Genomic DNA, 72,089 nt, shown 5'->3' on the forward strand with positions numbered 1-72,089 from the left:
CCCGACACACACTCACTATACTATATATATACAGTGCCTTCATAGAGTACTCATACCCCTTGACTTATTACACATTTTGTTGTTACAGCCTGAATTCTAAATGGATTAAATATATTTTTGTTCTCACCCATCTACATCCAATACCTCATATTGTGAAAGTGAAAACATGTTTTTAGAATTTTTTGAAAATGTATTGAAAATGAAATACAGAATTATCTCATTTACATAACCATTCACACCCCTGAGTCAATACATGTTAAAATCATATTTGGCAGCAATTACAACTGTGAGTCTTTCTGGGTAAGTCTCTAAGTGAGCTTTGCACACCTGGATTGTACAATATTTGCCCATTATATTTTTCAAAATTCTTCAAGCTCTGTCAAATTGGTTGTTGAACATTGCTAGACAACCATTTTCAAGTCCTGACATTTTCAAGCAGATTTAAGTCAAAACTGTAACTCTGCCACTCAGGAACGTTCACTGTTTTCTTGCTAAGCAACTGTATAGTTTTGGCCTTGTGTTTAATGTTACTGTCATGCTGAAAGGTGAATTAATCTCCCAGTGCCTGATGGAAAGCAGACTGAACCAGGTTTTCCTCTAGGATTTCGCCTGTGCTTAACTACATTTTTTATTTTTTTTATTAAAAACTCCCCAGTCCGTAATGATTACAAGCATATCCATAACATGATGCAGCCACCACTATGCTTTTAAAACATGGAGAGTAATGTGTTGTATTTGCCCCAGATATAACACTTTTTATTCAGGACAAAAAGTTAATTGCTTTGCCACATTTCTTGCAATATTACTTTGGTGCCTTGTTGCGAATAGGATGCATGTTTTTCAGAATGTGTATTTTGTACAGGCTTCTTTCTTTTCACTCTGTCCATTTGGTTAGTATTGTGGAGTAACTACAATGATGTTGATCCATCCTCAGCCTTTTCCTATCACATCAATTAAACTCTGTAACTGTTTTAATTGTAGGGGTGCCCATGGGGCTGGGGTTCAGAAATGTCCCGTGCGAGAGAGGCAGGTTGAGGTTTCCAGGGTTAGAATAGCGCAGAAGTTGTCATATGCTGAGGCAGTGAAGTAGAGGAAGATGGGTCAAGGGAAAGGGATCCTGAGAGGAGTGGTGGGAGTAGTAGATCTGTACCAGTACAGAGGGATAGGCCAACAAGTTATATATGTTTCAGGAAGATTGGATTCTTTGCAATTTTAGCCATGGTTATCAACTGTTCTTCAGGAATGGAACATATGTCGCAGAAAATTGTGGTTGTGGTGACAGCTGCAGAGAAGTATTTGGGTGTGCGAGACTTGACAGAAGAGTTACAGGGTGTATTGCGTGATGATGTGCCATCCTTTCAGGTTGTTGGCATGAGGTAGAACTAAATAGATTTAAATAGTGGAGTAGGGTGGTGTCATTTTTTTATGTAGGGAGTTTAGTGTTAGTTAGTTGGTATGGTATTTGTTTATTTCTTTTTCAAGCAAAGTACAAGGGAGTTATACTCCAGTCTAGTAGGTGGCGGTAATGCAACATATTTGATGCCCACCGCTGTTAAACTTCCATCGAAGAAAATTGTGATAATTCTGTGTCACGTGACGTGCGGAGTGATGACATATAATTTTCATTTGGCCATTTCCTGGGAGAAGACTTTATTAACGTTTATTTATTCAACAAATTACTTTCATATGAATGTAAAATTCGACCATTGGGACATGAAACGAGTGTTTACGTTTGACATTGACCCACTAGCCAAGCTGAATTACCGCTCATTTTAAATATACTGAATTGGTGATCTGTATAGCCAGCTAATGAGAAATGTTCCAAATCATTTTGTTCAATCTGTGATTTGTTTACAGGGCAAAGGAGTACTCTTTCCCATTCCCCGGCTGATGGCAATGTTGAATCATTTGTCTTTACCGCCCAAACGCATTGTATGCAGCTGGCAAGAAACTCGTATCCCCCGTGGAAAGGTTTGTATCTAAAACATTCTCCATTCATGCTGCAAAGGTGTCGATTTCCTCCTTAACTGGATTTAATGGCGAGAAATCGAAAAAAATAATGGGCAAGATATGTGTACTTTCTTTATGAAACCATTTTCCACCGCCATGCTTAAGTGATTTTAATGCTCATGAATGCTAGTCCCGGATGATGCGTATAGGTTGCAGCAGTATATAGTACCAAACGACGTTCCATACAGCAGTCTTCTGTTTACACCGGGCTGTCAGGGTGAACCGGTCAGAAATTACAGCACTTTTTGTACATAGACCACCCATTTTAGGGGACCAAAAGTATTGGGACTAATTCACTTATGTGTATTAAAGTAGTAAAAGGTGAAGTATTTGGTCGCATATTCATAGCACGCAATGACTACATCAAGCGTGTGTTTCTACACATTTGTTGAAATCGTTTGCTGTTTGTGTTTCAGATCATTTTGTGCCCAATAGAAATGAATGGTAAATCATGTATTGTGTCATTTGAGTCACTTTTATTGTAAATAATGTTTCTAAACAATTTTACAATAATGTGGATGTTTACCATGATTGTGGATAATGAGTGAGAAAGCTACAAATGCACAAATATACCCCCAAGACATGCTAACCTCTCACCATTACAATAACAGGGGAGGTTAGCATTTGTGCTTCTACTGATCATTATTCAACATCATCTATAATCGTGATAGCGTCCACATTCATGTAGAAGTGTTTAGAAACGTTCTATTCTTATTTTAAAAAAGACTTATCTTTTTACTACTTTAATACACGTAAGTGAATTTTCACAATACTTGATCTATTATGCGTGGGAATACTTTGGAATAGATGTCCCAAATTAAAATGACTTGGAGCTGATTGGCCAGTGTCCAGAAAAAGTTGGGGAACCCTGGAGTCGAGAGAGATGGAATCAGTAGGCACTGTAACCAAGGGAGGTGGTTGTTTAAGGGGAAGTGGTAGTGAACAAAAAATTCTGACTCAGATTTATGACCATCAATTCTGTAAATCAGACAATATCTTGGTGCACTGTGTGATGGGTCAGTGACGCTGGTCCTGGGGTATATGATGATCGAGTGAGGGCACTGGTCGACGCTACTGCGCATGTATGACAGCGACGCGACGTCCTGCCCAGTCGAGGCTCCCTGAAACGACTGAGAGACCTGGATATACAACTACAGGAGGACATACTAAGACACTGACACACACACACATTCATCAGTAGAGAAGCAAATAGGAGATGGACTATAACATGAATGGAAGAAACTATAATACAGTATACTCTGTCTGAATGCTCACTGCTTGTATGTTCAACTCCATTGTACTTTGTTAAATGTGTATATTGCCATAATGTGAAGTTATTACATAGTAAATACACTATTACAAATCAATCATATTTTCATTTCATTCATATTTTGAAAGCAATATGGTGATGGCTCCTATCAATAACAATGTGTTCTCAATTTACCTGGGGAAATTAAGACAAAAATACATTTGTTAATTAAATATCCTTTGTATTTTTAGGTAATTTGGGTTAGCAGCTCATATCGACGATACATAGGATCCTTTCCTGAATCATAACAGTAATTTTATTTTAAAAATGTATCGCTAGCCAGTGTCAATGGACAATGAGTGAAGTATTCTGTAGAAGCAGCAAGTCACAATACCACACGCCGACTCAATGATATCAACGACCATACACATGAGGAGAGGTGCTTACTTCTGCCCTAAGCCTCACAGCCCCTGCAGACCAAGTTCCCCTTTTACAAACTAAACATTTGCACAAAGGTTCCTAGAGTGTTATGAGACGTATAACACTGGCTATTTATAAAATTATAAAAAGCCTATTATGATATTTTGTTTTAGACCAACTGAAATGTGTTTATTAGCCTATATCTACAGGCTACACCAGCATCACGTTAAAATGTATTATTTAAACATGAATCATTTGTAAAACAGCCATAAAAATCACTAATGACTCAAGAGGCTTTGACACGTTTACAAAGTGCACAGAGGCCTTTACACATTTACAAAGTGTACAGAGAACTTTACACTTTTACTGTGCGCTTTAAGGTTAAGGAATCGGTTTGGTTTTACAGCAACACTTCTCCGCTTCAATAAGCCTCCAGTCATAATAAAACATCAGCCAATGAAAACAATGATGACATCTAAATCACAATGACACTGCCTATCTAATTTCTATGTGCAGTGTTCTTAATATCTCTGATAGAGGTGTTCTCCTAGATATTATCTTCAACCTTCTCAACAGAAACTTCCTGCATCAAATCACGGTATTCCACCCACCCATCCGTAACTAACTCATCAACCATGTCCCTAACCTGTTACCTAATCCTGACTCACTAACTTGGCTTTAGCTCGGTCTCCAAGGAGAAGACTGGACAGCAGTCGGTTTCCAGCAGCATCCTGCTGTGTGTGTAAACATGACAGTTTATTGAGAGGCTGATAGTTAACTGTGAATCGGCAGTATTACGTTAGTACCTTCAGTCTAACTGTGTTTACAGAGGGCAGTAGACTTCCGCAGAGTCATGACGGAGGGCAGTTGAACATCAGTAGAAACAGATACTGCTGTATCAGGCAGTGTGGCCCGAGAGCATCGCCTAGCGTAGGACAAGAAGAATAGGCACAGAAGTCTGGTTGCAGAAAGACAAGGGAAGAAGGGATGAAAGCAATGACAGATATGTGGATGGATTGGATGAAAGCATGGATGGATGGTTGAAAGAAAAAAAAGGACAGGGGGACCTGGTTTCGTTAAGTTGGAAGGTAAGGGTCAGAGGTAAGGGTGGATGGGGTAGGGGTAAGCAGTCAGCAATTAAGGTTACAGGTCATCAGTGGAAGTCTGGTTTTTCGGGGAAGGTGCATCCTGCTCGTCTGATGATGATGTTGGCAGCGTAGTGTCCTGCTTTCACACACTGTTCCAACTCCTTGTCCTGGACCAACTCTGACAGGAATCCTGCATGACACACACACACACACTGATTCAACTTTCTCAAGGACCAACTCCAAGGTCCAGACAAATATCCCTACAGAAAGCCACCCAAAACGTTCATACACATAGATAAACACAGAAATAAAGACACACTCAGGGACACGCACCTCCTACAAAGGCATCTCCGGCTCCATTTGTGTCCACAATGTCCTTCTGGTCAATCTTTAGCACTGGGAACGTCTCCACCTTGTCACCTCCTTCACACACACATACACACATGGTATACGGGTTGAAAATGGCAGATTTGGGCACTAATAAGCACCTAAATTGGAATGTAGTGGCTGTACAGTATCATGCTATATATGTCAGAACTCTGGCTCTGTGCTTCACAGCGCTGTACAGATATAGGGTCATAATTTGAGCCATTTGCTACTGCAGGAACTGTGAATTATTATGTGTATTATAATTAACGGACATTTTTTGTAGGGGTTAATACATTTTCTGTTTGGGCAAATCAAGTTTAACATTTGAAAGTGAAAATTACCAACTTTAGAAGCCATTTTAAACCTAAAATACACTACAAGTATGCATTTCTTGCTGTGCAGGAAAATCACAGCAACAAAAGAGTGATCAAGTTAAGATCCTACATCTGTACGGGTGTTGACTGACAGCTGTTCTGAATTTAAGCACTGCGCACCATTTCTTTTGTTGTCAGTGAGGGCAATGACGCAAATTGCGATGACTCAATGTATTTTGAAAGATGAGATGTTGAGAATAAGAGGATTATAATAAATACTGCTTCGATGTCATACAAGCAAGCCATACCTGTGACTAAATAACTTATGTCATATACAGTGTCAATGTTTATGATCAATGTTTGATGTACAGTTACATGATGACATGATGTCATACTGGGTTGTTCCCGAACAGAATGAGCCCATGTTTGTTTATTGTGAAGAAAATTCACTGCGGCACACGCACTTGAATGCACTCATGACACCTTTCTATGCGTACCAAGATTACGATCGGTTTCTCTGAATTGCCTTGTGAAAGCCTAACACTGTAAGATCGTATTTTATAACACAGCTAGTCATGTTGGCAATAGAACAAGCGTTCAAACTATGCCCACCTGACCCAGATTGTGATTTATAATGGACCGTTTTGGGATGGCGTAAACAACAGTAATTGTTTGATGGCTGGGATGCAGGGCTGTGTTCCCAACAAAACAATTACTAAGTGTGCTTGCTCTAGTTCCTCAAAGGCACAGGTAGGAGAGCTCAAAAAAGTATCTTATAGTTGAAGACTCTTCTTTGAGTCATAAAGGTGCATTGAAATTGCTTAGGAACTGCACACACTTTGTAGATGTGTGTGGCCACTTGGAGACACCAGTTAGTCCTCTCACTCAAACCCTTGTAATTTTTTTGGTCTTATGTTGCACCAACCCCACATTTTTCAGGAATAGTCTTCTGTTATTGAATCAGTGTTTTCAGATTTCATTACCAACAAATGCGGCCGAAAAGTACGGTAAATGTAAAATGCACATTAAAATCAACAGTGTAATGTTTGGATTCAGTCTTGCGTCCGGTGAACTGTTGTGTCCTCACCTTTAGTTGAATCATTTCCCCATGATCTCCAAACTGTTCCCGTTCAATTGCTACCATGTTTATGCATATTGTTTTCATATTTCTTGTGTAAGAAACATTTCTATTTAGCCTTAGACACATAGGCCAATTCCAACGAGTTGCTGAAGGCAGGCTAGTTTCTGCACTCGAATCAGTGTGCGAGTGTCAGTGTGTGTGTGCCTGTCAACGTGTGTGTATGTGTGTAGTTACCTTTGGCCATGATGGTTCCGTCCTTCCCCTGAGTAAAGACAACGATTCTCGGTCTCTTCTTGTTGACTTTGGGCAGAGCCTCGGCTTTCTTGGCAATCTCCTCGATGTCCTCGGTCTACAAACACGCACCATAGTCACAAACAAGCTATACTAATATACAAGAGTGTTAGTGTTTCAAATCGCAGTTCACTCACCTGAAAGCCTTGCTCTTTTGAAAACGTGGCCGCCTCCTGAAAAACAGAAATATCCCATGAGTCGCCATTTACACGGAGTGTACAAAACATTAGGAACACCTGCTCTTTTCATGACATAACTTTCACCTGGTCAGTCTATGATCCCTTACTGATGTCCCCTGTTAAATCCCACTTTCATATCAGTGTAGCTAAAGGGGAGGAGACAGGTTAAAGAAGGAATTTTAAGCCTTGAGACATGGATTGTTTATGTGTGCCATTCAGAGGGTGAATGGGCAAGACAAAAGATTTTTAAGTGCCTTCGAAAGGAGTATGGTGTTTTTCAGAGTATGGGTTTTTCAGGCTCAACAGTTGACCGTGTGTATCAAGAATGGTCTACCACTCAAAGGACATCCAGCCAACTTCACACAACTGTGGGAAGCATTGGAGACAACATGGGCCAGCATCCCTGTGGAACGCTTTCGACACCTTGTAGAGTCCATGCCCTGACAAATTGAGTCTGAGGGCAAAAGGAAGGTGTTCCTAATATTTTGTACATTCAGTGTATTTCTCCATGTTGTCCTATCTCGTCTGCCTGTCGGTCTCTCTCTCCATCGTCCTCTCGCTCCCCATCTGTCTACATGTATCTGTCGCCCTTTCTCTGCCTATTTGCCCGTTGGTCTCTTTCTTTCCGTCACTCTCTCCCTGTCACACTTTCTCTCTACCTATCAGTCTGTCTGTCTCTCTCTCTAGAAGTACCTAGGTACTGGATAAATGAATGAATGAGGGTGTGTGTGTGTACCGTCTCGTTGCCGAACAGCACATCCACATAGGGCATGACCTCCATGAGGGCGTCTTTGAAGAACTGGGAGATGAAGGGAGCGGAGAGGTTCAGAGTGAACAGCTTGTTGTTGTCAGAAGCGTGTTTGGCCACTTTCAGTATGGACTCCAGAGACACCGTCAGGAAGAAACCCTACAGAGGAGATAATAAAGCCTGTTATCACTACTACACAGCCTGTTGTAATGCTACACAGAGCCTGTAATTATGCTTCACAGCCTGTTATAACCAATGCTACTAAACCTGTTATACTGCTACACAGCCTGTTATAACCGATGCTACTAAACCTGTTATAATCCATGCTACACAGTATGTTATAATCAATACTACGCAGCCTGTTATAACCAATGCTACACATTGTTATAATCAATAATACACAGTATGTTATAATCAATGCTACTAAGCCTGTTATAACCAATGCTACACAGTATGTTATAATCCATGCTACTAAGCCTGTTATAATCTATGCTACACAGCCTGTTATAACCAATGCTACTAAACCTGTTATAATCCATGCTACACAGTATGTTATAATCAATACTATGCAGCCTGTTATAACCAATGCTACACATTATGTTATAATCCATGCTACACAGTATGTTATAATCCATGCTACACAGCCTGTTATAATCAATGCTACACAGTATGTTATAATCCATGCTACACAGTATGTTATAATCCATGCTAATAAGCCTGTTATAATCAATGCTACACAGTATGTTATAATCAATGCTACTAAGCCTGTTATAATCCATGCTACACAGTATGTTATTATTCCATGCTATTAAGCCTGTTATAATCAATTATTCACAGCCTGTTATAATCCATGCTACACAGCCTGTTATAATCAATACTACGCAGCCTGTTATAATCAATACTACGCAGCCTGTTATAACCAATGCTACACAGTATGTTATAATCAATGCTACTAAACCTGTTATAATCCATGCTACACAGTATGTTATTATTCCATGCTACTAAGCCTGTTATAATCAATTATTCTTAGCCTATTATAATCCATGCTACACAGCCTGTTATCAACAATGCCACTAAACCTGTTATCAACAACGCTACTCGGTGTGTGTGTGTGTTTGGTCTTTGTTACTCACAGCGATATAGTAAACTTTGGCTTTTTCCACCAGTTTCCAGTTCTCCTTCAAGTCCAGATGTTTGTCCTTCTTATAACAGTTAGCTGCCGCTAGGTTAGCTACCAGAGACCTGAGAGAGGGAGGGGGGAAGGAAGAGAAGAACGAGTGGAGTTGATGAGAGGGACAGAGTGGAGTTACAGTGGTAAGACAAAGTATGTGAACCCTTTGGAATTACCTGGATTTCTGCACAAATTGGTCATGCAATTTGATCTGATCTTCATCTAAGTCTCAACAGTAGACAAACACAGTCTGCTTAAACTAATAACACACAAACAATTATACGTTTTCATGTCTTTATTGAATACACTATGTAAACATTCATAGTGTAGGGTGGGAAAAGTATGTCAACCCTTGGATTTAATAACTGGTTGACATATTCTGTAGTTGCGGATCAGACCTGCACAACGGTCAGGAGGCATTCTGGACCATTCATCTTTACAGAACTGTTTCTGTTCAGCAATATTCTTAGGATGTCTGGTATGAACCGCTCTCGAGGTCATGCCACAGCATTTTAAATCGGGTTGAGTCAGGACTCTGGGCCACTCCAGAATGCGAATTTTCTTCTGTTGAAGCCATTCTGTTGTTGATTTACTTCTGTGTTTTGGGTCGTTGTCCTGTTGCGTCACCCAACTTCTTTTGAGCTTCAATTGGCAGACAGATAGCCTTACATTCTCCTGCAAAATGTCTTGCTAAACTTGGGAATTCATTTTTCCGTTGATGATAGCAAGCTGTCCAGGCCCTGAGGCAGCAAAGCATCCCCAAACCATGATGCTTCCTCCACCATACTTTACAGTTGGGATGAGGTTTTGATGTTGGTGTGCTGTGCCTTTTTTTCTCCACACATAGTGTTGTGTGTTCCTTCCAAACAACTCAACTTTAGTTTAATCTGTCCACAGAATATTTTGCCAGAAGCGCTGTCGAACATCCAGGTGCTCTTTTGAAAACTTCCGACAGGAGTGGCTTCTTCCGCGGTGTCCTCCCATGAACACCATTCTTGTTTAGTGTTTAACATATCGTAGACTCGTCAATAGAGATGCTAGCATGTTCAGAGATTTCTGTAAGTCTTAGCTGACACTCTAGGATTCTTCTTAACCTCATTGAGCATTCTGCACTGTGCTCTTGCAGTCATCTTTGCAGGACGGCCACTCCTAGGGAGAGTAGCAACAGTGCTGAACTTTCTCCAGTTATAGACAATTTGTCTTACTGTGGACTGATGAACATCAAGGCTTTTTGAGATACTTTTGTAACCCTTTCCAGCTTTATGCAAGTAATTCTTAATCTGAGGTCTTCTGAGATCTTTGTTTGAGGCATGGTTCACATCAGGCAATGCTTATTGTGAATAGCAAACTCAAATTTTGTGAGTGTTTTATATAGGGCAGGGCAACTCTAACCAACATCTCCAATCTCGTCTCATTGATTGGACTCCAGGTTAGCTGACTCCAGACTCCAATTATGTTTTGGAGAAGTCATTAGCCTAAGGGTTCACATACTTTTTCCAACCTACACTGTGAATGTTCCAATGATGAATTCAATATATACAATAAAAAAATACAATAATTACTGTGTTATTAGTTTAAGCACATTGTGTTTGTCTATTGTTGTGACTAAGATGAAGATCAGATCAAATTTTATGACCAATCTATGCAGAAATCCAGGTAATTCCAAAGGGTTCACATACTTTTTCTTGCCACTGTAGATGGAGTGGAGTCTTGACCTGTTGTCCTGGGAGTGTGTGCATGTGTGTATTATGAGAGTGTCGTGTTTACCTGTTGTCTCCGGTGATGCATGCGGCGCAGGTCCCTGTAGCCTCCTCTGTCTGCTCATAGTAGTGGGCGTCCACGTGGGCCTCCTCTGCCTTCTGCTTCAGAATCTCCCCAAACTTATCCTCTCCGATACAGCCGAAGAACGTACACACCTTGTGGGGCTCCTGGATCATCCACTGTGTGTGTGTTCCAAGTAGGTTAGAGTGTGTGGAGTGTGTCAGTGTGTGTGAATGAAACATACCTGGGCAACCTTTACACATTTTGAAAAAGGTACAGTGGGATAGTGTAATGACTAAATGTGTGTGTGTGTGTCATACCTGGGCGATTTTTATAGAGTTCTGTGTAGCTCCTCCGGCATGGTACTCTACTTTAAACTTTTTGACAATCTCTTCAAACCTACAACACACATGCACGTACAATGTTTAAGACAACAGGGAAGCTTGTTATATGGTTTCAAGCTTTACTATGATTCAGTACATATGGTATGAGAAACATCATATTTTCTCCTGAGACAGAGCTAAAGACCATTATGGCCCCAGTAGCTCCAAGTAACATGTTCTGTTCTCTATACATAGGAGCCTTATCACCTACTGATAACACACACAGACAGACAGAGATAGTGTGAGAGATGGAGAGGGGATGGTAGAGGGGGAGAGAGGAAGGTGTTTGCGTGCGTACATGTGCGGGTCCACGTGTGTATTAATGGGGGGATGCATGTTAAACGGGCTAAAATAGGGCTGGCCCAGCAGAACGCAGAGCTAAGGAGGTGAGGATGAGATTTTGCGAGACTGTTTGTGCCATTGGCTGAAAGAGACGCACAGGAGTGAATCAGAGGCCTTCCCCCTCCAGCACAGCTATTTCCCAACCTTAGTGGTTTGTTTACTGCCCAGTCTGTCTGCTGACTCAACTAGAGCAGGGTGGTTGTGTGCTAACAGAACAGCTGAGGTCAGTATTGGTCACAACTCAAACATCTGGACAGGAATGGACTAAGGCTGGGGGGGAAGGGGGCCAACACACCTAGGACACAGCTCAAACACCTAAACCTGGGGTCCGTTCAGAATGACACAAAGTTACAAAACGTTCAGATAGAAATGTATTGTGTAGAACATAAAATAAATAAACTAATTTATATCTGCAACGTCATGAATGTTACACTTCTTAGTCTCAATACGCCTCCTGCAGTTTCTGTGTTATTTCATAGTTTTGATGTCTTCACTAGAAAATAGTAAAAAATTAAGAAAAACCCTTGAACGAGTAGGTGTTCTAAAACTTTTGACCGGTAGGGTAGTTAACAAGCTAACTTTCAGGAAATAAACTAGATGGCTATATCCAAATATTGTTTGATTTGCTTGCCATCTATAATGGTGGTGACAGTAGTCCGACTGACAACTTTGCCAGGGCGAGAACTTGCTGATGTCAAGCTCCTTCCAAAAGCCTAATATCTGATGAAGCAAGCTAAATGCTTAGCTAGCTAGCTACATGCCAAATTAATCTCCCAACGCCAAAAGAAGTGCTCAATGTTTTATGGTACAACATTCATATGATATACGGATCTGATCTGAATACAACGTTGGTTGTACCCTACTGAACCATGGGAAAAAAACTCCCAGGTCCTGTCCTTCACCGCAGCTGTCTTCTTATCTCTATGTGGTTAAATGTAGACTTTCTTCCTCAAACTGCTTTGGCCTGGAGGGAGGGGGAGGTTAGGCCTCTTGCCCTTCTATTGGCTAGTTCTGAAACTCCTGCCCCATCATTGGCTAGACTCGTCCTGGTGAATTCTAGAACGTGTCTGTTCTGTCCAGCCCACTCCGGGATAAGAGAACAGCTCAGTGTGCGAACTTACGGACCCTATATGTGTGCGTGTGTGCCTGAACAGCGACCACAGTCAATCAGGAGTTTAAAATGGAAAAACACTTCTTCATGCAACAAAGAAATAAGGCAATTGTGAGGCAACTGAGACTTTAGATGAACCTCGGACGATGTTGAATGATTGATTGAATTAATGTGAGTGGTAGGAGGTACCCACAATGCTTTATGCTTGTCCTCGGCCAGGATCTGGTCGTTGGGCTTCAGACCGTACCTGAGAGAGAGAGAGCGAGAAGGGGGGGGGGGGACGAAAGAAAGAAAGAGATGAGTATCTTTCAGTCATTGAGGATGAAAAAACAGGAGAGCTTCAGAGGACAAAGTCTGAGTCTGTGCCCTTTAAATGTCATTTTCTACGACACACTGAGAAATCCCCTCTGATTATATACATACGCACACAACGAGGTGATTAAAACCCACTCCACTTTGATCAGGATCTAGTTGATTATTTTACACCACAGCTCTCTCTGGATTTATCAGCTTTGTGTGTGTGTGTGTGTGTGTGTGTGGATTGTGAGTCTAGACTAATATTATTGTTCTGTAAAACCAAAGAATGTTCAAGGTTTGGTCCCATTCTAGTTCTAATCCATTGTTTACGTAAGTGGTCTGAGACAGACTGGTCTCGGGGCTGTAATCTAGCAGAGCCCTTTGATCCGCTCCCACTACATACAACTACTAAACACTAATTAAACCTGTATAAACTTTATCCAAACCCCACTAACCCTTAACATTCTCTCACTACATACAGCTACTACCCCAACATAGGAGCTACACTAGTGCATCGAGGAGCGTCTCACGCTCTGAAAAAGTTACAGGTCTAGTGTAGCAGGCCAGTAACCCTACTGCTTCAGTCTAGATACATTTCCTCCCCTCTGCACTCATCTCTCCCCTTTTCTCTTCATTTGGTGACATACAACTTCATAGCACTGTGACATGATGGTACAGGCCAGAGGAGTGACAGACGGGCAATCTGGTTCCTTACTATGGCCATCTCCAATACCGGTCAAAAGCTTTAGAACACCTACTCACTCAAGGGTTTTTCTTAATGTTTTACTATTTTCTACATTGTAGAATAATAGTGAAGACATCAAAACGATGAAATAACACATATGGAATCATGTAGTAACCAAACAAGGGTTAAACAAATCAAAATATATTTGAGATTTTTCAAATAGCCACCCTTTGCCTCGATGACAGCTTTGCACACTCTTGGCATTCTCTCTAGTTTCATGAGGTAGTCAACTGGAATGCATTTCAATTAACAGGTGTGCCTTCTTAAAAGTTCATTTGTGGAATTTCTTTTTTTAATATGAACTTGGTCTTTTGCCAAATAGGGCTATCTTCTGTATACCCCCCCCCACAACACAACTGATTGGCTCAAACACATTAACAAATGAACCTTTAAGGCACACCTGTTAATTGAAATGCATTCCAGGTGACTACCTCATGAAGCTGGTTGAGAGAATGCCAAGCATGTGCAAAGCTGTCATCAAGTCAAAGGGTGGCTACTTTGAAGAATCTAAAATATTATTATGATTCCATTCGTGTTATTTCATAGTTTTGATGTCTTCGCTATTATTTCACCATGTAGAAAATAGTAAAAATAAAGAAAAACCCTTGAATGAGTAGGTGTTCTACATTTTTGACCGGTAGTGTACACGTGACATCTCTGAGCCCATGCCAGCCAAGACGCCACTGATAGGACAGGGGTGAGGGAGGAGAGGGGGGATGAATAGAGGGCGAGATGGGTGAGGAGTGGGGGAGAGTGGTGAGAAGCAACTGAGGCGGAGCAGGTAGCTTTTGTGAGCCAAAGGGTTCTTGTTCCAAACTTCCAGTTCAAGTCAGTTTCTGTTTATTCAGTTTTACAATATAGCATTTCCAAAACTGCCACCCCAAAAAAGGTTTGTGTAACATGTAGGCTTACTGTTTCTAACATTTTGTTAACTAAGAAAATATATTTCGGAGAAGGGGCCACCTACTGCAGTTTGTGGCCTTGAGGATGGATCATCTGTTACCCTAACCTGCTCAGTGGCTGACCGTTGCCGCTTCCAGCCACTCAGGTGCGTGTGGGTGTGGTGTCTGTCCAAAAGGTTGGGAATTAATATAAAAGACAGCAACATGCGGGAGGAAACGCAATAACCGCTGATTGCTGTGAATAGGGGAGACCCGGGGCTGGTTGTCACAGTACTTAGCCTATTCCTCCCAATCTAGAGTGCTTTGTAGCCAAATAATTGTAAGATAGAAATGTGTTACTTCTTTGGAAGAGGTTATCTACCTGGTCAATTCATGTTAGCATCTCAAAACATTGAGATGAGGTGAATTCCTCTGTTTTTATAGGTGGCGGAAGTAAAGAAAATAGGCACGTCTTGGTATTTTCATTGTTTGAATTATGGGAGGCTATCCATGAACAATTATGTTTGTTGAAAAAAGCAAAAGGGAGAGCTATATTTCAAACCTATTTTCAAATTGCTAGGTCAAGCCATGTAGAATTTTAGCATCATAGTTAGCCTTCATGCTTAATTCGGGATGGTTGTATAAAAAGTTGTACTGACAAAGTATAAGCTGTTGAATAATAAATATTGTTTAAATCAAAATCAATTGCCTGGGTATTACTGGATTATGTTGGCTACATTCATGTCAAGTGGACGGTGTGATAGGTAGGCTTAAACGAATAATCCACTCAAACTATCTTGCGGTATGTTTAGCATGTCAGCAGTCAAGTTTTAAAGATATAGAATTTTCAAGAAGCAAAGTTTCACTTGCCACATCATGATAATGCAAATTATATCTTGACAACTTGACTGCTGACATGCAAAACATTTTGGGACTGTATCAACAATGGACTAATGAAAAAAATACCAAAAGATAGTAGAAACGCCAAGATGGTCAATCTGACCATTTTCAATAACTTAATTTCAATAAAAACCTTTAACCTACCTGCCCCTTTCCCTAAATATGTGTATTTTACACTATAGGAGTACTTTGAAATAAATATCATAAAATACAATTACTTTAAGCATTTAATTCTCAAAAGAGCCATGACATTACCATATGCATATATTGAACAGTAGAATAGCAGGGCCTAGACGAGTACCAATAGCAGCCAATGACACGTCTTTTGGATGTCAACATTCTAACAGTCTAATAAATATATTAAATATATGCTATTGGAAAAATAATCATTTGGATGGGTTTCTAGAGGTCTTAGGTAACACTACAATCCGGAAACATTTATATTCGAAAGAACATAATGAAAAAGTTGTTACTGTAGGCTGGCTATATGTAAAAACAAAAAAAAACACACAAAAAAAACTGAATTTCAAGTGTCAATTACATTTTATTTGTAGAGTGCCTTTGTTACAACTATGAGTCAAAAAATATTATACGTTGGAACACAGTAAAAGCTAATTTTTTATAACGACAAAACAAATAAAAATACCCAAACCAAGACGCACGGTCAGCAAGATACGCAGTCAATGAAGAAAATATCAGTAGCCTAAGCATTAGTATAAGTGCCAAGTGTGGGTGTGAATAGTGAAAATCAGCACAAAAGTTATAATGGAATTATAATGAATTTAAGTGTCCATATGACAGCGGTCAAAATAGCATATTAGTTATATAATAGTTATTGGACACATTATTTTTTGCTTCGCTCGTGCTTACAGTATGGTGTGCGTCTTCACGCAAAAGATGGATCTCATTTAGGGATAACAATCCCTTGTCCTAAATGAGATAACGATCCCTTGTCCTAACACAAATCGTTGTCACTTTCACTTGCAACACTTCCCACAAACAAGTCACTTTCAGCTGAAACGGGTGTCGTGGATTCTGTTCCGAGTGCATCTGCCCACCTGGCAGTTTCTCTTCCCCCGGGAGCTGTATGCAATTTTGCTTGCGCAATGGCTCGCGTGGAATCTTTGCTGCTGCTGCCTTGGCCCTCATATGTCTCTCACGTAGCCCGTGTGCCAGATAAAGTCTCCTCCTGCTCATGGTTTTGTTCAATTACTGCTTGAACACCACGTGTGCGTTGACAGCAGCCAAGCCAAGCAGGTTGTAGAACACAGCAGCAAGCCAGCGGCGAGTTCCACCTTTCACCGAGTACAGCCGTGCCATCTGATCCAAAACATCCACACCGACCTATAGAATAGAATAAAAAAAGGTGAGGATCATTTTCTCATAGGAAAAACAAGTGTGATACAGAAGAGCATAATGCATTGCATAAGTTAATCTATATATGGCGATGTGTATTACGTAATAGTGACATACCTTTGTTCGTTGTAGTGTGTAATAGTCTCCGGTTTTCTCGTTGTGTCCCGATCAATGGCAACTGTCGACTGTCGGATGCGTGGTGCTCAAGACTCAAATGTTATTTCTTGCCTTGGTAATGTGTGAGTGTTGGCTTGCCATTCTGAAGCACTGTTTGAATATTTATTTATTTAACCTTTATTTAACTAGGTTGTGGAGAACTCTTACTGTGCAGTTGCCTTATTTTGCACTAAGGGAGGGAGCTCCCATCTCCTTTGTTCATGGTGCCGACCGGGGTTGTTTTCTTGCAAGCAACTTGTTCGCCAATGACAATGAAGAAATTGTCCATGGTGACATTTCGCCCCTTGCCAATGTAAGATCCCACAAGCATCATCACATTATCCAACACTCGCCCACCTGCTGCCCGATATGGATATTTTCCCAGATATGGAAAGCCGTTCAGCACAAATCAGAAGGATAATCAGAGATGGTCACGATCCATTTCTTTTTCATTCAAATCTTGTAGTAATGCTAATGCAGCATGTCCATCCATTCGTCTTGGTCTTCTCATTGTAAATGACACACGCTCTCACTGTGTAACCTACTCCAAGTAGGCCTAGAGCAAACTAATAAGACTGCTTGGATTTGGTGGACTGGTAAAGGGTCAACTGTTTTGAGAGTATAATTAGAAAATACTAATACAATAGAATTGCCCACCCTGTTCTTCATTCACAATTAGTGATTTCATAATTGTATTTATCTGTGCATGGCTGTGCCATGCAAATCTATGGCTGCGCCATGCCCTACCACAGTCAACACATTTTACAGTAAACATATAATGGAATAGAACAGAAAAATAAAATCCCAAATAGCTGTTGCTGATTGTAACCGGTACTCACATGGGCATAGAGCCATGGTTATTCTAGAAAGAGTTATGAAACAGAGAGACCATCAGCACAATTTGTAGAGTTGTTTGGCAAAAATAGGTTCATTAGAAACCTTGGAATCTTCTCTTTCCGATAGGGTATAGCAATCAAAACGTCTGTCCTGCATCGACTTCTGTAGGAGGATATGAAAGAAGTGCTATTTGGTAAGCTCTGTTCCCTTCTTAGTCAATGCATTGTCATCAGTCTCTTCATTCTCAATTTGATAATATTGTCACCAGGGTTGGAAATTAACACCAGCCAAATGAGGGTAGATTTTGTATGAATGTATATTCCACCAGCCACGTTGGCAGGTGGTCACACAGAGCGTTTGGGAACAATAAACAAAAACAAAAAATCCAAAGCCCACATTTAGAAAGAGGCAGGTGGAAATGACAAGCAAGGCTACTAAAGTGTGACTTTGTTCTCGTGTTTCTTGGCCATTTAAATCAGTTTGTTCACATGCTTTTTCGATGTTAGTTTGAGTTTGTTGCAACTGTCTGCTGCTAGGAAGACATTGCAGTCTGAGATTTTATTTTAAATCACAGACCAGGGAGTGCCCAAGTTACCATGTTAACAGCCCTTCCCTTAAAAGGCCAACTGAAATTTTGTGTCTCACCTAATGATTATTATTATTTTATATTTTTTACCCCTTTTTCTCCCCAATTTATCCCAGTTATCCAATTGGTAGTTACAGTCCTGTCTCATCGCTGCAACTCCCGTACGGACTCGGGAGAGGCGAAGGTCGAGAGCAGTGCGTCCTCCGAAACACAACCCAACCAAGCCGCTTCTTGACACAATGCTTGCTTAACCCGGAAGCCAACCGCACCAATGTGTCGGAGGAAGCGCCGTACACCTGGCGACCGTGTCAGCGTGCACTGCGCCCGGCCCACCACAGGAGTGGCAAGTGCGCGATGGAACAAGGACATCCCTGCCGGCCAAACCCTCCCCTAACCCGGATGACGCTAGGGCAATTCTGCGCCACCCCATTGGTCTCCCGATCGCGGCCGGCTGCGACAGAGCCTGGACTCGAACCCAGAATCTCTAGTGGCACAACTAGCACTGCGATACAGTGCCTTAGACCACTGCGCCACTCGGGAGGCCGTATGATTGTGCTTGATTGAGCTTTTTTTTTTACCTTAATTTAACTAGGCAAGTCAGTTAAGAACAAATTCTAATTTACAATGACGGCCTACCAAAAGGCAAAAGGCCTCCTGCGGGGACGGGGGACTGGAATTAGAAAAAGAAAATATATTGGACAAAACACACATCACTATATAAAAAGAGACCTAAGGCGACAACATAACAGCAAAACATAACACAGCATGGTAGCAACACAAAAACATGGTACAAACATTGGGCAAAGTCAACAGCACAAAGGTCAAGAAGGTAGAGACAACAATACTTCATACAAAGCAGCCACAACTGTCAGTAAGAATGTCCATGATTGTGTCGTTGAATGAAGCGATGGAGATAAAACTGTCCAGTTTGACTGTTTGTTGCAGCTCGTTCCAGTCGCTAGCTGCAGCGAACTGAAGAGGAGAGACCCAGGGATGTGTGTGCTTTGGGGAGCTTTAACAGAATGTGACTGGCAGAATGGGTGTTGTATGTGGAGGATGAGGGCTGCAGTAGATATCTCAGATAGGGGGAGTGAGGCCTAAGATGGTTTTATAAATACGTATCAACCAGTGGGTCTTGCGACGGGTATACAGAGATGACCAGTTTACAGACGAGTATAGAGTGCAGTGATGTGTCCTATAAGGAGCATTGGTGATAAATCTGATGGCCGAATGTTAAAGAACATCTAGCCGCTCGAGAGCACCCTTACCTGCCGATCTACAAATTATGTCTCTATAATCGAGCATGGGTAGGATGGTCATCTGAATCAGGGTTAGTTTGGCAGCTGGGATGAAAGAGGAGCGATTACGATAGAGGAAACCAAGTCTAGATTTAACTTTAGCCTGCAGCTTTGATATGTGCTGAGAGAAGGACAGTGCACCATCCAGCATTACTCCCAAGTACTTGTATGAGGTGACTACCAGAGAAAGCATGTTGGCTTTGTTGTAGAGCATTTAACACAAAATCCGGGGAGGGTCCAGCCGAGTATAAGACTGTATCATCTGCATATAAATGGATGAGAGAGATTCCTACCGCCTGAGCTATGTTGTTGATGTAAATTGAGAAGAGCCTGGGGCCTAGGATCGAGCCTTGGGGTACTCCCTCGGTGACAGGTAGTGGCTGAGACAGCAGATTTTCTGACTTGATATACTGCACTCTTTGAGAGAGGTAGTTAGCAAACCAATCACAGCCGGATGTAATACAGACTGGATTCGAACCAGGGACTGAAGTGACGCACTGAGATAGAGTGCTTTAGACCGCTGCGCCACTCGGGAGCTTTAACTTAAGTCTGCTTGAAAATCTATGGAAAGACTTGAAAACAGTTCTCTAACAATGATCAACAACCAATTTCAACCAAGCTCAGCGTTCAACACCATAGTGCCCTCAAAGCTCATCAATAAGCTAAGGACCCTGGGACTAAACACCTCCCTCTGCAACTGGATCCTGGACTTCCTGACGGGCCGCCCACAGGTGGTAAGGGTAGGTAACAACACATCCGCCACACTGAGCCTCAACACAGGCCCATCAGGCCCATCAGGGGTGCATGGTCAGTCCCTTCCTGTACTCCCTGTTCACTTATGACTGCATGGCCAGGCACGACTCCAACACCATCATTAAATTTGCAGATGACACAACAGTGGTAGGCCTGATCACCGACGAGACAGCCTATAGGGAGGAGGTCAGAGACCTGGCCGTGTGGTGCCAGGACAACAACCTCTCCCTCAACGTGATCAAGAAAAAGGAGATGATTGTGGACTACAGGAAAAAGAGGGCCGAGTATTGACGGGGCTGCAGTGGAGCAGGTTGAGAGCTAAGTTCCTTGGTGTCCACATCACCAACAAACTAACATGGTCCAAGCACACCAAGACAGTCGTGAAGAGGGCACGACAAAACCTATTCCCCCTCAGGAGACTGAGAAGATTTGGCATGGTCCTCAGATCCTCAAAAGGTTCTACAGCTGCACCATCGAGAGCATTCTGACTGGTTGCATCACTGCCTGGTACGGCAACTGCTCGGCCTCCGACCGCAAGGCACTACAGAGGGTAGTGCGAACGACCCAGTATATCACTGGGGCCAAGCTTCCTGCCATCCAGGACCTCTATACCACGCGGTGTCAGAGGAAGGCCCTAAAAATGGTCAAAGACTCCAGCCACCCTAGTAATAGACTTATCTCTGCTACCGCAAGGCAAGTTATACCGAAGCGCCAAGTCTAGGTCCAAGAGGCTTCTAAACTGCTTCTACCCCCAAGCCATAAGACTCCTGAACATCTAGTCAAATGGCTACCCAAACTATTTGCAATGCCCCCTCCCCACACCACCGCTGGTCTCTTTTGTCATCTATGTATAGTCACTTTAATAACTCTACCTACATGTACATACTACCTCAACTAACTGTGCACTTGTGTAGTGCACATCAGAGTGCAGATGGTGTTCACACCTGTTCAAACGAACCAAACATAGAGGGTAAACGCACCAGAGTAAAAAACTAAACAAAAATCCTAACGAACTAGGTGTGAAAGCCACCGACGCCCTTCCCCAGTGACTCACTTTTCCAGGAAGTCCTTGTCCACGACGGCTGAGATGTCCAGCAGGGGGTTCCCCATCCCGAACAGAGAATTAGGGCTGTAAAACACAGACACACACACATTATTACCAGTCACAACATTAGTTTTGTATTGTTACAAACCCTCAGAAAATGTCATATGCATATGGTGGAATAACATAGTCTATGCGTTCCATCGACCGTCCCATAAGTGCCCCGTTCACGCAACGGCAGAATTATAGGTAGGCCTAAACCGTCTAACGTCAATAGGTGAGAATATGGACTGTGAACACAGATGGTGTTAACACAGATGTGATAGAAGCCCTATGTTCATTCATGCATCATCACATGACATATTTCACGAAAAGGCACCATCAGGAGGATAGCAGTGTGTGTGTCTTCCAGGGATGAGTGGAACACAAAGCTTGACTTTGTAACAGTTGTGGAGTCTTGTGACGAGCGTTATCCCAAACATGTTTCTAAACCAAGGTCTCTCCATACCCACCTCTCCTCCCCCTCTGAGACCCAATAGTAAAACAGAAGACTGAACAAACAGACCTGCCTGCCTGCGTGTGTGGGAGAGTGTCAGGGAGTTTCAGCTACGAGTCAAAAGACTGACACCACTGAGGGACACAGTGCCAGAGTGATAAGCATATTAAAATCAGGCTTCAGTTCACACACACGCACGCACGCCTTCGGTATAATATTCAACCTTAAGAAAAAGAAAAGCGGACAGGCTGTGCAGGGTCAGGGTGAACCTTGTTGAACTCTCTCTCGCTACTGTACATCTGGGGTGTATTCATTAGTGCACACTGCAGCGAAACAAAAATAAGTGTTTCTTGATGGACAAGTTCAGGTTATTCCCTCCCTGTTTCAGCCGTTTGCTTCCTGCACAGCCTTGTAGCAGTGTGAAAATGTATCAGGTAACAATAACGTAAATTCCTGCGCCAAAGCCTGCTACCTTATCCTCCAACGGAGACATTTCTTTATAAGTGCCTAAATGTCCTTTCATCTACTGTACTTAATTGTTTTGCATACATGTTTATAAATGATGTAATGTATAATAACTGATACTAATATATACTATAGAGGATTAAATGTATTATGACGCCAAAGGAAATATGTACCATGTTTGATTATGATTGTTTTTTAGTGTCTCAAAACTCTTTGAGTGGTCCACAATGTAGTTTAAAAAAATATGTATTTTGTATTCTCAAATTGTATCAGTCTGCAGTGACACTTCAATAAAATGTAACTTACTATAGTCTTCATTAATACACTATGTTAATAGGCCTCTAGGGAGTTGGCCCGTTCATAATAAAATTATTATCAGTGTTTCATTGACACCCCACCCTTAATACACACAGGTTCCTACTGAACACGCTCTCCATCTGCTCGCTTAAGATTACAGAGTGGTGAGCCAATTTCCCTACCACCAGACCAGCTACACCATCACCATCATTTCAGCATCCTACCATCCACTGTATAGATAGACCCAACACCTCAGCATTGAACCATGTACTTTACAGACTATATAACACAATGCACATCAGGTCCTCTCCCTAGTCTAGTGTCCTTACCGTGCTGCTGGCATGGTGTGCGTCTTTTTGTCTCAGTAACAGTTTCACTCTGTGTAACAGACCTGTTGGCCGCCTCAGACAAACCAGCCAAAAAGGACTCTTCGTTCCCAAACCTCGGGTTAAAATCTCTCTTGATGAATCGCTTGAATCGATTTTTTCTGAAAGCCTGACCCCTCCTTTCTAGCTGGTCTGATAGGCTACGTGAGAAGAGGGCGTGACAAAGTACTGCTGTCTGGATCTGTGATTGGTGAGCTTCACTATTTTGTCTCCCGGCCGTTCATTATTACAGCGTAATGTGTGTGACAAAATGTGCAGATCATATTCAGACACTTTCGCGATAGAATAACACCCACACCAAGTATCAGAATAGCTAACGTTAGCTGGCTAAATTAGAGGGCGATGTACAAGTATTTAGAAAATTGCGTATAATAATGATGCAATGAATCAATTGTGAACACGTGGGAGGCATGCATGCATTTACTAAATAACGTTCAAGTCGTTATCAGAGCAACTCAGAAAACACATTCTTGTAAATTATAATTAGCTGACGTTAGCGAGCCTAGACGACGAGCTAGCGGAGTGGGTAGCTCCCGGTGACACGACAGTGACATTGAAATTATGCTGAGGAAAGCGCTACTCAGCCTCAGACTAAACATTAGTTTCGTCGGTGCTTCAAGGACTTTGAGTCACAGACAGACCGAGACTTGGGTGACAATGTATTGAGCCCCTACCACAGACAGACCGAGACTTGGGTGACAGTGTATTGAGCCCCTACCTCTGACCCCTAACCTACTATGAACGCAGAGAACTTCACACGCTAACTACACCGGCCACGCGCGTGCTCATGTTGATTTTGTCCATCCACACCAACTATATTAATTTGGGGACAGGTAGAAACATTCATGGGCATTTAGCAGTAGTGTAAAGTACTTTAGTCGTTTTTTGGGGAGAGTTTCATTTTTTTTTTTTACTATTATACATTCCTTTAAGAAAATATTGTACTTTTTACTCCATACATTTTCCCATTCCATCTTTTGAATTGAAATAATGAAAAATTAAATTCATTTCTGAAGTCAAGAAGCTACTACTACTAGCTAGCTACATTGACTAGCTAGGCTCACAATGTAAACAAATGCAACTTGTGCAATTAGAGGATAATTTAGTACAACCACTAGTAACAATTTAATGAGTACTTGCAGAAAACTGGACCAAATCTACTGTATTTACACATAATATATTAATTTGGTACAGTACAGTAGATATAATAAAATATAATAAAGTATAATAAAGATATAATAAAATATAATAAAGATGCTCTTCCTCTCTGCTCCTCTCCCAAAACAACGCACTCTGTGTAGGAGGTAGAACTTCAAGCAACAGCTTACATGCTGACCAAACCGCATGTCCGCATGCGCCATCACGTGCAAGTTGATTTTGTTCACCCACACCAGAAGCGACCAGGACACGCAGGTTGAAATATCAAAACAAACTGAACCAATTATATTAATTTGGGGACAGGTCAAAAATAAGTAAACATTTATGACAATTTAGCTAGCTAGCTTGCTGTTGCTAGCTAATTTGTCCTGGTATATAAACATTGAGTTATTTTACCTGAAATGCACAAGGTCCTCTACTCTGACAATCCACAGATTAAAACGGTAAACCAAATTTGTTTCTCCTAATCTCTCCTCCTTCCTTCAGGCTTCTTTTTCTTCTTTGGACTTTATATGGCGGTTTGCAACCAACTTTACAGCATTACTACAACCAACCAGTGTGGTCTTAAATTCATCTTTCAATCACCCATGTGGGTATATGCTCCTAAAAACCAACGAGGAGATGGCACGTGGGTATATGCTCCTAAAAAACAATGAGATGGGAGAGGCCGGACGAGCGTCACAAATAGAACCAATTTCTATTGAGACGCGCGACAGCAGTGTGGGTGCAATGATTGAATAACATGTATGTGCACATTTATTTTGCAACGCGAGCGGTGTGGTCAGCATGTTATAGTGGAGCTGAAGTGTAAAGGGTTTATGTACAGCAGTGTTCTAGACTATTGGTCAGTTGGCTTTCATACTTTTCAATTTTCAGCACAGCTCAAGTAATTTCTCCAACTGTCAACACATTCAAATGAATAGAAGATGCATTGGTTGGGAATTGTGGGGATGTGTGTGTTCAGGCTGTGTCCCCCCCCGCATATGGAGCCGTGTAGCTATGTCACAATGGGACGCAGGACTATTGCATCCTAGTGTCTGTGGACTATGATTTACTCTTAAGTCTGCACCAACGGTAAGCACACAGAGCAGGCTTTATACATTGGAACACACTGCTACCTCACCTATATATTATGTCAGTGGTGTAGTGGAGGGTAGGCCTATACGTAGGTACAATGCATTCGGAAAGTATTCAGACCCCTTGACTTTTTGCACATTTTGTTACATTAGTGTTATTCTAAAATGGCTTCAATATTTTTTTCCATCAATCTACACACAATACCCCAAGACAAAGCGAAAACAGAAATACCTTATTTATTTACATAAGTATTCAGAACCTTTGCTATGAGACTTGAAATTGAGCTCAGGTGCATCCTGTTTCCATTGATCATCCTTGAGATGTTTCTACAACTTCGAGTCCACCTGTGGTAAATTCAATTGATTGGACATGACTTGGAAGGCACACACCTGTCTATATAAGGTCCCACAGTTGACAGTGCATGTCAGAACAAAAACCAAGCCATGAGGTTGGAGGAATTGTCCTTAGAGCTAAGAGACATGATTGTGTCGAGGCACAGATCTGGGGAAGGGTATCAACAAATGTCTGCAGCATTGAAGGTCCCCAAGAACGCAGTGGCCTCCATCAATCTTAAATGGAAGAAGTTTGGAACCACCAAGACTCTTCCTAGAGCTGGCTGGCCGGCCAAACTGAGTAATCGGGGGTGAAAGGCCTTGGTCAGGGAGGTGACCAAAAACTCAATGGTCACTGTCAGAGCTGCTGAGTTCCTCTGTGGAGATGGGAGAACCTTCCAGAAGGACAACCATCTCTGCAGCACTCCACCAATCAGGCCTTTATGGTAGAGTGGCCAGACTGACGCCACTCCTCAGTAAAAGGCACAACAGCCCGCTTGGAGTTTGACAAAAGGCACCTAAAGGACTCTCAGACCATGAGAAACAAGATTCTGTGGTCTGACAAAACCGAGATTGAACTATTTGGCCAGAATGCCAAGCGCCATGTCTGGAGGAAACCTGGCACCATCCCTACGGTGAAGAATGGTGGTGGCAGTATCATGCTGTGGGGATGTTTGTCAGCGGTAGGGACTGAGACTAGTCAGGATAGAGGGGGAAATGAATGGAGCAAGGGACAGAGAGATCCTTGATGAAAACCTGCTCCAGAGCGTTCAGGAACTCAGACTGGGTTCACCTTCTAACAGGACGACACTAAGCACACAGCCAAGACAATGCAGGCGTGGCTTCGGGACAAGACTCTGAATGTCCGCGAGTGGCCCAGCCAGAACCCGGACTTGAACCCAATCGAACATCTCTGGAGAGATCTGAAAATAGCTGTGCAGTGACGCTCCCCATCCAACCTGACAGAGCTTGATGTGATCTGTAGAGAAGTGCCAAAGCTTGTAGCGTCATACCCAAGAAGACTTGAGGCTGTCATCGCTGCCAAAGATGCTTCAACAAAGTACTGAGCAAAGGGTCTGAAAACGTATGTAAATGTAATCAATTTATTTGTAATAAATCTGCAAAAATGTCTAAACCTGTTTTTGCTTTGTAATAATGGAGGCATTGTGTGTAGATTGATGAGGGGAAAAAACTATTTAATCAATTTTAAAATAAGGCTTTAACATAACACAATGTGGAAAAAGTCAAGGGGTCTGAATACTTTCCAAATGCACTATATACCCACAAATTTCTCAGTAGGCATTGTGTATAGGCCTACTCACTTCTTAATCCCCACGATTCGTATCAAAGTAGTGTAGTGGTTATATGCTGTATCAATTAATAAGGTTGATGGAATAGATCAAAATGTTTAGCTTAAAATGTTTAACTTTTATTTCTTCACATTTTAGGCACTACAATGTGCACACAGTGGTAGGCCTATGCAGGAATGTTCTAAAATTATATTTACGGGAAAATGCCTAAAATGCGCACAGCACATGCAAGCGGTTTCACAGATAGAGATGGAAATATCTGTTTGAAATTTAGAGAGGGGAGATCTAAAGATGGATCAACTATCATGGGTTGCTAATATGACTAGGATAAAGCCTTTGGCTGCTAGATAATTAAATAAAGTTGAAAGAAAACCAATAGAACAGTATAATAGAACAGGAGAACATCAACATTTATTATGAGTATTTCTGTGAATTCATGTGGCGCTCTGCAATATCACTGCATGTTTTGGAACTACTGAATCTAACACGCCAATGTAAAATAAGATTTTTGGATATAAATATGAACTTTACCGAACAAAACATACATGTATTGTGTAACATGAAGTCCTATGAGTGTCATCTGATGAAGATCATCAAAGGTTAGTGATGAATTTTATCTCTATTTGTGCTTTTTGTGACTCCTCTCTTTGGCGGGAAAAATGGCTGGGTTTATCTGTGACTTGGTGGTGACCTAACATAATCGTTTGTGGAGCTTTCGCTGTAAAGAATTTTTGAAATCAGACACTGTCTGGATTAACGAGAATTGTATCTTTAAAATGGTGCCTAATACTTGTATGTTTGAGGAATTTGATTTATGAGATTTGTTGTTTTGTATTTGGGGTTCCGCTAGCGGAACGGGGTACATGCATACTGCATGTAACAACCAGTTACATGACCTACAGCGTGGTCAAGCAAGTTAATGTTCATCATTTTTAGACTACTAAACAACTATTGATTTAGAACCACAGAGTTACTGCAAGTCGCAAAGAAAACAGGAGCTGCCTCCACTATTCCAGCACCATCAAATCACCTATGCTTAGTCTAACACAGTGACAACTAAAAGATAACAAAAACAATTTAGTCCCATCAACGTACACTAAATATGATGTGGCTGTCCATGGTTCTGATTTGTGTGTGTGTGTCTGCGTTCGTGCAAGTAGAAAAAAATGTTGACTCACCCTACTTGTAGAGAAATGCCAATGCCATCCTCCTCTCTTTCATGTTGACGAAACGGTCTATGACTATGCCATACAGTAGGCCTAAACGCTTTTACCACAAGTCCAAATCCCCATCTCCATCCATGGCTAATTTAGGAAAAGGACAATTTTAGCTAGCTTGCCAGCCACTAGAGGACAACGTATTTTTCTTGATGCGATAGGAGTGATGCCAAATACAAACTGGCTTCCCTTGACACTTTTTTTTGGTGCGCCAGGACCATTCACAGTTGAGCTCAACGCTGATTGGCTATTATTTTATACTTAATTTTTAATCAATGGAGGCCAAATTCCATTTATCAAGGGAGGCTTGCTTCCATTGCATTCAACGCTACGGGTGGCAACAATGTCATGCTGTTTCTCTCGTTCGGATGCTTTCTCTGGTGAGATACATTCAGCCTCTTGGGAATTTAAGGAAAATTACGAAAATACAAAGACGAAAGATATATTTTTATATCGTTTTCTTGGTCCATTTTTTGAGAAGCCTGGCTTCACTTGGCATCCATGAATACACGGCACTGGTATTTCAATAGTCCACCGAAATATTTTTTCTGCATTAAAATAAATGGCCTAGAGTAGTGTCCCAGTTTGACAGTGGGCGATTGGCATACCGGGACACTGTCAAAATGTCAATATTCTAAAAAGGTGTGAGTAGTAAGGATAGCATTAACAGTCATTTTGACTTACAATTACATCCCATTACAAAATGTTGCAATGACACTGAATATCCGTAATTTTTTTATAACCCTAGCATGATTTACCTCAGAACCCGTCATTTTCCTTACCAGGCAGTGTTTCAAACTCATAAACCCTCATCCACTTATCCTCGCCTTATGCCTGTGGGATAATCCCCGCGGCCATATTTGTTGTTGGTCCAAATGATTAGCCAAGCAAGGGAAGTTTTTGCAACGTAAGCCCCCCAGCCCTCGTTTTTATTGGAGTTTGAGAGTGTACAATTATGTTCACTTCGGGGCCTGAAACGTCCTCTGATAACCAGGTGGTGAATCGCATCTCTGCATGTCTGGCAGACATATCAGTGTGGATGACGGATCACCACCTCAAGCTGAACCTCGGCAAGACGGAGCTGCTCTTCCTCCCGGGGAAGGACTGCCCGTTCCATGATCTCGCCATCACGGTTGACAACTCCATTGTGTCCTCCTCCCAGAGTGCTAAGAACCTTGGCGTGATCCTGGACAACACCCTGTCGTTCTCAACTAACATCAAGGCGGTGACCCGTTCCTGTAGGTTCATGCTCTACAACATTCGCAGAGTACGACCCTGCCTCACGCAGGAAGCGGCGCAGGTCCTAATCCAGGCACTTGTCATCTCCCGTCTGGATTACTGCAACTCGCTGTTGGCTGGGCTCCCTGCCTGTGCCATTAAACCCCTACAACTCATCCAGAACGCCGCAGCCCGTCTGGTGTTCAACTTTCCCAAGTTCTCTCACGTCACCCCGCTCCTCCGCTCTCTCCACTGGCTTCCAGTTGAAGCTCGCATCCGCTACAAGACCATGGTGCTTGCCTACGGAGCTGTGAGGGGAACGGCACCTCCGTACCTTCAGGCTCTGATCAGGCCCTACACCCAAACAAGGGCACTGCGTTCATCCACCTCTGGCCTGCTCGCCTCCCTACCTCTGAGGAAGTACAGTTCCCGCTCAGCCCAGTCAAAACTGTTCGCTGCTCTGGCACCCCAATGGTGGAACAAACTCCCTCACGACGCCAGGTCAGCGGAGTCAATCACCACCTTCCGGAGACACCTGAAACCCCACCTCTTTAAGGAATACCTAGGATAGGATAAAGTAATCCTTCTAACCCCCCCCCCCCTTAAAAGAGTTAGATGCACTATTGTAAAGTGGTTGTTCCACTGGATATCATAAGGTGAATGCACCAATTTGTAAGTCGCTCTGGATAAGAGCGTCTGCTAAATGACTTAAATGTAATGTAAATGTAAATGTCCTATAATTCAATTTGCGATGATTGTACATCCGCTAGAAAAGTCAGCCAAAACGTAAAACCTCAACATGGAGTCAACAAACAAATGTAAATAATCTAGAAATTGTGCTACTAATGCACAAACACGTCTCATAAAAGTATTACATTATGTTTTTGTTTGGTTAGCTTTTGGAAATTGTAGAGAAAAAAAAACATTTTCCTTCTTCAGAAGTTCCAGCTAGACAGGCTAACGTTAGTTAGCTAATTAATTTGCTAGCTGGCATACAGTATGCGTATATTGATAATAATATAGTTAATATAAGTAGACATGCAATTATATAATTGACTGTAGCACATATAAAGCACCACAAGCTACTGGTGGCTGAAAACACAATTGTCGCACGAATGACGAATTTCCGGGCAAGGGCAGGCCATTTAAAATGTATTCCTTCCTCCCTCACCCTGCAAGTGTAAACTCATCAGACATCATGTAAGTTACCAGAAGTGTCCACTTAATTTGAGGGCTGAGGGTGTGTCTGTTAAGTGTTTGGAATGCAGCCTATGACTCTAGAGACACGTGACATTACACGGGATACCACGCCCACAATGATGACGGCACACCCAACGAACGCATTTTATCATCACATACTTCCTCACTAACAGTCATTGATTGTTGGTTGTTATTGTACACATTTAAAGATATCCATTACAAAGCGTAAGTGTCCCACTTAAACAATACTCACCCACAGATAATGAGGCTCAACAATGAAGCCAAATCATATAGATCTACATTGTGATTGATAGGCCTATATATATATTTATTCAGTAATTGAATCTTCTTTGCTTGATGAATTGTTCAATAATTATAATAAACAAATGTGTTTATTAACTATAAGACATGATTTGTAATGTCAGTAGCCTATAGGCTATTTAGGGGATAAACGCTGACGTTCTGTACATTACCTTGGAAATAATGGACAATGCCGCGGGAAGAGGCGGAGCCGAGTACTATAATATTCTTATAATAAAGTTTTATGATAATCTTATAGGATTGCTATAGATTTTTTTCTGTAGGGGAAAGCGTAACGTCACTCAAACCTAAATTTTTTACATTTTTCTCAGACTTCAAAAGTGGTCTAAGCATTGTTACCGTTTTCAATATTGTACCACCAACTGAATTTTGCTCTGCCCGGATTCTCTCTTAAGTACCCCCTCAAGTGCATTTTAGCAGTAGAGACCAGCCTATGGTCTCATGAGTGGATAGGCCAAGTACCCCTAGGGGTGCCAGTACCCCTTTGTTGGGAACCACTGAACTTTCAAGTTTGTCTTTCCATTTTTAAACTAAAGTGTGACAGAGCGAAAACCTGAACAACAACAAAAAAGGGAAACTCTTAAACCTGTGAATTTCTTACTCAATTGACAGCCTAATTTATCAGTTTCAATAGTAGGCCTACTATTTGCTTCTTGCACAGTACACATTAGGTTGGCCTGACTGTGAAAGATAATATGAGATTTATCATTTTAGGTCACCACTAAATAATGCTTCCACACACAACTAGCGGACAAAACATGTACGCATTTCATAAACTAGCTAGCTGATGTTACATTCTTTCCATTGACGTGTTCAGACTAATAATGAATGAACGATGCTGAAGTTTAAATGCTTGGTCGATATCTCATTGATTCAGAGTTCACAGGCTAGCCCCTTGCCTCAAGGTTTTGGCAAACATCTAAAGCATAAGCACGTGTACAGTATTTAACTAGCTAAAGCTGCAGCCAGACTCGTGTAGTCAGTAGCCATGCTCAGCAGAGCTGCATTCAGTTAACTATAGCTACCCGAGTTTGGTCGGGGTTTTCCTTGAACTCTCTGAAGTTTTCTCTGGGGTCTTCTTTTCTGGGGTCTTCTTTTCTGGGGTTTTCTTTTCTGGGGTTTTCTTTTCTGGGGTTTTCTTCTCCTTTTTCTCATCTGACAGTCGGAGTTTCTTCGCTCTTGGTTCGCCTGACGCCATGGTTCTGAAGGAACACGCTGCAACCTCCTCGAGTAAAGGTAGCTATCGTGGATATTAATCAAGAGGCAGATAGAGAGCGGAAACGGCTATTAGAATCAACAGACGGAGCCCAAATGTAGCTGCCCACAGACTGCGCCTGACCAGAAAGACAGGAACTTTGGTCAGAAGTTGATGACTTAGTTGTGCGCACTTCGGTCAGTGCATATTACACACAGATATTCACTCATGTCAAGGTTGAATATTTAAAGGTTTTATGTAAAGTTTGATTGTGCTGATAAGAGAGCATACGTGTGCATGGTAAATCAGGCTTCTGTGTATTCATAGGTCGCACCTCTGTCACATCACGTGACGGAGGTGCGATGCCATGCGATGCCATGCCTAGCCGCCCTCTACCGGCGGCACCATAGTGGCAGGGTTGAAATAATTATATATTTTTTAGGAGAAATACCATGGCCGTATATATATATATATCAGGCAGTGAGCGTGCTTTCAGATGAAGTTTTAGTGAATTAAACATGTTCAATTGCTTTCATGAGCTTTTTCTCTCACTGCCCTGAGTTTAAGACAAGGGTTTAGCTATCTTGGAATTTAAGAACATTTCCAAGAACTTTATTTTCAAGAATCGAATTTCTTATTAACTTTTTGCTTCAAATCAAATCAAATCAAATCAAATTTTATTAGTCACATACACATGGTTAGCAGATGTTAATGCGAGTGTAGCGAAATGCTTGTGCTTCTAGTTCCGACAATGCAGTAATAACCAACAGTAATCTAACCTAACAATTCCACACTACTACCTTACACACACACACAAGTGTAAGGGATAAAGAATATGTACATAAAGATATATGGATGAGTGGTGGTACAGAACGGCATGGCAGATGCAGTAGATGGTATAGAGTACGGTATATACATATGAGATGAGTACTGTAGGGTATGTAAACATAAAGTGGCATAGTTTAAAGTGGCTAGTGGTACATGTATTGCATAAAGATGGCAAGATGCAGTAGATGATATAGAGTACAGTATATATACATATGAGATGGGTAATGTAGGGTATGTAAACATTGTATTAAGTGGCATTGCTTAAAGTGGCTAGTGGTACATTTTTACATAATTTCCATCAATTCCCATTTTTTAAAGTGGCTGGAGTTGAGTCAGTATGTTGGCAGCGGCCGCTAAATGTTAGTGGTGGCTGTTTAACAGTCTGATGGCCTTGAGATAGAAGCTGTTTTTCAGTCTCTCGGTCCCTGCTTTGATGCACCTGTACTGACCTCGCCTTCTGGATGATAGCGGGGTGAACAGGCAGTGGCTTGGGTGGTTGTTGTCCTTGATGATCTTTATGGCCTTCCTGTGACATCGGGTGGTGTAGGTGTCCTGGAGGGCAGGTAGTTTGCCCCTGGTGATGCGTTCTGCAGACCTCACTACCCTCTGGAGAGCCTTACGGTTGTGGGCGGAGCAGTTGCCGTACCAGGCGGTGATACAGCCCGACAGGATGCTCTCGATTGTGCATCTGTAGAAGTTTGTGAGTGCTTTTGGTGACAAGCCGAATTTCTTCAGCCTCCTGAGGTTGAAGAGGCGCTGCTGCGCCTTCTTCACAACGCTGTCTGTGTGGGTGGACCAGTTCAGTTTGTCCGTGATGTGTACACCGAGGAACTTAAAACTTTCCACCTTCTCCACTACTGACCCGTCGATGTGGATAGGGGGGTGCTCCCTCTGCTGTTTCCTGAAGTCCACAATCATCTCCTTTGTTTTGTTGACGTTGAGTATGAGGTTATTTTCCTGACACCACACTCCGAGGGCCCTCACCTCCTCCCTGTAGGCCGTCTCGTCGTTGTTGGTGATCAAGCCTACCACTGTAGTGTCATCCGCAAACTTGATGATTGAGTTGGAGGCGTGCATGGCCACGCAGTCGTGGGTGAACAGGGAGTACAGGAGAGGGCTCAGAACGCACCCTTGTGGGGCCCCAGTGTTGAGGATCAGCGGGGTGGAGATGTTGTTACCTACCCTCACCACCTGGGGGCGGCCCGTCAGGAAGTCCAGGACCCAGTTGCACAGGGCGGGGTCGAGACCCAGGGTCTCGAGCTTGATGACGAGTTTGGAGGGTACTATGGTGTTAAATGCTGAGCTGTAATCGATGAACAGCATTCTCACATGGGTATTCCTCTTGTCCAGATGGGTTAGGGCAGTGTGCAGTGTGGTTGCGATTGCGTCGTCTGTGGACCTATTGGGTCGGTAAGCAAATTGGAGTGGGTCTAGGGTGTCCGGTAGGGTGGAGGTGATATGGTCCTTTTTTTTTTTTTTTTTTTTTTTTTTTAATTTTATCCCCTTTTCTCCCCAATTTTTTGTGGTATCCAATCGCTAGTAATTACTATCTTGTCTCATCGCTACAACTCCCGTACGGGCTCGGGAGAGACGAAGGTCGAAAGTCATGCGTCCTCCGAAGCACAACCCAACCTAGCCGCACTGCTTCTTAACACAGCGCGCCTCCAACCCGGAAGCCAGCCGCACCAATGTGTCGGAGGAAACACCGTGCACCCGCCCCCTCGGTTAGCGCGCACTGCGCCCGGCCCGCCACAGGAGTCGCTGGAGCGCGATGAGACAAGGATATCCCTACCGGCCAAACCCTCCCTAACCCGGACGACGCTAAGCCAATTGTGCGTCGCCCCACGGACCTCCCGGTCGCGGCCGGCTGCGACAGAGCCTGGGCGCGAACCCAGACTCTGGTGGCGCAGCATAGCACTGCGATGCAGTGCTCTAGACCACTGCGCCACCCGGGAGGCCCTGTGATATGGTCCTTGACTAGTCTCTCAAAGCACTTCATGATGACGGAAGTGAGTGCTACGGGGCGGTAGTCGTTTAGCTCAGTTACCTTAGCTTTCTTGGGAACAGGAACAATGGTGGCCCTCTTGAAGCATGTGGGAACAGCAGACTGGGATAAGGATTGATTGAATATGTCCGTAAACACACCAGCCAGCTGGTCTGCGCATGCTCTGAGGACGCGGCTGGGAATGCCGTCTGGGCCTGCAGCCTTGCGAGGGTTAACACGTTTAAATGTTTTACTCACCTCGGCTGCAGTGAAGGAGAGCCCGCAGGTTTTGGTAGGGGGCCGTGTCAGTGGCACTGTATTGTCCTCAAAGCGGGCAAAAAAGTTGTTTAGCCTGTCTGGGAGCAAGACATCCTGGTCCTCGACGGGGCTGGTTTTCTTTTTGTAATCCGTGATTGACTGTAGACCCTTGATTGACTGTAGCTTAAGGAGAAACATAAGAAATAGCGCAAGAGACTTTCCAACAACCTTTCGGAGGAATAACAACTTTGCTTAACTTTCTTCTTAAGTCTATAGTTAAGGGAAAAATGGCAGTTAAGAATACATTTCTTCTTAAGGTTTTGTGAATCCGGACCCTGGTTGTTACTGAGTGAGTGAACGGTGGGGCGGTCCGGAGTGGTGTGTATGCTCGCACCTGATTAGACTACAATCACCCCATTAAAAGGAGGAAACCATCGTACATATCACACCATTCATATGGTACTCCACATGTGTGGTACGCGTTACCTTTTAATAGTGATTCAGAACCACACATCGTACTGTGTGCATCATAGAAGCCAAAGCCGAAACGTTTCCCGGGAGTTTTTACCGTCACATACCTGGGTTTCGCGGGAAATTGTGGTTGAGCTTTTGATCTGGGGTGTACAGTGTAATATTTACAGGCACACTTGCCCGCACCATGCTGGTGTCAGATGTGAGTCCTAAAATGTCACCAGGGTGTCTGGGGTTATCTCCCAACTTCATGAACATTTAAAATATAACAAATCTTCCAAGTTGTATTTTGGTTGTTAATATAGGGTAGACAGACAAGTTCTCTACTCTTTCCCTTTTTCACTTGCCTTCTTTTTTGCAGTAATGCTGCAATCAGTTGGTTGCATGTACAGTATTATGAATAGGATGTATGCATATTGTTAATAAAGAGAATAGCATTTTTAAACAATCTGCCCATTTGTTTTTGTTGGCATATAAGTATTTGTATTGCTCATACCAACTGAGCCATATGTTTAAAACTGTCAGCGCTGTCATCCATGGTCCAGATAAAATGACATTCACTGTAAATGTTTCTTATCAATTCTGGAAGCAGTAGGCATAGCACACATGCGTACTACCTTATATTACGGTCACTGTCCTTAATGTCATTACTTAAAGGGCTGTGAAAACAATGAAAATGTCAGAATATATTTAGAGATACAAAAACCAGATAGGAATCATGTGTTGCTCTATTGCGGTGGACGTAGCATCTTCGTTTCTCAATCCATTTGGTAAATGACTTTAAACTGCGTGTTTCTCAAATTGATTTAGGATGTTAACTAATGGGCCGTAGATGATGATCTACAACATCTCACCAGATAAAGCAAAGGGTGTGGTTGAGTGTGCTTCAGGGTTCAAATGGCTCCGTGTAGGTAAGTAAAGGAGGAGCCTCGGCTTGTGCAAGCCAGAACGGCTCATAGGAGCAGCAGGAAAAATGCCTCTGCTAAGTCGTAGAAGCAGATCATTCGGTCAACTTTCCTTCCAGTCCTAGACTATGGAGACATCATCCACGTAAGTATGTGTGAGTTATTTTGCTGTATAAAGACATTTCTGCCCATTGCAACACTACAATAATACCTTTCTAAAATGTAACTTTCCGAATCCAACAATTAGTAAGGCCTATCCAACCGTATCACTCCTATTTAGTGGAATGTTACCCAACAAATACATTTAAGCAGTGCATTGTAGGTACACTACACCACAATTTCAAATGGTAGGACATATAGTAGGTACTCTTTCCATTTGTCCTATTGAAGCACACAAACTATAGTATTTAGCCTAAAGCAGCATATGATTTTACAGTAGACTATATGTAACAGTATAACTTTACGTCCGTCACCCCGACCCGGGCGCGAACCAGGGACCTTCTGCACACATCAACAACAGTCACCCACGAAGCGTCGTTACCCATCGCTCCACAAAAACCCCTGCCCTTGCAGAGCAAGGGGAACCACTACTTCAAGGTCTCAAAGTGAGTGACGTAACCAATTGAAACGCTATTAGCGCACACCACCGCTAACTAGCTAGCCATTTCACATCCGTTACACTCACCCCCCTTTCGACCTCCTCCTTTTCCACAGCAACCAGTGATCCGGGTCAACAGCATCAATGTAACAGTATAGCTCTACGGCGTCCCCTCGCCCCGACCCGGGCGTGAACCAGGGACACTCTGCACACATCAACAACGGTCGCCCACGAAGCGTCGTTACCCATCGCTCCACAAAGGCCGCGGCCCTTGCAGAGCAAGGGGAACCACTACTTCAGGGTCTCAAAGCGAGTGACGTAACCGATTGAAACGCTATTAGCGCGGACCACCGCTAACTAGCTAGCCATTTCACATCCGTTACATATAGATGTAGGCTACAGTATAGTCACATGGCATGATGTTAATATGTTAGCGCAGCACATTGGTCTAAACAACTTATAGCCTCTTAGTGAATGTCTCTTAATGAGAAAAAATCATAAATGTATGAGAATGTTGCATTTTGAAATTTAAATAGTGATTCTGACATTGGACCTGCGTGAGGGGTATGTCAACTGAATTGGGGCATTTTGGAGGGGCTGAATGACGACTGAGGTCAATTGTAACCACACTTGAATGATTTGTAAACTAATAGAGTTAGGAGAAACTACAAAACGGTGCCATATTTGTAGTTCACATCTCTTGTGGTTTCTGTAACAATGTCAGTTGTTAGCCTATTTGTTACATACATTATTTAAAACAATCCATATACGATAAAATAGTTGTGAATCAAACGAAACAACGTTAGAGCAACAAGAATTGATTTATCAGAAAATTCCGAAAGAATCACAGCTGAGACATACGCAATACAATTTTTAAGGTCATTTTAGATTGAGCCGACATATGCAGCATTTACCGAGAATGCAGTCTCCGCTAAAGCTGTTTCATCCACAGCAGGTTTCAGAAGGGAATTCTGTATGACCATCTATCGCGGGTCACTCAGGCACGCAGCAGTTAGCTTCAAGTGAGGCAACACCTCACGGCACCATGCCTCTGACCTAAAACTCGTATGACCTACAACTTGTAGGCCTATGTATGCTGTATATGACTGTGTAGCCTGGCCTATGTAGTGATTCAGGCGTTCAGATAGTGAAAACCTTTGTTTTAAGCACTCGCCCAGAGCCTGTTGCCTTGGCATGTGGACATAACCCATCTGATCAATTAAATACAGTGGGGAGAACAAGTATTTGATACACTGCCGATTTTGCAGGTTTTCCTACTTACAAAGCATGTAGAGGTCTGTAATTTTTATCATAGGTACACTTCAACTATGAGAGACGGAATCTACAACAAAAATCCAGAAAATCACATTGTATGATTTTTAAGTAATTAATTTGCATTTTATTGCATGACATAAGTATTTGATACATCAGAAAAGCAGAACTTAATATTTGGTACAGAAACCTTTGTTTGCAATTACAGAGATCATACGTTTCCTGTAGTTCTTGACTAGGTTTGCACACACTGCAGCAGGGATTTTGGCCCACTCCTCCCTACAGATCTTCTCCAGATCCTTCAGGTTTCGGGGCTGTCGCTGGGCAATACGGACTTTCAGCTCCCTCCAAAGATTTTCTATTGGGTTCAGGTCTGGAGACTGGCTAGGCCACTCCAGGACCTTGAGATGCTTCTTACGGAGCCACTCCTTAGTTGCCATGGCTGTGTGCTTCGTGTCGTTGTCATGCTGGAAGACCCAGCCACGACCCATCTTCAATGCTCTTACTGAGGGAAGGAGGTTGTTGGCCAAGATCTCGCGATACATGGCCCCATCCATCCTCCCCTCAATACGGTGCAGTCGTCCTGTCCCCTTTGCAGAAAAGCATCCCCAAAGAATGATGTTTCCACCTCCATGCTTCACGGTTGGGATCGTGTTCTTGGGGTTGTACTCATACTTCTTCTTCCTCCAAACACAGCGAGTGGAGTTAGACCAAAAAGCTCTATTTTTGTCTCATCAGACCACATGACCTTCTCCCATTCCTCCTCTGGATCATCCAGATGGTCATTGGCAAACTTCAGACAGGCCTGGACATGCACTGGCTTAAGCAGGGGGACCTTGCGTGCGCTGCAGGATTTTAATCCATGACGGCGTAGTGTGTTACTAATGGTTTTCTTTGAGACTGTGGTCCCAGCTCTCTTCAGGTCATTGACCAGGTCCTGCCGTGTAGTTCTGGGCTGATCCCTCACCTTCCTCATGATCATTGATGCCCCACGAGGTGAAATCTTGCATGGAGCCCCAGACCGAGGGTGATTGACCGTCATCTTGAACTTCTTCCATTTTCTAATAATTGCGCCAACAGTTGTTTCCTTCTCACCAAGCTGCTTGCCTATTGTCCTGTAGCCCATCCCAGCCTTGTGCAGGTCTACAATTTTATCCCTGATGTCCTTACACAGCTCTCTGGTCTTGGCCATTGTGGAGAGGTTGGAATCTGTTTGATTGTGTGTGGACAGGTGTCTTTTATACAGGTAACGAGTTCAAACAGGTGCAGTTAATACAGGTAATGAGTGGAGAACAGGAGGGCTTCTTAAAGAAAAACTAACAGGTCTGTGAGAGCCGGAATTCTTACTGGTTGGTAGGTGATCAAATACTTATGTCATGCAATAAAATGCAAATTAATTATTTAAAAATCATACAATGTGATTTTCTGGATTTTTGTTTTAGATTCCGTCTCTCACAGTTGAAGTGTACCTATGATAAAAATTACAGACCTCTACATGCTTTGTAAGTAGGAAAACCTGCAAAATCGGCAGTGTATCAAATACTTGTTCTCCCCACTGTATATGCTTATTCTTATCATTAAAAGTGTCTAGCAGTACAATCAAGCTGTTTAGAAAGTTTACTGATGAGCATATTCAACCCTAGCTAAAAGCCTATAGGCCTATTTATCAAAAATAAAATTCACCACTAAGAGTCCTACATTGTAGTGAGAACATATAATATGTTTAAGGGGTGTTTCATGATTGTGATTACAAAACAAAAATGGCCACGTTTCTGTGAAGAACTACAGCTGCCTGTGTCACGTTGCATCGTGTTCTGCGGCGGCGACCGGAAGTTCTAAGCCCCTTTGTGGTTTGTTTAGAATAATTATTTATTAAATGTGCCACCTCGACCACATCATGGCCTTGAGTCTCCTCTCCCAAGCAAAGTAAATTTATCAGACATTACAAGTCTACAAGGCTTGATCTCTAAATTGGTTTCGCTGTAGGCTACATACTTAACCCTTAAAGCCAGAATCCTTAGTTGCTAAACCCATTTTTGGACCGTTAAATGTGGCAGGATCAGGTGCAGAAGTTATTTTATTTAAAGATGATAATGGTGATCTAGATGTTCAAATTACAATATTTACAAAATAATCTAAATTGATATTTACAAACTCCACAACTAACAGGTCAATTTAAAATACAATACCTTGGAAGAAGCAAACCTGTCTATTCCATTGGACTCAGGTTGGGGTATACCAGGCACACTTCAGGTTCCCCTCACCATGACATAAATGGTAAATGACTTGCAACAATGGCCTGTAATCGCATCTAACAATTAAACAGAAATGTCCACAGATCCTTAGTGCTTCTTTATACCGAAAAAGAGCAATAAAACATAACATTTTAAAACAAAGACAAGGAATACAATTACCTAAATTAAAACAGAATGGACATGTTAAAAAAACTCAAAAACTAACAACAAATAGACAAGGCAGACCCCCCCGCCTCACTCTCAGCCTCATTAATCTATCCCTCAATCAATATCACCATCGTTGTCATCGTAATCGCTATCATTGTCGTCATAATAGTCATCATCCTTATCCACTTCCTCAATGTCCTCCACTTCAACGTTTCTGCCACTGCCCTGCCAAAAGCCCTTCTGAACAAGGACAGTTCTTGCCCCAAGACAAAATCGATCTTTCTCTGTGTAATGTTGTACGGCCTCCACGATTAGTTCCTGCTCATGTGAGTATAACTTTTTGGCAGTGAAGACATCATCCTCAATGTATCACTTCTCTTCACATGCCCGATCTATGAGGGAATTGAGCACAAAGAGCCTTTGCTTGAGGTGAAATGCTCCATAATCCTCTGCTCTTCCTGCTCTGCAGGACCAAACAGTGCTGTCCACCTGCACTGCATCCTCATACACAAGGGCCTGTGGGAGCTGTGAGGACAGAGAAGAGATGCATCATTATTTGCAAACTTTGATTTAGCCATGGCTAAATGCATGACCTGGTGAAAATAAGTAACTTGTGGGTGGAAATATGTATCAGAGAGAAAATACATTTGGTTGATCAGTTTAAGTGCAACTGCAAATAGTACAAATGCTTTTTTTAATTAACTAGGCAGGTCTGTTAAGAACAAATTCTTATTTACAATGACGGCCTACTCCGGCCAAACCCGGACGACGCTGGGCCAATTGTGCGCCGCCCTATGGGACTCCCAATCACGGCCGGATGTGATACAGCCTGGATTCGAACCATGTACTATAGTGACGCCTCTTGCACTGAGATGCAGTGCCTTAGACCGCTGCGTCACTCAGGAGTTTTAAGGTGGTGACTGTGATCCTTCGTGGGATTAACCTCTGCGAAGGCCTCAGACTGACCATTTCACTTAACTTGTGTTTGAGAAGTTATATTCTTTGTCAATTAAAAAACAATCTAAATCAAATGTTATTTGTCACATGCACTGAATACAACAGGTGTAACCCTTACAGTGAAATGCTTACTTACAGGCTCTAACCAATGGTGCGGGGAAAAAAGGTATGTGTGTGTGTGTGTGTGTGTGTGTGTGTGTGTGTGTGTGTGTGTGTGTGTGTGTGTGTGTGTGTGTGTGTGTGTGTGTGTGTGTGTGTGTGTGTGTGTGTGTGTGTGTGTGTGTGTGTGTGTGTGTGTGTGTGTGTGTGTGTAAGTAAAGAAATTAAATAACAGTAAAAATACATTTGAAAAAAGAGTAGCAAGGCTATATACAGACACCTGTTCGTCAGGCTTATTGAGGTAGTATGTACATGTAGGTATCGTTAAAGTGACTATGCATATATGATGAACACAGAGTAGCAGAAGCGTAAAAAGAGGAGTTGGCAGGTGGTGGGACACAATGCATATAGCCTGGTTAGCCAATGTGCGGGAGCACTGGTTGGTCGGGCCAATTTAGGTAGTATGTATAGTTAAAGTGACTATGCATAAAGAGAAACAGAGAGTAGCAGCAGCGTAAAAGAGGGGTTGGGGGGGCACACAATGCAAATAGTCCGGGTAACCATTTGGTTACCTGTTCAGGCGTCTTATGGCTTGGGGGTAAAAACTGTTGAGAAGCCTTTTTGTCCTAGACTTGGCACTCCGGTACCGCTTGCCATGCGGTAGTAGAGAGAACAGCCTGTGGCTGGGGTCTTTGACAATTTTTAGGGCCTTCCTCTGACACCGCCTGGTGTAGAGGTCCTGGATGGCAGGCAGCTTTGCCCCAGTGATGTACTGGGCCGTACGCACTACCCTCTGAAGTGCCTTGCGGTCGGAGGCCGAGCAATTGTAGTACCAGGCAGTGATGCAACCGGTCAGGATGCTCTCGATGTTGTAGCTGTAGAACCTTTTGAGGATCTCAGGACCCATGCCAAATCTTTTTAGTTTCCTGAGGGGGAATAGGCTTTGTCGTGCCCTTTTCACGAGGGGCAACAATGCAGTTTTAAGAAAAATAAGTGTTAAAGTATTTACTAAAATAAACGGACCTTTTGTCCAGGTGGGAAAGGGCAGTGTGGAGTGCAATAGAGATTGCATCATCTGTGGATCTGTTGGGGCGGTATGCAAATTGGGGTAGGTCTAGGGTTTCTGGGATAATGGTGTTGATGTGAGCCATGACCAGCCTTTCAAAGCACTTTATGGCTATCGACGTGAGTGCTACGGGTCGGTAGTCATTTAGGCAGGTTACCTTGGTGTTCTTGGGCACAGGGACTATGGTGGTCTGCTTGAAACATGTTGGTATTACAGATTTGGTCCGGGACAGGTTGAAAATGTCAGTGAAGACACTTGCCAGTTGGTCAGCGCATGCTTTGAGTACATGTCCTGATAATCCGTCTGGCCCTGTGGCCATGTGAATGTTGACCTGTTTAAAGGTTTTACTTCGGAGAGGGTGATCACAGTCGACAGCTGATGCTCTCATGCATGTTTCAGTGTTGCTTGCCTCGAAGCGAGCATAGAAGTAATTTAGCTCATCTGGTAGGCTCGTGTCACTGGGTAGCTCGTGGCTAGTCAAGTTCTGTGACGTGCTTATGATAAAATAATTTATATGTTTAAAGATAATGATTTAATAATTTCACTCTGAAACCATGTAATTGTATGAATTTTATTAGAATCATAAAACTATAATCTGATGATGTGTGTAGTTTTAGTCAGAATTAGAACAAGGACCTTTTGTTCCATTTTTAGTATGTAAGCAGGGTGCAAGTGGGAAACAAATGATAAGAGGAGCTATCGACAGACAAGTTGTAATACTGTGTTCCTTACAGGACATTCTGTCTCCACCCGTGGAGGGGAGAAACTGTTAAGCTTGCAGAAGATTATGAAACATGTTGCAGATTAAAGAAATAATGTATCTGTGTAGTGGAAAAACACTGACTGTCTGAGCAAGGTGTAACTTAAGATTTTAACTTGTTTGTGTGTTTTATAAAGACTGTGTTTGCATTGTTGACTTTAGAACGTTCCCGTGAATAAACTGTACTAACCTTTTGCATTCGCTGAGTCTTTGCCTAATTATTATTAAACCCATGGTCTTACAAATCTCGGGGATTGGTCAAAGCTATTGACTGTTAGTTATTATCATTGTGATTGAAAAGTCTCATGACAGCTTGGTCCTTCGAGCCGGATTTCAATACCTGTTTTCTGTCGTCCCATGGGAGCGCCGAAAACCGTGCACGGACGGATCAGAGATCCGTAAGTTAAAGACCTGACCTCTGGAAATTGAGGTTCTGTCACGTTCGTCGTATGAATCGGACCAAGGTGCAGCGTGGTATGCGTACATTCTTTATTATAATAAGAATGAACACTGAACAAGCTAACCAAAATAACAAAACCACACGTGAAGCTATACAAAACGAGTGCTGACAGGCAACTACACATAGACAAGAACCCACGAACACCAAAGGGAAAATGGCTACGTAAATATGATCCCCAATCAGAAACAACGATAAACAGCTGCCTCTGATTGGGAACCATATCAGGCCACCATAGACATAGAAATCACCTAAACCTACAAAAACCCTAGACATACAAAAAATACAAAAACTAACGTACCCACCCTAGTCACACCCTGACCTAACCAAAATATAAAGAAAACAGAGATATCTCAGGTCAGGGCGTGACAGGTTCCATTTCAGGCCAGTGGAAAACTGGTACACAACAGAAAACGGTGACGAAATCCAACCAACATTGAAACCTCAGCTGCAAAAAATAAGGTCAGTGCTTTTTATTCACGGATATATAGGGGATAATATCTGTATGATTGCATTAAATGAGGTAAAGGATTTTAAGGGGATGCAGGAATTAACTGGAGATGAGTAAAGGATTTTTATGTATTCTGGGTGTTAGACGCTAAAATATCCGGAGGAGTTTATATCTGGTGACCTGTCTTTAGAATTTTGTGTGGAGAAAAATGTTTTAAAGGGAACCAAGTATTCTGTGCAAATGGAAGATAGGAATCGGGTATAAATTCAAATAGGAGGAGGGGGGTTCTGGAATGACTCCAAGGTATCTGTGGCCACTACCAAAATAAACTAGCTAAATGTTGAGACCTGGTCAGGTGGATTTAAGCATGTACCAGTTTAGGTCACCTAGCAGGACAAATTCAGACTTAGTGTAAGGGGCCAGGAGAGCGCTTAGGGCAGGTAGGGTACAGGCCGGTGCTGATGGAGGACGATAGCACCCAGAAACAGTCAAACAAAGAGCTATTTGAAAGTTTAATGCTTAAAACAAGTAAATCAAATTGTTTGGGGACAGACTTGGTAGAGACAACCGAGCACTGAAGGTGATCCTTGGTCAAGATTGCCACCCCCCCACCTTTGGAAGATATGTCTTGCCGAAAAAGGTTATAACATATAATATTTTTTAATTTCGGCTAAAATGAAATACCAAATCTAACTGCCTGTAGCTCAGGCCCTGAAGCAAGGATATATATATTATTGGTACCATTTGAAAGGAAACACTTTGAAGTTTGTGGAAATGTGAATTTAATGTAGGAGAATATAACACAATAAATCTGGTAGAAGAAAATACAAAGAAAAAAACAACAGTTTTTTTCTATCACCGTCTTTGAAATGCAAGAGAAAGGTCTCAGTTTTAGCCATCACTCGGGTTGTAATTCCGATGGTGTCCACAAGATGGCAGCAGTGTATGGGCAAAGTTTCAGACGGATAACTTGAAGTTTGAGCATTCTCCATGACATTTAGTGTGAAGTCACCCAGGTACATATGGGCAAATCGTGAAGGAGACATTCATATTACATTTTTCTGCAAGAATATCGTCAAATCTGTATACTTGGACTTTGATTTCGCTTTTCCAGTATGAGTAGCCATATTATAAGTTCAACATTTACAAAACAACCAGTTTTCATAACTTCATAACTCTGAATATTCTTATAATTTTTGTCCAAAAGGAAAAGGCATGCTGTCGCAAAAGGTTAGCTCCTACATTTTGCGACAGACACAGGGTTTCCGGATACTCCCGTAAAGCCCAGCCCAGCTGGCTATCTAGCTAGCTTGACACCGATTGGTGCTTATTTGACAAAGTTAGAGTCGTTCAAGACCACCCGCGTCATCGGCGTGCCATGAAGGCGTCACTCTCTGACTGTTCTCTGACCAAATATGGTGTCCTATAGGATATACTACACCCCTAATGATATATAGTGAAATCTAGTTACGTTCTACGATCTCTGAGTAATACATAGGAACGTGATTTGACTCGTTGAAACAACGTTTAGGGTGAGATTTTCACAGATTCCTTTCTTTGCAAATTGAACAAGTGGAAATACAAAATCAATTGTGCATGCTATATGGACCTTTTTAGGATATGAAAAAGGATGTTATCTAACAAAACGACACTTCATGTTACCTCTGGGACCCTTTGGATGATAAATCAGAGCAAGATTTCAAAATGTAAATACACATTTCACCTTCAGAGGTGAATTTATCAAACCTATCGCAGTGAAAAAAAGTGTTTTGTTGTTAGGAGCTCTCCTCAAACAATAGCATGGCATTTTTTCGTAGTAATAGCTACTGTAAATTAGACAGTGCAGTTATATTAACAATAATTTAAGCTTTCAGACGATATAAGACACTTTTGTATGTACCGAGATTTGTTGTTTCTCTAAAATCTGCGATCTTGACACAAGGCGCTGCATGATTTACAACTGTCCCGTTGACGGCACGCCGATTCCTAAGAAGATTTATTTAACATAAGTATTCAAAACACTTCCTTAACCACGTCTCGGTAATGACCAACACATCTGGATTGGAGCTGTGAACCCACACTTTCAATTGATCCATTTTAGGTAATAAGATTCTCGTGTTAACATGCAGAAAACCCAGGCTTTTACAAGAGCAGAAATCAGTGAAGCAGATATCAGAGCACAAGTCAGAATTGGGGCTAGCAACAGTAGGTGGGCCAGGGTGTACATGCACATTTCCAGATATCATCAACAGTAATACAATCAAGGCATGGCAGAGGACAGGGAGAGCTCTGCGGTGTTGATTTATGACATCTGAATGTGCATCAGATGGCAACAAGATCATATTGTACAGCAATTTCATCAGGTAACATGAATACAAAGCCAGCGAGAGGTGGTTAGAATAGGATGGGAGGCCAAAAGTCTGTGTAATCAATAGAGAGTCCCGAGTGTGGGAACAAACATAGTCTGTCCCACGGTTTGGTAAAGAAAGTTTGTAGTCAACAAAGTATGCAGGAGTCATGAGGCAAATAGCAAAATGCACAATATTTTTTTTATATGTATAATTTATCGACTTGGGGCTAGCCATTGTAAGTTCAGAGTCACTTGCCCCAACAGTGTGTGTGTGCTGGAGGCGAGCGAAAGCTCGGGAGAGAGGGGTGAGTGTGGTGGAGGTACCTCTACCAGACAGGGGAAGACAGGACAGGGCAGACGGTGAACAGATCGCCAGGTGGAATCCAAGCAGCAATGCAGCAGGTTTGTGTCACACCCACTTAGAAGAAGCTTTCATTTCTAAAGGCAGATTTCTTGTAGAAAATGCCAGTGAATGGTCTTTGAACAGCAGGAGGGGGCTTCAGAGGATGCTTGTTGGGCCAAAAGCCCTTTTACTTCACACCTTAGTGGTAATTTAATTTGTATCTGGTCTGTCCTTTCAAGCCTGGGAGCTCAGTTCCAGGTTGGAATGATGTCCTCAGGTCTCTGCTGTTTGTTTGCTAGAGCATCCTCTGTATAGCTTGGGAAAAGGATCCCTTGGAAGAAGTAATCTCTCCGGTTAATTTTGGTTTAAAATTAGGTTGTAGGTTTGGAGTTTTGATCTGGAACAAAGGCCATGCTGTTTAGAGTAGCATCCTGCATATGTACCTGCCGAAAAATCCAAGTTCATCTATCTCCAAATATATCCTTTTGTAAAAAAACATGTTCACATTAAGGTGAAGCTCTCTCTGAGGGGTGCGTGTTTTCTACAATGACGCCTGACAAGATGAATGAAATCCGCGCCTCGCTGGAAGCCCCGCCTTCCACAGGTGGTCAGCGTGAGGCTCGGATTCATTCCTTCAATTATTCCACTTTTCACCTTAGTGTCAACAGGAATGATTCCCTCTACAAAAAAAAAATATTGTTTTACGTTGCGCCAGCTAAATGGTCCCTTAATGGTAGTGTGCTCACCCCCTGGATGTTGTGTACTGAAGTTTGTATGGTGCTAATAAGATTCCTAATCATGAACAGTTAGTTATTCTTCTAATTGCTTGGCCTGGCTATAGCAATAAGTAAGATGGCTAATGTGACCGAAAGGCCAAAGGTTAACAAGCTGGGTTCGAGTTCGAGATCGTGCCACCATGAATGAAAAGATACTCACATTGTTTTCTTATACTTCTCAGCTCAGTGCATGCTCGGGCTGCTCTCACTAAAGTCAGTTTATGTGTGAGATTATGGGACGGCTGGCACTGTGGATTGGGTCATTGGTCTGAATGTCTCCCGGCTCCTTTGCTCTCTGTTGCCGGTTACGGTAGGCTACTCAAAGAGCGAGGGCGACCATGTTCTGTGGGTTTTCCCCCGCCGCCAGTGTCTGCCTTAGGTAAGCACCGATTTCCTCTCTTCTCAGAAGGGTCCAGGTCCCACCTAAGTGGACTTTTGTGACCAAGCTAGCTAACAAGTGTTGCATTGCATGCTACAGTAGCTAACTAATGGTGAATTTTCTTGGCTAGCGGTCTTGTTTAGTATACGTAGCTAGCATTAAGTCGCTTGGTTATTCTAAATGGGCCGGGCTGCAGTCAGAGGCTAGCTAGCCCAGCTTAGACTAGAAGCCTCATCATGGCTAACGTCGGCTAGCATGCATAACTTCCGGCTTACTCGCTTTCCCCCGGCGTTATGTCAATCTCTTTCCTATTTCCAATTTCTGGAGTTGGAGGGAGTGGAGAAAGCGGGGCTTGCGGGCACCTATGATGACAAAGCATCCTCCGGGCACTTGGCTCGGGTAACCCATGAGCGAGGGGCCTTATCATGGGTCTGAGCGACCGATGAGCCCCTCCCCCAAATTTTACTGCCCACTGTATCCATAAGGGGCTGGGTTTCACCCAGGTTATACAGTCTCATGGAAGCACAACTTAGTTTGGAAGCTTGTCCATGTTTAAAGCCTCCTCTGTTACCCTGCATTCCATGGTGTTCACGAGGTTCAAGGAGTACATCAATCTCCCCAGGGTGAGAGTAATAAATTGGGTGATTAGTCCCTATGAGGTGCTTAGTGATACAGGTTATGGGTTCTATAGGCGATTAGTTTAATTCCTGGAAATTATACTGAACAACATGGAACAATCTAAAATATTTTACTGAGTTACAGTTCATACTGTATAAGGAAATCTGGCAATTTAAATACATTCCATAGGCCCTAATCTATGGATTTCACATGATTGGGAATACAGATATGCATCTGTTGGTCACAGATACATTAAAAAAAATGTAGAAGAGTGAATCAGAAAACCAGTCCGTATCTGTTGTGACCGTTTGTGTCATGCAGCGCAACATATCTCCTTCCCATAGAGTTGATCAGGCTGTTTGTGGTCTGTGGACTGTTGTCCCACTCCTCTTCAATGGCTGTGCGAAGTTGCTGGATATTTTTGTGGGCACTGGAACACCCTGTCGATCCAGAGCATCCCAAACGTGCTCAGTGGGTGACATGTCTGGTGAGTATGCAGGCCATGGAAGAACTGGGACATTTTCAGCTTCCAGGAATTGTGTACAGATCCTTGCGACATGGGGCCGTGCATTATCATGCTGAAACATGAGGTAATGGCGGAAGATGAATGGCACGACAATGAGCCTCAGGATCTTGTCACGGTATCTCTGTGCAATCAAATTGCCATCGATAAAATGCAATTGTGTTCGTTGTCTGTAGCTTATGCCTGCCCATACCATAATCCCACTGCCACCGTGGGGCACTCTGTTCACAATGTTGACATCAGCAAACTGCTCGCCCACACAACGCCATACACGTGGTCTGCGGGTGTGAGGCCGGTTGGACATACTGCCAAATTATCTAAAACGATGTTGGAGGCTGCTTATGGTAGAGAAATGGACATTAAATTATCTGTCAACAGCTCTGGTGGACATTCCTGCAGTCAGCATGCCAGTTGCACACTCCCTCAGAACTTCAGATATCTGTGGCATTGTGTTGTGTGACAAAACTGCACCTTTTAGAGTGGCCTTTTATTGTTCCCAGCACAAGGTGCATCTGTGTAATGATCATGTTGTTTAATCGGCTTTTTGATATGCTACACCTTGGCAAAAGAGAAATGCTCAATAACAGGGATGTAAACAAATTTCAGCTCATGAAACATGGGACCAACACTTTACAAGTTGCGTTTATATTTTTGTTCATTGTATATATTTTTTTTGGTAAATTTGTGAAAATTACAAATAAAAATGTTTTCACTTTGTCATTATGGGGTATTGTGTGTAGTTTCATGAGGATTTTGATTCATCCATTTTAGAATAAGGCTGTAATGTAACAAAATGTGGAAAAAGGGAAGGGGTCTGAATAGTTTCAGAATGCACTGTATATACGGTACAAGTCAAAAGCTTGGACACACCTACTCATTCAAGGGTCTTTATTTTGACTATTTTCTACATTGTAGAATAATAGTGAAGACATCAAAACTATGAAATAACACATGGAATCATGTCGTAACCCAAAAAGTGTAATACAAGTTCTTCAAAGTAGCCACCCTTTCCTTGAAGACAGCTTTGCATTCTCTCAACCAGCTTCACCTGGAATGCTTTTCCAAGAGTCTTGAAGGAGTTATGCTGAGCACTTCTTGGCTGCTTTTCCTTCACACTGGCGTCCAACTCAACCCAAACCATCTCAATCGGGTTGAGGTCGGGTGATTGTGAAGGCCAGGTCATCTAATGCAACACTCCATCCCTCTCCTTCTTGGTCAAATAGCCCTTACACAGCCTGGAGGTGTGTTGGGTCATTGTCCTGTTGAAAAGCAAATGATAGTCCCACTAAGCACAAACCAGATGGGATGGCATATCGCTGCAGAATGCAGTGTCACCAGCAAAGCACCCCCACACCATCATACCACCACCTCCATGCTTCACGGTGGGAACCACACATATGGAGATCATCCGTTCACCTACTCTGCGTCTCACAAAGACAAGGCGGTTGGAACCAACAATCTCCAATTTGGACTCATCAGACCAAAGGACAGATTTCCTGAACAGTTGATGTTGAGATGTCTGTTACTTGAACTCTGTGAAGCATTTATTGGGGCTGCAATTTCTGAGGGTGGTAACTCTAATGAACCTTTCCTCTGCAGCAGAGGTAACTCTGGATCTTCCTTTCCTGTGGCGGTCCTCATGAGAGCCAGTTTCATAATTGCACTTGATGGTTTTTGCGACAGCACTTGAAGAAACTTTCAAAGTTCTTGAAATTTTCCAGATTGACTGAACTTCATGTCTAAAAGTAAGGATGGACTTGTCTTTGCTTATTTGAGGTGTTCTTGCCATAATATGGACCTGGTCTTTTACCATTAAGGGCTATCATCTGTATACCAACCCTCCCTTGTCACAACACAACTGATTGGCTCAAATGCATTTAAGAAGGAAAGAAATTCCACAAATTGACTTTTAACCAGGCACAGCTGTTAATTTAAATGCATTCTAGGTGACTACCTCATGAAGCTGGTTGAGAGAAGGCCAAGAGTGTGCAAAGCTGTCATCAAGGCAAAGGGTGGCTACTTTGAAGAATCTCATATGAAATATATTTCGATTTGTTAAACACTTTTTGGGTTACTACATGATTCCATATCTGTTATTTCATAGTTTTGATGTCTTCACTAGTATTTTACAATGTAGAATATAGTAAAAATAAAGTATTCCCACCCCTTGACTTATTTGTTCATATCTAATTGACATTTGCATTAAATGTGGGTTTTAAAACATGTTCCAAGGTCAAATAAATGCCCCCAATGCAAATCACTGTATATGCATTACATATTGGCTTAATCCTCAAGCCTCATATCCACCATGAATTGTCAATGAAGCAGTACGCAACGCTAGGTTGGGGATACCACACTAGGTTGTGGTGCAATCTGTGTACCACACGCGTTCAATATTTTCAACTTGTGCGTAGCATGATTGTGTGTTGGTACAAACGGAAGTTCATAAACAGTCAAGCCAGTTAGCTGCGATGGTTCACCTTCTCAACACGACAACAACCCTAAGCACACAGCCAAGCCAACGCAGGAGGGGCTTTTGGACAAGTCTCTGATTGTCCTTGAGTGGCCCAGCCAGAGCCCGGACTTCAACCCGATCGAACATCTCTGGAGAGACCTGAAAATAGCTGTGCAGCAAAGCTCCACATCCAACCTGACAGAGCTTGAGAAGATCTGCAGACAAGAATGGGAGAATCTCCCCAAATACAGGTGTGCCAAGCTTGCAGCGGCATACCCAAGAAGACTCGTGCTGTGGGGGAGATCTTCGTGGGCTATACTCCAGTTTCAACTGCTCCAGTTTCAACTGTTCTGCCTGCGGCTATGGAACCCTGACCTGTTCACCGTACGTGCTACCTTGTCCTGGACCTGCTGTTTTCGACTCTCTCCCTCTCTACCGCACCTGCTGTCTCTAACTCTGAATGCTCGGCTATGAAAAGCCAACTGACATTTACTCCTGAGGTGCTGACCTGTTGCACCCTCTACAACCACTGTGATTATTATTTGACCCTGCTGTTCATCTATGAACGTTTGAACATCTTGGTCATGTACTGATTTAATCTCAACCCGGCACAACCAGAAGAGGACTGGCCACCCCTGGTTCCTCTCTAGGTTTCTTCCTAGGTTCCTGCCTTTCTAGAGTTTTTCCTAGCCACTGTGCTTCGACATGTGCACTGCTTGCTGTTTGGGGTTTTAGGCTGGGTTTCTGTACAGCACTTTGTGACATTGGCTGATGTAAAAAGGGCTTTATTAATAAACAGTGCCATGAAAAAGTATTTTCCCCCTTTTCTAATTCATATTTTTGATACGGAATATTATCATATCTTCAACCAAAACCAAACACGGCACTCATGTATATATACATATATAAATATATATATACAGTGAGGGAAAAAAGTATTTGATCCCCTGCTGATTTTGTACGTTTGCCCACTGACAAAGAAATGATCAGTCTATAATTTTAATGGTAGGTTTATTTGAACAGTGAGAGACAGAATATCAACAAAAAAATCCAGAAAAACGCATGTCAAAAATTTTATGAATTGATTTGCATTTTAATGAGGGAAATAAGTATTTGACCCCTCTGCAAAACATGACTTAGTACTTGGTGGCAAAACCCTTGTTGGCAATCACAGAGGTCAGACGTTTCTTGTAGTTGGCCACCAGGTTTGCACACATCTCAGGAGGGATTTTGTCCCACTCCTCTTTGCAGATCTTCTTCAAGTCATTAAGGTTTCGAGGCTGACGTTTGGCAACTCGAACCTTCAGCTCCCTCCACAGATTTTCTATGGGATTAAGGTCTGGAGACTGGCTAGGCCACTCCAGGACCTTAATGTGCTTCTTCTTGAGCCACTCCTTTGTTGCCTTGGCCGTGTGTTTTGGGTCATTGTCATGCTGGAATACCCATCCACGACCCATTTTCAATACCCTGGCTGAGGGAAGGAGGTTTTCACCCAAGATTTGACGGTACATGGCCCCGTCCATCGTCCCTTTGATGCGGTGAAGTTGTCCTGTCCCTTTAGCAGAAAAACACCCCCAAAGCATAATGTTTCCACCTCCATGTTTGACGGTGGGGATGGTTTCTTGGGGTCATAGGCAGCATTCTTCCTCCTCCAAACACGGCAAGTTGGGTTGATGCCAAAGAACTCCATGTTGGTCTCATCTGACCACAACACGTTCACCCAGTTGTCCTCTGAATCATTCAGATGTTCATTGGCAAACTTCAGACGGGCATGTATATGTGCTTTCTTGAGCAGGGGGACCTTGCGGGCGCTGCAGGATTTCAGTCCTTCACGGCATAGTGTGTTATCAATTGTTTTCTTGATGACTATGGTCCCAGCTGCCTTGAGATCATTGACAAGATCCTCCTGTGTAGTTCTGGGCTGATTCCTCACCGTTCTCATGATCATTGCAACTCCACGAGGTGAGATCTTGCATGGAGCCCCAGGCTGAGGGAGATTGACAGTTATTTTGTGTTTCTTCCATTTGCGAATAATCACAGAAACTGTTGTCACCTTCTCACCAAGCTGCTTGGCGATGGTCTTGTAGCCCATTCCAGCCTTGTGTAGGTCTACAATCTTGTCCCTGACATCCTTGGAGAGCTCTTTGGTCTTGGCCATGGGGGAGAGTTTGGAATCTGATTGATTGATTGCTTCTGTGGACAGGTATCTTTTATACAGGTAAGAAACTGAGATTAGGAGCACTCCCTTTAAGAGTGTGCTCCTAATCTCCGTTCGTTACCTGTATGAAAGACACCTGGGAGCCAGAAATCTTTTTGATTGAGAAGGGGTCAAATACTTATTTCCCTCATTAAAATGCAAATCAATTTATAACATTTTTGACATGCATTTTTCTGGATATTTTTGTTGTTATTCTGTCTCTCACTGTTCAAATAAACCTACCATTAAAATTATAGACTGATAATTTCTTTGTCAGTGGGCAAACGTACAAAATCAGCAGGGGATCAAATACTTTTTTCCCTCACTGTATATATGTGTGTAGTTGAAGTCGGAAGTTTACATACACTTAGGTTGGAGTCATTAAAACTCGTTTTTCAACCACTCCACAAATTTCTTGTTAACAAACTGTCGTTTTGGCAAGTCGGTTAAGACATCTACTTTGTGCATGACACAAGTCATTTTTCCAACAATTGTTTACAGACAGATTGTTGCACTTATAATTCACTGTATCAAAATTCCAGTGGGTCAGAAGCTTACATACACTAAGTTGACTGTGCCTTTAAACAGCTTGGAAAATTCCAGAAAATGATGCCATGGCTTTAGAAGCTTCTGATAGGCTAATTGACATAATTTGAGTCAATTGGAGGTGTACCTGTGGATGTATTTCAAGGCCTACCTTCAAACTCAGTGCCTCTTTGCTTGACATCATGGGAAAATCAAAAGAAATCAGCCAAGACCTCAGAAAAAAATTGTAGACCTTCAGAAGTCTGGTTCATCCTTGGGAGCAATTTCCAAACGCCTGAAGGTACCACGTTCTGTACAAACAATAGTACGCAAGTATAAACACCATGGGACCACGCAGCCGTCATACCGCTCAGGAAGTAGGAGCGTTCTGTCTCCTAGAGATGAACGTACTTTGGTGCGAAAAGTACAAATCAATCCCAGAACAACAGCAAAGGACCTTGTGAAGATGCTGGAGGAAACAGGTACAAAAGTATCTATATCCACAGTAAAAGAAGTCCTATATCAAAATAACGTGAAAGGCAGCGCAGAAAGAACGAAGCCACTGGTTCAAAACCGCCATAAAAAAGCCAGACTACGGTTTGCAATTGCACATGTGGACAAAGATCGTACTTTTTGGAGAAATGTCCTCTGGTCTGATGAAACAAAATAGAACTGTTTGGCCTCAATGACCATCGTTATGTTAGGAGGAAAAAGGGGGAGGCTTGCAAGCCGAAGAACACCATCCCAACCGTGAAGCCAGGGGGTGGCAGCATCATGTGTTGGGGGTGCTTTGCTGCAGGAGGGACTGGTGCACATCACAAAATAGATGGCATCATGAGGAAAGAAAATGATGTGGCTATATTGAAGCAACATCTCAAGACATCAGTCAGGAAGTTAAAGCTTGGTCGCAGATTGGTCTTCCAAATGAACACTTTCAAAATTGTGGCAAAATGGCTTGAGGACAACGAAGTCAAGATATTGGAGGCCATCACAAAGCCCTGACCTCAATCCTATAGAAGATTTGTGGGCAGAACTGAAAAAGTTTGTGCGAGCAAGGAGGCCTACAAACCTGACTCAGTTACACCAGCTCTGTCAGGAGGAATGGAACAAAATTCACCCAACTTATTGTGGGAAGCTTGTGGAAGGCTACCCGAAACTGTTGACACAAGTTAAACAATTTAAAGAAAATGCTGCCACATACTAATTGAGTGTATGTAAACTTCTGACCCAACGGGAATGTGATGAAAGAAATAAAAGCTGAAATAAATAATTCTTTCTACTATTATTCTGACATTTCACATTCTTAAAATAAAGTGGTGATCCTAACTGACCTAAGACAGGGGATTTTTACTAGGATTAAATGTCAGGAATTGCGAAAAACTGATTTTTGGCTAAGGTGTATGTAAACTTCTTACTTCGACTGTATATATATGTACTGTATATATATATATACACTGCTCAAAAAAATAAAGGGAACACTAAAATAACACATCCTAGATCTGAATGAATGAAATATTCTTATTAAATACTTTTTTCTTTACATAGTTGAATGTGCTGACAACAAAATCACACAAAAATTATCAATGGAAATCAAATTTATCAACCCATGGAGGTCTGGATTTGGAGTCACACTCAAAATTAAAGTTGAAAACCACACTACAGGCTGATCCAACTTTGATGTAATGTCCTTAAAACAAGTCAAAATGAGGCTCAGTAGTGTGTGTGGCCTCCACGTGCCTGTATGACCTCCCTACAACGCCTGGGTATGCTCCTGATGAGGTGGCGGATAGTCTCCTGAGGGATCTCCTCCCAGACCTGGACTAAAGCATCCGCCAACTCCTGGACAGTCTGTGGTGCAACGTGGCGTTGGTGGATGGAGCGAGACATGATGTCCCAGATGTGCTCAATTGGATTCAGGTCTGGGGAACGGGCGGGCCAGTCCATAGCATCAATGCTTTCCTCTTGCAGGAACTGCTGACACACTCCAGCCACATGAGGTCTAGCAATGTCTTGCATTAGGAGGAACCCAGGGCCAACCGCACCAGCATATGGTCTCACAAGGGGTCTGAGGATCTCATCTCGGTACCTAATGGCAGTCAGGCTACCTCTGGCGAGCACATGGAGGGCTGTGCGGCCCCCCGAAGAAATGCCACCCCACACCATGACTGACCCACCGCCAAACCGGTATGCTGGAGGATGTTGCAGGCAGCAGAACGTTCTCCACGGCGTCTCCAGACTCTGTCACGTCTGTCACATGTGCTCAGTGTGAACCTGCTTTCATCTGTGAAGAGCACAGGGCGCCAGTGGCGAATTTGCCAATCTTGGTGTTCTCTGGCAAATGCCAAACGTCCTGCACGGTGTTGGGCTGTAAGCACAACCCCCACCTGTGGACGTCGGGCCCTCATACCACCCTCATGGAGTCTGTTTCTGACCGTTTGACCAGACACATGCACATTTGTGGCCTGCTGGTGGTCATTTTGCAGGGCTCTGGCAGTGCTCCTCCTGCTCCTCCTTGCACAAAGGCGGAGATAGCGGTCCTGCTGCTGGGTTGTTGCCCTCCTACGGCCTCCTCCACGTCTCCTGATGTACTGGCCTGTCTCCTGGTAGCGCCTCCATGCTCTGGACACTACGCTGACAGACACAGCAAACCTTCTTGCCACAGCTCGCATTGATGTGCCATCCTGGATGAGCTGCACTACCTGAGCCACTTGTGTGGGTTGTAGACTCCGTCTCATGCTACCACTAGAGTGAAAGCACCGCCAGCATTCAAAAGTGACCAAAACATCAGCCAGGAAGCATAGGAACTGAGAAGTGGTCTGTGGTCACCACCTGCAGAACCACTCCTTTATTGGGGGTGTCTTGCTAATTGCCTATAATTTCCACCTGTTGTCTATTCCATTTGCACAACAGCATGTGAAATGTATTGTCAATCAGTGTTGCTTCCTAAGTGGACAGTTTGATTTCACAGAAGTGTGATTGACTTGGCGTTACATTGTGTTGTTTAAGTGTTCCCTTTATTTTTTTGAGCAGTGTATATATAAAATCACACACACTGCCGAGTTCCAAACTGCCTCTGAAAGCAACATCAGCACAAGAACTGTTCGTCGGGAGCTTCATGAAATGGGTTTCCATGGCCGAGCAGCCGCACGCCTAAGATCACCATGCACAATGCCAAGAGTTGGCTGGAGTGGCGTAAAGCTCGCCGCCATTGGACTCTGGAGCAGTGGAGACGTGTTTTCTGGAGTGATGAATCACGCTTCACCATCAGGCAGTCCGACAGACAAATCTGGGTTTGGCGGGTGACAGAAGAACGCTACCTGCCCCAATGCATAGTGCAACCTGTAATAATGGTCTGGGGCTGTTTTTCACGATTCTGTGCTTCCAACTTTGTGGAAACAGTTTGAAGGCTCTTTCCTGTTTCAGCATGACAATGCCCCGTGCACAAACAGAAATGGTTGGTCGAGATCGGTGTGGAAGAACTTGACTGGCCTACACAGAGCCCTGACATCAAATTCATCGAACACCTTTGGGATGAATTGAAACTCTGACTGCGAGCCAGGACTTATTGCCCAACATCACTGCCCAACCTCACTAATGCTCTTGTGGCTGAATGGAAGCAAGTCCCCGCAGCAATGTTCCAACATCTAGTGGAAAGCCAACTACATATTAATGCCCATGATTTTGGAATGAGATGAGCAGGTGTCTACATACTTTTGGTCATGTAGTGTGTATATACAATGCTATATTTGTACCACAGTGTCTTCATAACTCATCTTCTGCACATCTATCTCTCCAGTGTGTAATTGCTATATTGTAATTATTTTGCCACTATGGCCTATTTATTGACTTACCCCTCTTATCCTTCCTTATTTGCACACACTGTATTTTTGGGGACTTTTTCTATTGTATTATTGACTGCATGTTTGTTTATTCCATGTGCAACTCTGTGTTGTTGTTTGTGTCGCAATGCTTTGCTTTATCTTGGCCAGGTCGCAGTTGTAAATGAGAACTTGTTCTCAACTAGCCTACCAGGTTAAATAAAGGTGAAATAAAAATAAAATAATGCCAGATGCACACTGATGCACATGTGCTTTGCAAGGCTGCAGAAAGGTTTGCAGCATGGAGAAGGTTATTTTCGCTGTAGTCAGTTGAATGTGAAATACTTAGCTGGAAAGTGGCAGCTAGGTGCTGGCAATTTCTTAGCTAAACTATCTAGAAAAGTGGTTAGCTTTTTTGTTAGATAGCAAGCTAACTGGCTTGACTGTTTATGAACTTCCGTTTGTACCACCACAGTCAAGCAATGCACGAGTTGAAAATATTGAACACGTGTTACACCGAACGCACCGCAACCTAGTGTGGCATCCCCAACCTAGCGTTGCGGACTGCTTATTTGACATTGGAACATGTTTTAAAACAAACATTTAATGCAAATTAGATATGAACAAATATCATTGTTCATGTTTAGACAAATATTATTCATACATTATTCATAAATATAGGTTAAATATACTACAGGTTAATGATACTTTTCTATTGCGTGGAGGACTTTAATTTTAACCACTATAAATTCCGTGGCCCGGAAGTACTTCAGTGTTGCTGACGAGGTGCTGATGGGTCGATGTCAACTGGATGAAAATACAAGATCTATCGCTTCAATACACTGGTAAGGTTGTATGAAGCCCGTCAGTCTGCACATTAACTAAACTGGAACTAGTAGCTAGTTTTGGCGTATGTATTATTTTCAGGCATGACGTGCGATTTGCCAAGGTAGCAGGACTGAACTAGCTAGCCAGCTAACACGAATCATATCAGATAATAAATTACCTAGCTAGCAAACTTGGTTAATAGCTTTTATTGCAGTGATTATGGGCTGTTTTTAACTTGATATAATAGACTTGATAGCTAGCGTTAGCTGTGACGAGGCAGTATTTCTAACCTATAACGGTATTATACACCCATACTGTTACATCAGAGTTTCTAAATCCAGAGGCGCAAATTGCGAGACTTCCGGGAACGTTCGCGAAACAGACCAGGCCTGGGTTTGAGAAGGCAATGAGAGAAGTGGGAAAAAAAATCTTCCTTCATTTTTTTCGAAATCTAAAGACACAACCTAGATTCGAGCCAATGTCTTAAGTAGTTGAACATGTTATTACTCCAACCTTGTGAAAGTGACAAACTGGCACGTTTTCGTCAAGAACAACTTGATATCAAAGGAGTGCCTTTGATTTGACTGCGTGCACATGCGCTGTTTGGCGCAAGACGACCGATCCGATGACGTATTTTTTTGCGCATGAGCGTAGCTATTCAACTTCGCCATGGCATCGCCTACAAGTGTGATCGGGGATTTCTAATGGAGAAGCAGTTTCTTCCTGTCTTTGGTTACATGCCTGAACCAGAATCTGGGTGTATAGCGGATGTTGAATATGGCGATTCTCCATTAAACCCAGGAACCAGTTTAATGTCAAATCGGGTACAATAAGTTTTATATTGGATATTAGTTTTTTCTATAATCAATAGCTATTGAACCAAGCATGCCATGACTGAAAATCGAGAGAGGCTATACGGTCTCGCCTGGTGCCCAAATTGATTACGTTTTGTCGTGCAGAGAGAGTCCATCCTGATGAGCCTTTCCCAGCCAACAACAAATATTCCCACAACTTTAGAATTTTCCCTTAAAGTGGAAACTGACAGCGTTTTAATTACTTTGCAGCTAGGAACACAAGCATTTCGCTACACCCGCAATAACCTCTGCTAAATATGTCTGTGACCAATATTTGATTTTATTTCCCCGTTTATGCTGCAAAACCAACTTTATAAGAGGTTTTAAAAATAGGTTGTTTGAATAAACAGTCCATGATGTACACTAAGACATTGACAGAATAGATGGATGCTGTTCAATGCATGATTAATATAATTCGTCAATAACTTTCTTGGTTGTCCAAGAAATATAGCTATCAGGTTGTAAATTACAGCTGGCCTCGTACATTATTTGCAGCCTCCATTCAGGATGCACTGTTTGTTTCAATGACTCAATATTTTGGACAAAAACGGATTGAATGTAACTCAGGCTGGGAATGTCAAGATCATCAAACTAGCAAGGACAAGGATCACAAGTCGTTTATAACGTGGCTAATAGGCTAGTGTATCTATTAAACTTGGGCGGTATACCTTATACCGGGGTATATGGCCTACAAGCCCTCAGTCCAGCCTCTGTCTGCAATAGGCTAAGAGTCTGAGCACTGATGGAGCGATTGTGCGTTCCTGGTGTAACTTGGGCAGTTGTTGCCATCCTGTACCTGTCCCACAGGTGTGATGTACCGATCCTGTGCAGGGGTTACACGTGGTCTGCCACTGCGAGGTCGATCAGCTGTCCGTCTTGTCTCCCTGTAGCGCTGTTTTAGGCTTCTCACAGTACGGACATTGCAATTTATTGTCCTGGCCACATCTGCAGTCCTCATGCGTTCTTGCAGCTTGCCCAAAGCACGTTCACGCAGATGAGCAGGGACCCTGGGCATCTTTCTTTTGGTGTTTTTCAGAGTCAGTAGAAAGGCCTCTTTAGTGTCCTACGTTTTCATAACTGACCTTAATTGCCTACCGTCTGTAAGCTGTTAGTGGCTTAACGACTGTTCCACAGGTGCATGTAATTGTTTATGGTTCATTGAACAAGCATGGGAAACAGTGTTTACACCCTTTACAATGAAGATCTGTGAAGTTATTTGGATTATCTTCGAAAGACAGGGTCCTGAAAAAGTGATTATTTTTTATATGCATTGTAGGTAGGTTGCACAGTGGTAGAATAATGTAAAAATAGGCCTAGGCCAACTACGCATAATTTCTTTCATAAGCTTTCCTCAGCTGTAGCCAAAGTGTTTTTTGTTATTTTTTTAACTCATTAGATTTTTCCATCTAGGTATTGTTTGCGCAATTTCAGTTTCTGGCCAACAATATTTTTTTCATTCAAAATAAATCTGTGAATGAGAATAGCATAGACCTTGACTTTCATAATTATTCCCATTTTAAAAGCTGAATCTTTAGCACATTTTAAATACTTTATTAGAATAGTTTGGAAAATACTCTTAACTTTAATTTGTCTTAATGCCTTTGATATTTCAGTTAGTAGGATTAGGCTTTTGGTTGCTTGGTTCGCAATGGCAAGGAGGGATTTGTTTTCTAGCCTTACATGCCTGCATTATTTCAGTCTTCTAATGCTTTGCTCAACTAAGGTTTGTTCAAATTTCTCATTAGATTTTTAGATATTGCTACTATTTAATCTGTCGCTCTCATTATTACCTTAGGCCTCCCATGTTTTGGGGTTATTCAAAAACCACTTAACTTTCTGAGATATCTAGCAGAGTTTCATTAATTCATTAATTGTTTGATCATGAAATAGTGTGGCAGGAGAAATCATCTAGCATGCATTAAACTGAAAGAGTGGCTTAGTAGGCCAATTCTTATATCAAATGGAGAGAGAATTTGGGCTTCTATAACAAGACAATGGAGTATCCGCTAAATATAGATTTCGGCTATTGCTAAAGATCATCCAACATTCAAGATTTTTTTCATTTTCTGACCAGATATTTTGTGCTGCTTTGGTGAGACTCACACTTAGCTCCTACTACATTGTTCTCTTGCTTTGTGTCAATATAGCATGTTTATTGAAATAGGCTATAGGAATATAGGCAATTTACTCAATGTCAGCCATGCACTGCTGTGCTGTGAGCTGCCTGATCCAGTTCTGATCAGAGTAATTTGGATAACCGAACTCTATATTCTGGTGGTCTGACTTGTTAAAATATATTTTTAAACTTAAAAAAAAAAAAAATTTTTTTTTACTTGCACTGAACAAGCAGACAAGCGTTATTGTCGAGCCCTGGTTTAGAACATAGGATATTCAGTCATTGTCCCCTAGTTTTTTTTTTTGTCTAGTAGGGCTGTCCCCGACCCCAAAAAATGTTGGTTCGACATCGAGTCGTCTGTTTCGATTGGTCAATGTTTTTAAACGGGTATTATTCCCTATATAGACACCCTATGCGTTTTAATAAAATCAACTGTATGTCGGCTACTGAGCTTGTCTGATGTTTAAGCACACTGATGAATTCATCAAGACACACAAATGACTTGAGGGAGCCAGAGCTAAAGATAACCTGGTTACGCTCCTGCTCTTCCGCTCCTAATAGGCTACACAAGGGGTTGCCAACCTTTTCCATTTGGAGTTCCAATTTATCTTACCATTACCGATATGCTAGTTATGATTTTTATATGGACTTTTTCGTGGAACAGTTTCATTTATACTAGTCTTCGTATCTCAATTATCATGTGATTAATCAAAATTCTATAAGTAAATTCTGTTGCCATTACCAACTAAGTAAAAATACCCTACATAAAGGCAACAAATAAAAACATTGCAGCCTGCAAGTAGAAACTATCTTGATTTTTAAAGATAAATATCTTATAAATCACATTGGCTATTCATGGCCTGTCTGCAAGGAACTTGAAACATTGTATTAACTTTGGTCTGGCCTGAAGCTCAAGCTAGCGAACTTGCAACATTGTATAAAATATTCTAGGCCCTCAATTTCCACTCCAGTGAGCTCCAAACAGACATAGCATTTCATGGCTACAGATGTGATTGCTACGGGGTGAAGCACGGGGGTGGCAGCATCATGTGGGGGTGCTTTGCTGTAGAAGGGACTGGTGCACTTCACAAAATAGATTTACATTTACATTTAAGTCATTTAGCAGACGCTCTTATCCAGAGCGACTTACAAATTGGTGCATTCACCTTATGATATCCAGTGGAACAACCACTTTACAATAGTGCATCTAACTCTTTTAAGGGGGGGGGGGTTAGAAGGATTACTTTATCCTATCCTAGGTATTCCTTAAAGAGGTGGGGTTTCAGGTGTCTCCGGAAGGTGGTGATTGACTCCGCTGACCTGGCGTCGTGAGGGAGTTTGTTCCACCATTGGGGTGCCAGAGCAGCGAACAGTTTTGACTGGGCTGAGCGGGAACTGTACTTCCTCAGAGGTAGGGAGGCGAGCAGGCCAGAGGTGGATGAACGCAGTGCCCTTGTTTGGGTGTAGGGCCTGATCAGAGCCTGAAGGTACGGAGGTGCCGTTCCCCTCACAGCTCCGTAGGCAAGCACCATGGTCTTGTAGCGGATGCGAGCTTCAACTGGAAGCCAGTGGAGAGAGCGGAGGAGCGGGGTGACGTGAGAGAACTTGGGAAAGTTGAACACCAGACGGGCTGCGGCGTTCTGGATGAGTTGTAGGGGTTTAATGGCACAGGCAGGGAGCCCAGCCAACAGCGAGTTGCAGTAATCCAGACGGGAGATGACAAGTGCCTGGATTAGGACCTGCGCCGCTTCCTGCGTGAGGCAGGGTCGTACTCTGCGAATGTTGTAGAGCATGAACCTACAGGAACGGGTCACCGCCTTGATGTTAGTTGAGAACGACAGGGTGTTGTCCAGGATCACGCCAAGGTTCTTAGCACTCTGGGAGGAGGACACAATGGAGTTGTCAACCGTGATGGCGAGATCATGGAACGGGCAGTCCTTCCCCGGGAGGAAGAGCAGCTCCGTCTTGCCGAGGTTCAGCTTGAGGTGGTGATCCGTCATCCACACTGATATGTCTGCCAGACATGCAGAGATGCGATTCACCAGATGATGATGACATCATGAGGGAAGGGAAATGATGTGGATATATTGAAGCAACATCTCCAGACCTCAGTCAGGAAGTTAAAGCTTGGTTGCAATGGGTCTTCCAAATGGACAATGACACTAAGCATACTTCCAAAGTTGTGGCAAAATGGCTTAAGGACAACAAAGTCAAGGTATTGGAGTGGTCTTCCCAAAGCCCTGACCTCAATCCCATAAAAAATTTGTGGGCAGAACTGAAAAAGTTTGTGCGAGCCAGGAGGCCAACAAACCTGACAATGGGACAAAATTCACCCAACTTATTGTCGGAAGCTTGTGGAAGGCTACCTGAAATGTCTGACCCAAGTTAAACAATTTAAAGGCATAGCTACCAAATACTAATTGAGTGGATGTAAACTTCTGACCCACTGGGAATGTGATGGAGAAAAAAAGCTGAAATATTATTATTCTGACATTTCACATTCTAAAAATAAAGTGGTGATCCTAACTGACCTAAGACAGGAACTTTTTACTAAGATTAAATGTCAGGAATTGTGAACTGAGTTTAAATGTATTTGCTAAGGTGTATGTATCCTTCCGACTTCAACAGTACATAGAACAGGCCAAGACCTGCAGATTCCTGCTTTAAGGAAATGTTCTCCTAACTCTAACACCAAAACATGCTAAATTGGTTGTCAGAAGGTTTTTGCTAACATGGAATGTTCACATAACTAATGGAAAACTGGACACTCAAACATCAGGTGAACATTACGGGTAACATTACAAAAACATTCTCTCTCCCTTGAATTGTTAGCTGGGTTCCCAGCTAGCTAGTTTAATGATTGGCTAGAAACTTCAGCGAGAATTTGAAACTTGTCTGCTGAAGTTGGGACTTGGGAGTATTCAGAATCATTCTTTTTTTTATAGCGTTAGACATTATGCCGTAGTTCGGTGAAAATCACTACAAGAAATGTGCGTTAGCTGTCATCCTGGCCTGATATTGGCTACAATAGCATTTCCCAAACTAGGGGTCCTGATTTGAAAATGTGGTCGCGAGAGAAACTCTGACATAAAATAAAAAAAACACGCTGGTTCATAGAACCGGGTTTACGATACTAATCTCCGGTAGTCGCTAGATGCGATTGAGCAGTTTCTGTTTCTTTCCCCATCTACAATGCCCACAAGCCGGCCAGGACTCATTAGAACAGAGTGGCAGGCACTAAATCAGACTTGCGAAAAGACCCTTGATGTTCTTTTCTATACAGAAGATCATACAAAATTATTGCCTGATCTTCTGAAATTCCCAATACCTTTCTGATGCATTTGTCACTTCAAACCATACTTCCTTCAGATTGGAATACTGTCAAAAGTACTGTCAGACTAATTGTTCTAGCCCCAATTTAAAAAAGTATATGTTGGATGTTAATTACATCTACTTTTTTTACATGGTGGGGTTGCAAAAAAAAAGTGATATATTTTGGGGTCGCGGGACAAGAAAAGTTTTGAAACCCCTGGGCTACACTATCTAACTACTTCCCTCTCCCTTACTGCGGCGACCGGGGTCGAAGGACGCCCTGTACCGCTTTGTGTTGTCGCCTTGCTGTGCAAACTCTCCACATTGAGCAGTGTATCATGGTGACATCCAGATGGTTACTACCAATATTACAAGTTATTTATTGTGTAGGCTGCTATTCTACTCTAAATAAAATCAAGTGGGAATGGAACAAATTAGAGATGGTGACCAATAGTACAAGTTAAACTACATGACCAAAATTATGTGGACACCTACTCGTTGAACATTTCATTCCAAAAATGATGGGCATTAATATGGAGTTGGTTCCCCCTTTGCTGCTATTCCAGCCTCCACTCTTCTCCGAAGGCTTTCCACTAGATGTTGGAACATTGCTGCAGGGACTTGCATCCATTCAGCCACAAAAGCATTAGTGAAGTCGGGCACTGATGTTGGTGTTCCAATTCATCCCAAAGGTGTTTGATGGGGTTGAGGTCAGGGCTCGACAAACCATTTCTGTACGGACCTCACTTTGTGCATGAGGACATTGTCATGCTGAAACACAGGTCGGCTGGTCCAGCAGCAGGAAAGGTCATTGATTTTTATCACCTACAGCAGTGTGTGAATGTCATATCGATCTGTTTCACCCGTGCTACACGGAATGCAATATTTCATGCAAGTAGATTAAGTAGACCATATAGGGTACTTTTTACACTTGTATGTTTCTAGATGGCCATATTCAGTGTATTTTCATTCAATTTTTTTTTATTGCAGGAGGTGCAGAAGAGATGGATTTGGCTTATGCAGAATACTTAGATTCTCTCCAGACAAGGCATTTTTTTTCGGTTGAATGTAACTTTTTATTTAGACCTTTTTTGGAAGTACGCACAGTCCGTAACTGCAGTAATGACGATAGTTGCTCAGCAAAACTCCATTCTTTGCTATGTACCGACTATTTTGACATTTATTAAGCTTGAAAAGCTGGTGAATGGCAAGTTGAATGGCTGCTTCGGGAAGAATCCCGGAACATATTCCAGTCTGTGCTAGCAAAATAGTCCTGTAGCTTAGCATCTGCTTCATCTGACCACTTAAAAAAAAAAAAAATTATTGACCGAGTCACTGGTGCTTCCTTCTTTAGTTTTTGCTTTTAAGCAGGAATCAGGAGGATAGAATTAGAGGATAGAATTATGGTCAGATTTGCCAAATGGAGGGAGAGCTTTGTACGTGTCTGTGTGTGGAGTAAAGGTGGTCCAGAGGTTCTTTTTTTTTTTTTCTCTCTCTCTTTCTCTGGTTGCACATTTAACATGCTGGAAGAAATGTAAGTTTCCCTGCATTAAAGTCCCTGGCCACTAGGAGTGCCACCTCTGGATGAGCGCTTTCCTGTTTGCTTATGGCCGGATACAGCTCATTGAGTGCGGATTTTGATAGTGGTATGTGTAGAGCGGTAGTCTGTCTGTGACTAACTGAGGGAGATAAAGTGTGTGTTTGCATCCCTCTAGTCTAGGTGAATGCTGGCCAGAATGAGGCTGCGGTGTTTGTCAGTTCTGATAGACATCTCTCTTTATCAGTGTTTCCCCTATATATATTTTATTTTTAGCAGTGGTGGTAAAGTGAGTGGGAGGGGAGGTGGGGCGCGTAGTGGGTGTAGCCAATGGCATGGTCTCAGACAAAATTTTAAAGGCCTGGCTCTTGGTCGAAGTGTTTTAACCTGTTGGCGCAGGCGTGCCGATAGCGACCCACCTCGACAACATCCAGTGAAATTGCAGAGCGCCAAATTCAAAATACAGAAAGTCATCAAACATTCATAAAAATACAAGTGTTATACATCGGCTTAACTTCTTGTGGGACGGTAGCGTCCCACCTGCCCAACATCCGGTGAAGTTGCAGAGCGCGAAATTCAAACTACAGTATTATAAATATTTAACTTTCTTAAAATCACAAGTGTAATACATCAAAATAAGCTTATTTCAGTAAATTCTACACATTTTGCCATGGGTAGAGACAACATTTTACAGTTTTAAAGTGCATTTCTACACATTCTGTCATGGGGCTGAGAATTTGTGGCTTTGAAGCTAATTTCCTACACATTTTGCCATGTCTTATGCCGTGTTCTAATTCTGAGTGACTCAAACATAAAAAAAAATCTATGCCCCATTACTTGAATTTTAGATTTTCCCTGACTCTTAGTTTTATTTAGATGATTGTTAGTTCTCAGATGATCTTATAAAAAAAAAAATATAGCTCCACCTTTATACAGTTTACACTGAAAATGTTTTACCACCCGAAAATTGTGTTTAAAATAAATACAAATTGTAAAAAAAATGTAAAAAAAATTGTAGTGGTGGCAACGATTTGGCAGCGGCAGCCCACCGCTGCTAAATGAATATATGGAACGCACTGCTTTATCTTTTGTTCTCTCTTTTTTGTTCTCTCACTGTAACTATGTGTTGTAGGTGAGTTCGGGTGAGGATGACAATGACTCACGTGGGGGCAGTAGTTGGTGCAGTAACTGCAGTGATGGCCATCCTGCTGCACTCCTCCATTCACAAGATAGAGGAGGGACACCTAGCTGTTTACTACAGGTATGATCCATGACCCCCAACCCTCTGTCATCCATTCACCAGGTAGTGAAGTACTGTGAATAGAAGATTCATATTATTGGGTAATTTCTGTGTTTTTAGAGGAGGAGCTTTGCTTACCACACCCAACGGCCCGGGATACCACATTATGATGCCCTTTCTTACCACCTACAGATCAGTACAGGTACTACCTCTCTTACCTTTAAACCCTGACCCCTGACTTCTAACTCTGGCTACCACATCATGCTGGCCTTTATTACATCTACAGATCAGTTCTAAAAAAAACTTTCTCTTCCAGACGACTCTTCAAACTGATGAGATAAAGAACGTGCCTTGTGGAACTAGGTAAATCTAGAACGGTTGCATGGTGTTTCTGAAAGGTGTTTGTGTGTGTGGCGGAGGACGTTGACCATGTTTCTGATGTGTTCTCTCCACAGTGGGGGAGTGATGATCTACTTCGACCGTATAGAGGTGGTCAACATGCTGGTGCCCTCATCTGGTAAGACCTTCAGAACTACTAGCTAACAGAGTGGATCCCTAGGACACACTTACGTTGTCCCCGTTGCTATGTAGGTGGAAAGGGGGGGTGACGTTTCTACTTTCCTAGTGTATACTAACCTCTGTCTCTCTCTGTCTCTCTCTGTCTCTCTCTGTCTCTCTCTGTCTCTCTCTGTCTCTCTCTGTCTCTCTCTGTCTCTCTCTGTCTCTCTCTGTCTCTCTCTGTCTCTCTCTGTCTCTCTCTGTCTCTCTCTGTCTCTCTCTGTCTCTCTCTGTCTCTCTCTGTCTCTCTCTCTCTCTCTGTCTCTCTCTCTTCGAAGTGGTGGACACGGTGAAGAACTACACAGCTGATTATGACAAAACTTTAATTTTCAACAAGATTCACCACGAACTCAACCAATTCTGCAGCGTACACACTTTACAGGAGGTCTACATTGAGCTGTTTGGTGAGTACGCACTCACTCACTTGTATATCTGTTGAGACACTTTCTATACATCAGTGTAACTCTCTTTTCTTTCTCTCCTGCGTCTTGGTCTGTCAGACATCATTGATGAGAACCTGAAGATCGCTCTGCAGAAAGACCTCAACTCTATGGCGCCTGGACTGACGATACAGGTACACACACACACCAGGGTTGGTGTCGATTCCATTCCAATTCAGGAAGTAAACTTGGCGCAAAGTTGTAATTTCACTTTACTTCGTGATTTGACTGAATTAAATGGGAATTGACCCTGACACAAACACATTCACCTGAGTGGTCGGGCGCATTCAGCAGGAAGCGATGTTTTGGAACATTCAGAAGAATATGCTATGTAGAACAATAATGCCTCTCTGACATGTAGAATAAGGAATCATGTCAGTGCTATTTGTGGCACGTCTATCTGCAGCGTTTGACAACCAGGGCCTAAATTTAGCACCTGCCAAATGCGGGTAGATTTTGACATTGGCGGGTAAGATGTCTATTTCACCAGCCACGTTGGAGGGTGGTTTGTGTTCCACAGTGGCCAAGTATGATCACATTTATAGCAAAAATAAATGCTGCAGTAGCTGTTTTCAAAGTATTTCTGGCGTTTTTGTTTCATAGTTGGTAAATTAATCACACAAAGTCAAAGCACTACACTGAACAAAAATATAATCTACTTTGACCATGTAGCGGTGGTCAATACGCACAAAAAGCTTATTTCTCTCAACAAAAAAAAGCACAAATTTGTTTACAACCCTGTTAGTGAGCAATTCTCCTTTGCCAAAATAATCTATCCACCTGGCAGGTGTGGCATATCAAGAAGCTGATTAAACAGCTTGATCATTACACAGGTGCACCTTGTGCTGGGGACAATAAAAGGCCATGTTAAAAGGTGAGGTTTTGTCACACAAAATAATGCCACAGATGTGTCAAGTTTTGAGGGAGTGTGGAATTGGCACGCTGACTGCAGGAATGTCCACAAGAGCTGTTGCCAGAGAATTGAATGTTCATTTCTCTACCGTAAACTGCCTTCAATGAATTTGGCAGTACATCCAACCTCTCAACCGCAGACCACGTGTAACCATGCCCTGTCATGTGAAATCCATAGATTAGGGCCTAATGAATTTATTTCAATTGACTTTTTTCCTTTATATGAACTGTATCTGTAAAATATTTGATATTGTTGAATGTTTATTTTGGTTCAGTATACAAATTTTACAATGACCTATCCCACCTTGCGCTGCAACACTGCCTGGCTTGGGGCTGTGCACATGTAAAGAGCTGAGTGAAAGATTCATTTTTAGAAGTGCTGTGCACAGGTATAAAAGTTGGTCTCATTTACTTGAAAAGAAAGTCTACTAAAGTGAGACTGTCCATGTGTTTCTTGGCTATTTACATTTTTGTTCACAAGCTAGGTTGTTTTTCAATGTTTGGGAAGAGAAGACAAAGCAGCTACTAGTCAGACTCATTCTCACAGGCACAAACATGACTCATGTCACATTACCTGGTAATCTCCCACCCTTAAAGGGGCAGGTGCCATGTTTAGTTTCTTCTGTGTTCTTTTGGTTAAAAGACTCGGGACACCAAAAATGAAATTAAACAGTATACCACAATTCTTCTTACTCGTAATACATGTATTGTTTCAGAAACATTACAAAGCATGTTCATTCGTGTTTTGTTGGTGTAATTGTAGGGGGGAGGGATGTTGGGCTGGTTAAAAATCTGAGTGGCTGGTGGACCAAAAATGTAATGTTATGCCCTGCGTTCGGCTACTGAACGGGGCTCTGGATTGTATATACTGAGTGTGTCTCTTATGTCCCAGGCTGTCCGAGTCACCAAGCCCAAAATCCCAGAGGCCATCAGGAGAAACTTTGAGCTCATGTGAGTGTTCTCACTCTCTCTCTCTCTCTCTCTTTTTCATTTGTCCAGTGTCTCACTCTATTTCTTTTTCGTTCTCTATTTGTTTTGTTCTTTCTATAACCCTCACTGTGTGTGTGACTTTCTCTCTCACTGTGTGTGTAGGGAGGGGGAGAAGACTCGTCTGTTGGTAACAGTTCAGACTCAGAAGGTTGTGGAGAAAGAAGCTGAGACCGAGAGGAAGAAAGCCGTCATCGGTAACGTAACAACACTCCATCTCATTAGTATACACACTTACAGTATACAACCAATTGTGTATCTGAAAACAACCTGTACATCTGAAATAACTGGCGAGCTAAGTGGAGCTAATACAACACAGGTTGTATTTTGTACTCCTTTCAAAACCGTAACACTATACTCTCTCTTCCTTTCCCCACCGCACACCGCTGTCTTTCTCTCAGAGGCTCAGAAGCTGGCTGAAGTAGCACAGATTCATTTCCAACAGAAGGTGATGGAGAAAGAGACTGAGAAGAGGATCTCTGAGATAGAGGGTGGGTGTCTGTCTCTGTCTGTCTGTCTGTCTGTCTGTCTGTCTGTGTGTGCGTGCATATTAATGAACTCTGTGTCTATTTCAGACACTGCGTTCTTGGCAAAAATGAAGGCCAGGGCTGATGCGGAGTATTATACAGCAGCTAAGTTTGCTGAAGCTAACAGGGTATGACATGTCTATATATATATACACACACACACACACACACACACACACAAAAACACACACTCTGACATCATCTCTCTCCCATCTTTCCAGTTGAAGTTAACACCCGAGTACCTTG

General features: G+C 42.6%; 2 protein-coding genes across 3 annotated transcripts in view; one reads left to right on the top strand and one right to left on the bottom strand.

Moving 5' to 3' along the window:
- Positions 1-3,366: 3,366 nt before the first annotated feature.
- On the bottom strand, positions 3,367-32,146 carry LOC139562238 (adenosine kinase-like). 2 transcript variants are annotated; one of them, XM_071379738.1, is made up of 11 exons: positions 31,871-32,146; positions 21,381-21,455; positions 12,711-12,764; positions 11,002-11,080; positions 10,688-10,860; positions 8,883-8,991; positions 7,738-7,908; positions 6,960-6,995; positions 6,766-6,880; positions 5,101-5,190; positions 3,367-4,957 (listed from the first exon to the last, which is right to left on the bottom strand). In XM_071379738.1, the coding sequence occupies exons 1-11, from the start codon at positions 32,041-32,043 to the stop codon at positions 4,833-4,835; spliced, it is 1,200 nt and encodes a 399-aa protein (XP_071235839.1). In that variant the 5' UTR covers positions 32,044-32,146; the 3' UTR covers positions 3,367-4,832. The 2 variants fall into 2 exon arrangements, with proteins under 2 accessions (XP_071235839.1, XP_071235840.1); XM_071379739.1 differs by lacking the exon at positions 31,871-32,146 and adding an exon at positions 22,956-23,094.
- Positions 32,147-59,232: 27,086 nt separating this feature from the next.
- erlin1 (ER lipid raft associated 1) overlaps positions 59,233-72,089 on the top strand; it is a 15,266-nt gene continuing 2,409 nt past the window's right edge. The window contains exons 1-12 of the mRNA XM_071380529.1: positions 59,233-59,377; positions 68,312-68,440; positions 68,540-68,621; positions 68,736-68,782; positions 68,875-68,936; positions 69,256-69,381; positions 69,478-69,551; positions 71,222-71,280; positions 71,422-71,513; positions 71,718-71,807; positions 71,892-71,971; positions 72,065-72,089. The exon at positions 72,065-72,089 is cut by the window's right edge and continues 2,409 nt beyond it. Coding sequence (XP_071236630.1) covers positions 68,328-68,440; positions 68,540-68,621; positions 68,736-68,782; positions 68,875-68,936; positions 69,256-69,381; positions 69,478-69,551; positions 71,222-71,280; positions 71,422-71,513; positions 71,718-71,807; positions 71,892-71,971; positions 72,065-72,089 — 850 coding nt within the window. The 5' untranslated portion in view covers positions 59,233-59,377; positions 68,312-68,327. The remainder of the gene's footprint in view (positions 59,378-68,311; positions 68,441-68,539; positions 68,622-68,735; positions 68,783-68,874; positions 68,937-69,255; positions 69,382-69,477; positions 69,552-71,221; positions 71,281-71,421; positions 71,514-71,717; positions 71,808-71,891; positions 71,972-72,064) is intronic.

Source organism: Salvelinus alpinus, chromosome 32 (genome assembly GCF_045679555.1).
Source record: "Salvelinus alpinus chromosome 32, SLU_Salpinus.1, whole genome shotgun sequence".
In the NCBI taxonomy this organism is placed as follows: Eukaryota; Metazoa; Chordata; class Actinopteri; order Salmoniformes; family Salmonidae; genus Salvelinus; species Salvelinus alpinus.

Bases quoted from the DNA above. Each gene is read 5' to 3' on its own strand.
- LOC139562238 (XM_071379738.1), bottom strand. From the start codon at position 32,043: ATGGCGTCAGGCGAACCAAGAGCGAAGAAACTCCGACTGTCAGATGAG. The intron at 8,992-10,687 runs GTAAACACGACA...TCCCTCTCTCAG, and splicing joins TGCATCACCGGAGACAACAG to GTCTCTGGTAGCTAACCTAG. The intron at 4,958-5,100 runs GTGCGTGTCCCT...TGTGTCATGCAG, and splicing joins CGGAGATGCCTTTGTAGGAG to GATTCCTGTCAGAGTTGGTC.